The 64,350-nt window shown below is 40.8% G+C and overlaps 2 protein-coding genes across 4 annotated transcripts in view; both read right to left on the bottom strand.

Annotated features, from left to right (window-relative positions):
- Positions 1 to 8,965: 8,965 nt before the first annotated feature.
- POPDC1 (popeye domain cAMP effector 1) lies at positions 8,966 to 37,511 on the bottom strand. Of its 3 annotated transcripts, XM_069851125.1 has the most exons (9): positions 37,489 to 37,511; positions 35,058 to 35,291; positions 32,670 to 32,794; positions 22,410 to 22,597; positions 21,349 to 21,457; positions 19,273 to 19,440; positions 16,276 to 16,417; positions 11,579 to 11,682; positions 9,150 to 9,280 (listed from the first exon to the last, which is right to left on the bottom strand). In XM_069851125.1, the coding sequence occupies exons 1-8, from the start codon at positions 37,490 to 37,492 to the stop codon at positions 11,615 to 11,617; spliced, it is 1,038 nt and encodes a 345-aa protein (XP_069707226.1). In that variant the 5' UTR covers positions 37,493 to 37,511; the 3' UTR covers positions 9,150 to 9,280; positions 11,579 to 11,614. The 3 variants fall into 3 exon arrangements, with proteins under 3 accessions (XP_069707225.1, XP_069707226.1, XP_069707227.1); XM_069851124.1 differs by lacking the exon at positions 11,579 to 11,682 and having other exon boundaries at positions 8,966 to 9,280; positions 37,489 to 37,510; XM_069851126.1 differs by lacking the exons at positions 9,150 to 9,280; positions 11,579 to 11,682 and adding an exon at positions 13,443 to 13,504.
- A 14,645-nt stretch (positions 37,512 to 52,156) lies between these two features.
- POPDC3 (popeye domain cAMP effector 3) overlaps positions 52,157 to 64,350 on the bottom strand; it is a 13,976-nt gene continuing 1,782 nt past the window's right edge. Inside the window, exons 2-4 of the mRNA XM_069851127.1 lie at positions 56,648 to 57,392; positions 54,700 to 54,808; positions 52,157 to 53,802 (exon numbers count right to left, since the gene is read on the bottom strand). Of these exons, the coding sequence (XP_069707228.1) occupies positions 53,482 to 53,802; positions 54,700 to 54,808; positions 56,648 to 57,138 (921 nt within the window). The 5' untranslated portion in view covers positions 57,139 to 57,392 and the 3' untranslated portion in view covers positions 52,157 to 53,481. The remainder of the gene's footprint in view (positions 53,803 to 54,699; positions 54,809 to 56,647; positions 57,393 to 64,350) is intronic.

The following is a 64,350-nucleotide window of genomic DNA, read 5'->3' as shown; positions in this document are numbered from 1 at the left end:
GCATGATGATTTTGAACTAGACATGACTGAAGCACTCAGAAATACCTGGGTGTATTCATGTCCTGGCATTTTTTTTAATTAAAAAAAATTAAATAGGCAAAGTAAGCAGTGACATGATTCTTGCTCAGACAGGAACAAGCTATCGTCCTATGTAGGCCATTTACCTGAGGAAGTCATTTTTCACTCACAGTTTAAGCTCAAAGGAAGAGGAGAATGTCAAACACACTTAGCTCATTCAAGATTCTGAGAGGCTCTGTTTAATTTGTTTACTGCCCTGTGCAAAGATGCTTATTCTGAAATAAGGTCCACCTAGATAAGATACACATCTAGATCCAACTTGCAGGATCCTTTGATTTCAGGATCCCCACATAGTTTATGCAGCCCATTCAAAGGGGGCTTAAACGGGTTAGAAGTAGACAAGCACTGAACACCCAATTATCTGACCTTACAAAGGAGGGATTCCCAAGTCAGGCAGACAAGGCCAGGAGAAGCAGGTTCATTTTCCATTCCCCTTCTCCATTCTGAAGGCGCAGGGACAGAGGAAGAGTTGCTAACTGTGATCTGGAATGCTTTATGACTGCCACAGCATCAGCTGCCAAAATTAGTCTCCTGCTTTACTGCTGTGCTGCACAATGTACTGAAACTGTAACAAGGCAGGCTTTGGCCATGAGAGCAATTTGGTTCTTGCCAAAAACTCCTCCAATAATAGCTCGGTTGATGTTTTCTTTTTCTCTTCATTGTACAAACCAGAGCTGGACGTGGCTATTAATGCATTAAAGTAAGTATACACAGCGTTCAGCCAACAGAGCTGGTAAAGAAAAAAAAAAAGAGCATAAGAAAGCACAAGGGGCTTTGATTTTCCAAACTGAAGTTTAATAATATTTTCCCCAATCCAGAAGCCATTGAAATGCTTCCCGTACTGTTTATATACATAGTCTTCCTTTTTTCAGGTTGACTTTACTGGGGATTTCCATTGCTGTCATCAGTCAGGGCTTTTTGAGTACTTCTAAATGCACTGTATAGGGTGATGAATATCATAGAATCATAGAATCACCAGGTTGGAATAGACCCACCGGATCATTGAGTTCAATCATTCCTATCAAATACTAAACCATTCCTCTCAGCACCTCATCCACCTGTCCCTTAAACACCTCCAGGGAAGGTGACTCAACCACCTCCCTGGGCAGCCTCTGCCAGTGCCCAGTGACATATGATGCTGGACAGGAGCAGAACTCACATCAACTGCTTCAAGACACGAGTAGCTTAGTGATTATTCTTTACACTACTTCCATTACTCAAGGGTATTGATTACTCCCTTGTCTTTTTTCAGTAGGTTCTACTGCATCTTACTTAGAGAGGGGGAGAAAGCATCTCTGAGAGGAAGACAGGAATCAGAAAAAGAGATGGAAGATTAAAATTGTGCCAACACTTGTGGTGCACTGTTAGCTATGTGCTTCTTTAATGGGAATAGCTATCTGGTGAAGTTGTGCAGGGGCAGCTTACAGGCCTATTAGTTAACAAACCAATTCTGTTCATCTTAGTAGTTTTCCCCAAAAGTTTACTATCATAACTATACTTATTCACCCCAGCCCAGAGAAATGTTACCTCCATCACTCACTTCGGGCACCATGAGACGTACTCTAAGCTCATCTGGCTGACCATCAAGCCTGAAGCTTGCATGTGCTTCCACAGTCTTTGCCAAATCAATGTCTCCCAGATTAACAGTTTTTCTTTGGCTTCTCTGCTGATATCAAAAGCATTTGCAAAAAGCATGGGAGGTTTGTCCCCAGTAGAGGCTGCTGTTTGTCTGCATTCTTGTCTTCCAACGTGAATGTTTTTCAGATTTTTCCTCTGCTGAGCAAAACAGCAGAAATTCCAAGGTGCCCTCACATATAACTTGTTTCTGTTGTAGTATCAGACAGTCAGAGTTCAGCTGTGTTCATGTCATCAGGCTGTGCCTGAAGAAACACTTGTGCTGCCTGAGTGCAATCTAAGAAGCAGTTCGGGGACAGGCTCGTCCACATCGCTGCTTACCTTCCCTGACCCCAACAAGGTACTTGCAGCAGAGAAGAGTAACCAACTGAGTTCTGTTTGCTTCTTCCATCTTTAAGATAACATTCAGAAAGCAACTGGTGTTGGGAGATGCTTGTGATGAGTGGAGATAAGATTTAAAATCTAGCAGAGTCCCCATATATTAAGACAGTCAATGTAAAAATAAACTGGCTGGAGCTGAATGTAATGTAAGCAACTTGTAGACAAACTACAATTAGCTCCAACTTACTTATCTAAATGAATGCAACAGAAAAACTCCATGGTGATGTCCCATGGATACTTGTCACCTATGTATTCATGTGCCATTTAGCAAAGAAATTAAATTAATGCTGAACTCAAACTGTTGCCTGCTCTGTGAAGAAGACAGGGTTCTCAGCCCACTAAAATAAAACACCATAAACACCATAAAACACCATAAAAAATACTACTAGCCCACTGCCAGATTTGGTTCAAAAAAGGAAAAAAGGAAGGGAGTAGGAAGAGACAATGAGCCAAACAGCCCCGCAATTCTTGTGTGAACTTCGTTTCTCAATAGGGTTTCCAGAAGAACAGTTCAGATTTCCCATCCTCACCATCAAACGCCTTCTGATTTAAGACAAAACTAAGCCAAAGAGCAACGCCACCTGTCCGCTCCTCTGAGTTAACTGCTGCATGGAAAAGTAGCCTAAGGGACCAAGTTAGGGACTTGACTATTAACAGTAAATCCCTTTTCAAAAGGATTCCCTCCTCCATTATCCCCTCTTCATAGTCCTATGACAGCTTTTGAAAAATCATATGTGGAGGAAATGGTGGAGAGAGAAAGGACAGATCAGTGTTTGGTTTTCTAAGTCAGCTTGCAGTAAGCAGTAGTCCTCAGGGACTGTTCCTTGAAAGTCAAACTAAATATTTGGAGACATGAGTGATCAAACCATGGAAATTTTCAGCTAAGTTTTTATAGAAAAAATTTTCATAAATATTTTTTCTTGAAAATATTTTCATAAACAGCAAGCTGGAAAAGGAGTAGAGAAAAAGATCTGCCTAACTGGTGAGAACAGGTGAAAATGAGGAAAGGAACGAGATTACAGGAAGAGCAATGAAAAATGCACTGAAAAGAGCCTGGCTCCATCTTCTTTATTCCCTCCCGTCAGGTATTTGTATATATTGACAAGATGCCCCAGAGCCTTCTCTTCTTCAGGCTGAACAGTCCCTGCTCTTACAGCCTCTCCTTGCAGGACAAACACCCTTTTGTCATTTACATAAATCTCTCCAGTATATGAAACTGGGGAAGCCCGAGCAACTGCAAGTAGATAAATGTTCAGATGTTTTTTACTTCTGTCTAGACAAACCTATCATCTTAAGTCACCTCCACATGATTGGAATAAGAACAAGAATGTCTTTTCATTCTGCTGGAGCATTTTATACACTAGCAATTTTGCTTTTCCCCTTCATCATAAACAATTTTCCCACTGCTGTGTGTTTTACATCATTTGGGGTGCACCGAACAATTAAAAAAGCACAGTGTAAAACTCTAGATGGTGGTGGGATCAAGGAAATTGTTTTAAAAACTTGAAGGAAGGAGAGCATGCTTTCTTCAGCATTTAAAAGCTTAAAAGATTCATATTTCTTCACAGAATTTTGGTAGACAATGCCAAGCTATTACTAAATTCCTTAGTTTTCTGGAACAGAGTTGAGTGTGGAGTAGTAGTGAACACAACAGTATCAATGCAGTAGCATACAAGTGGATGTATGTCAAGAGGCATTGCTTTTGATCTGTTCTTTGCTACAAAGGATGATGGGGAATTGTTATCCCAAAGCACTTAGCAGAGGAAATCAGGATGTGGCTGTAACAGATATTAATCCCCCAGGAGAAAGTTAAGGAGGTATTCAAGTACTGCAAATTGCTGTGGCTGGACAGTATTCATTTGACGTATCTGATAGCTATGGTAGGTGTCTGGAGATCGTAAGGCAACATCCATCCTTGTGCAAAGTCCTAATTTCTGCTTGAACTCTGACTTATAAGTCTTAAAGTGCTTTCTGGAAAATAAAGCTCTCAGGCTTCTACAGATACTTAGCAAACACAACAGGCATGGTACGACTCTGACTTAGATTTGTAATTAATTTTACGTTCATTAAGTGCTAACTAAATATTCTTGTGAACTAAAATTCAGCAAATATTTAAGCTCACTGAAAAAGCTTTATTCCACCTGTAGTCATAATAATTTTATAAACTGAAAAGCAGATTGTTCTGTTAAATGGCCCAAGAAGAAGCCATCAACTTTTGCCATGTTCTTGAGCCACTCTGCAGTGCTCTCCTTATGGAAAAAAAAAGTAGAGAAACTGTATTGCAATCAATACTGAGCGATCTTGCATCTTTTGCTTTTGTATTGCCTCTCTGCACTCTTTAATGACTCTCATATTATCATCATCATGCTCTCAGGAAGTTTAAATGTCAGAGCTAATTAATTAAGAAGGTTTGTCTTCTCTTATTAATCCCATAAGTACTAAGAACCCCTTCCCTTTTAATCAGAAGCAGCTGTGACCGACATAGCACAGGAGACGGGAAAACATGTTACTCCCAGGCACTTCCTATGACTACATTTCTGAAACAATAATTAAAGTAACTGTTGCTGTAATTCCAGTAAGGAGGTTAAAATGTGTCACTACAATTTCGTGTCGCAAAAGTCCATCCAAATGATTTGTGAATGTATCTCTGCCTAACAAGCACAATGTTGCTCAAGAAATCACTGCCTTCTGCATATGAAGATAATTTCCCAGTCTCTACCTTCGCAATAGGCTCTACCTAGATGCTGAAGGTTTACTGAAGATCCCAGCTTTTAAATATTGTATCAGCATTGCTACTCTTTTATTTTTTTACAGAAGCACCTCTTTCATTAGATCCTTATTTTGCTTTCTAATGCCTGTATCAAATAAAGTAGTCTATTTTCTATAAGGAGATTATAATTCAGTTGTACTTATTTCTTAAAGGGAAATAGTATAGGAAAAAACTAAAGCATTTAGTATTTGCATGCCAGTTCAACACATTAATTTTTTTTAATTTAAATACATTGGGCTTGTTTATATAATGACTATTTTAGCAAACAAGGTTATTTAAACTATATTCATATTATCAAAATACTTTTGATCCTTGAGTTGACGTTAACTAAGATCTAGATGTTCACCAGCTCCACAAGTGGAGCATTTTTTACATACCTGATTTCCTGAGTGATGGGCTACAGCTGAAGTTCTGAATCCTCTAAATGCCCAAACTCATTTTTGCAACGTTTGGACAACTTCTTCAGTGGGGATTTGCCTCCTGGGGCAGGGGCACACAAGCTGCTGTGTGTGTGAGTTACAGCTCAAGAGATGCTGAGTCAGCTCCAGGTGAAGTTCATTCCACACCATTTAAGAAACAAACAGCACTTTGCTAATGAGAGCAGGACACTCTGAAATTACTCTCCAAGACAATTCCTGATACAGCTGATTAACACCTTTTAGTTCAGTCTCCCTAACAAACACAATGCTCAATGTGTTTTACTGTATCTATATAAATCAACAGAAATCACAGAATTCTTGAAAAAAAACCCAAAATATTTTAATGAAGTATCTTCTTTTTTTTCTCTTTTATTTATCTACAGACATTAGGCATTGAGGTTAGTAAAAAGAACTGTTGGCTACTATGAATCACATCTGCGACATAGTAACAGTTGCAATCAACAGGACATGATGTTAATGATGTTATAATTTAAAACTATGTGTGGGTTTATGTATGATTTACTCATCACACCTTGAAATGAGCTAACAATGGCATTACAGCACCTCCTCTATGTCCCCCATGCCCCGTCCCATTCCAAACACTCTTCCTTTAAATCTGAACCAATGCAGGATGCTTATACTTGCCCTCTGCGATGGCTATAGAAAGGAGTTCAATACAAAAAGGCAGGCTGCAGTCTGTTTCAACCTCTGTTGTCTCTGTAACAACTCTACCTGAAACAGCAGCAGCAGAGGTAAACAGAACTAGCAAGCTGTGTTTATCAAGTACATTTATTTGCTATGAATTTTACCAATTCACCAGGAATTTTTAGATTTATAGTTAAATATGTTTAGGTAATAAAATATATTGCTTCTGGTTGACTATCACAGTTCTTTATCATTATTTGCAGTGTTATTGCTATATATCCTTAGCACATGTGATGTTTTGCAGGCATAAAGATGACTTAGTTCTTGTTCGCAGCAGGTGAGAGTTTGTACTCCTGAAGCTGGGATATGCCAACTGGTACGCAGAGCTCTGCTTCTGCAGAGCTTCCCTGAATTTTTTAGGGAAATTCTGTTCAGGAGATGCATTCTCTCCAGGCATTGAATATTGCTTGAATTTATAACAATATATGAGAAATCGGTCTGCTGGAGAGCAGAGAAAGGAAACTGCTATTTTTACTTCAGTCATGCTGGGTTTTCTGGCTATTGCTGAACTGTACGAGCTGCTCTATTCCACCAGCTTGGTTTTCCTTTCAAAAGGAGTCTGAAAACTGGCAGGAATTTGGGAAAACTTCATCAGGACAAGGATGTGGCTTCCTTTATCTCCTCGTAAGTAAAATAATTCCTATTTCCCCTCTTACCCTCCCAGTAGCCAAGATGCAACCTCAGAGATTTGGTCACTGGCCTCAAGACATTGAACCAGTGATGCACTCACTCCCTACGTATAAAATATATTTTGTTTGTAATCAAGGTAGGAGAAGAAGGGGTTTTGCATATTTTCAGCATGGTCAAATGGGTTTGTTCTGTGATGTTTTTCAGTCCTAGCTACCAAAACCCATGCATTGACACCTTTCTTTTGACTGACATGTTTTAGCCACAGGTATAATTTTCTCTGGAACGGGAGTGAAATACATCACTTCCTACCTGGAGCTTGAAACTGCTCCTGGGAGCAAGGAAGCCTTCACCTACCAATCAGTGAATCTCTCACCGTCATGTTACTTACAGGGCTTGATAATCAACTACTTGGAACGGTTTTTGTAAAACCTGCAAAAATATACAGAATTGTTCAATTTACAAAGTCTGGCTGTGTTGTAATCCAAGAGGAAGGTAAGCTCTTTAGGTATATGATCCTCACGTGTTGCCATCTTCCTGTAAAAGTATTTGTTAATATTTTTGTTTCCATCATTAATTACAACATTTCCACTCCTTCGGAAGTTGATTCTGCTTCAGCAGGAAGCCAGATCAGATGATCTGCAGAGGTGTCAAACTAAACTATAGAAATATGGACTTATTTATCCCATGGAAATATTCTGCAAGTTTCCTTTTTTATTAAAAGAAACAGGACATCCAAAACCTCAAACAAATTCACAGCTTTACACCAAGCAGTCACTGGAGTTATAAGGATACATATGTATTTTAGTATGCATTTTATGGCATGGAAAATGTTCCCTGGTTTTCTAAAATATTTAATTTTCCTGTTGTCTACTGTAGTTTTGTTCATGGTGTAATCTGTTCAGTTGCTAATATTTGACAGCTGCTAAAAATAATTTTAAGTATGCATTTATGTTTTATTTGAATCCCAGCAGACTTGCAACTGATTCTACCCCTCATTTTGAGTAATTAAACCAGTGGTTTTGAAAGCTGTTCCAACTAATGCTTGTGCATAAGTTACAACAGCTGCAAGAGGATTTCCTATTTTCTACCTATGAAGACTCTCATAACATTAAGTCAAATTTGGGTGATTAACTACATCAACTCCAACAGAGGCCAATGTGCTGTCTTTTGCATATGTGTGGCCTGAAAATATTTTACACATATTCACACAAATTGGTAAGTATTTCTCACCTCAGTATGGCATTTTTAGTAATACAGAGCTGACCGAACCACAAGATGTAATGATGTAATATTAAACAGTGGATTTAAATTCACAAAAGCAGGAACACTTGACAATACAGGTCCAACTTCCAATCATTTAATTGTGTGTTTTGATATTCCAGGAGCTTTTCAGGAGGGAATAAATGGGTAATGTAATTCAGATGCAGGCTTATTCAAGGACGCTCTTTCAGGATAAATTTTAGAAATAAAATGGAACAATGCAAACCAGCAAAACCCAGACTCTGACACCTCTGACTCCTTAAGAGTTTATGCCAGACTTCTATTATTGTGCGTAGCAGAGTTTTGTGCAGTTCAATAAATGGAATAGTATCTATTTTCTGCTATTTTCAGTTAAAATATACTATTTTGCTGCATAACAAATTTCAAGAATTGTCAAAGCACAGAGGTATAGCTGCCATCTACATGTCTCCACATATCACAGATAGGACTGCTCCAAGTACGTCTTATAAACACTTCCAAATGCTTCCCTGTAGGAGACTGTGTTTTACTGTACTTGCAGCTACCCAGTTTTGAGATCTGAACTGAATTTCCTACATCAAGCGTAATTTGTACCTCATGTATTGCCGTGTGGAAAGGTTAATCCAGAACAGCTCAATCACTCCACGGATAAGACTAAGGAAAAGCATAGACTTCAGTGTAACACCATTACCTAAAGAAGAAAAAGTTAAGGAATAAAGGCAACATTAAATTTAAATATTTTGCCAAGAAAAAGTAAAATTGAAGTTATTATTACACTGTCAAGCAGACAGGTTAAGAAATGCCAGACTTAGATGCAAATACCTACCAAAAGACACAGAAGGGTATGGGTATTATTTCACATGAGACTCTCACAGAAATGAAGGTAGGTAACAGCAACCAGGCTTTGGAAACACAGTTTCAGAATCTCCCATTCATAAGACACAGGCTTCTAAGAAACTTACAGAAATGAAACTGGGGATGATCGCCACTGAAGAAGTGTCTAGAAATTTCAGGCTATTCAGCCACTTAATACTAAATGTATGAAGGCAAAGGTCAAAGTAGAAATAAAGCAACCATCCATGTCCAGGAGACAAAAATAATACCCGTATAAGTTTTTATTCATTTTACTTTATTTAGAACTAAAATAAAGTGTGACATTTCCATCTAGAAGCCACAGACATATGCAGAATTTTGACATGGAAAGGTTGTTATTAGCTTTCAGATTCCTCCCAAATTCAGCTTCTTCCTCTTGCACTGGAACTTTGTGCAAGCTCTGATATGTCCAAGGACACATCTGTTTAAGGCATCTGCTGGAGTTCAAGCTTATCAGAAGATGGTGCTTCAAAGACATCATCTTCAACAGTTTCTTCTATTGGCTTCATTTTTGCCGAAGTTCTCAAGTAGGGAGATGTCCGGCCTGGGCCTGCCACAGTTACAAAGAAATCACCAATTAATTTCACAACACCCATCTGCTACATACATCTATTTGTGACAAAGTGCACACAATCTGATGATCCTGCCTTAACTCCCTTGTGAGAGGATTTAGTAAGTAAAAGTTTCTTTGTTATTTGGCCACAGGCATCGTGAAACTCCAGACACGGGGCAGTCACGCTTCTGTGAATTGGCAATGCCTCTGAGATTCAGACTCTGTGACCAGCCACAGTACTCTCCCCAAATTCACTGCCAGCCCTGACTGTGAGAGATGCCCAACGCTGTGTCCCTAGTGATTGTTTTCTCACCATTACACTCACCTACTGGTTCTTCTCCACAAAGGAAGACACAAATGGTTAAATACAAAAGGTGTGTGCATCTGCACATTTGCTTCGGCTGTGAAAAAATTCTTTAGTGCATTGGGCAAAGCTCAGGTAGGTACCTGATCACAGCTCTAACTGCCTTAAAAGCCCAACAATGTAACACTTATGCAAAATATAATACTCCCATAAACAACCATATAGAAAACAGGATGAACAGGTGAAGGCCACAATACTTTTGGCTGACAGTGATTTCATTGCTTTGACACAATCCTGTAGACTCATAAAGCTTGCTAGAGTGGAACACACACATCAGCCATTGCTAGTAAGACGTTACATGGAGTTTTTGTCCAAGTTATTATTGCAAACTACCTCTATTGTAGTTAAATTTTATGCATGAGGGTTTCACCAGAAAGATCCTCTGACATCAGCCAAAGGGGTTTATTTCCCATCATCCATTCTGAAATTGCATCTGTACTTGGACTTTTTTTTCTCTCAGTGCTCTCTTCTAGAGTTAAACTACCACAATAGCAGTAGGTTGTAAACAGCTACAATATGATGACCAAAAAGAAAAGGGAAAACTTTGAAATACCATTTAAGAAAATAGTAAGAAGTAGTAGTCTGGTCTGATAGGTCACCGTATACTAGCTAAAAGTTCAAATGTTCTTGAAAAAGATACTGATACCTGTAACATAACTGTTATTGCAGGGATATTCTATTAATTTAAAAAAAGTTTATCAGATATACATTCAAGTGCTCTGCTAAGGAAGCCTATTTATGAAGTAGAACTACTTTGTGCTGCATATATTACACACAGAGAACAAAAACTCAGCTACAGGCAAGACCAGCAAATTATAGTACTACCACATTTTTAAGTCAAATTCACACAAGCACTGTCGGGAATTACCTTTTTAGGCCTTTTCATGTTAAAAGTGTATTAATATTTTCTTTACACATTCAAATAAACTACTTTAATCACCGTGATAAAGGGTTACTCAAACACATTTTTAATCACTGGAATTGTTAAGCACTTCTTTTGACACAGATGGGTTTTTATGACCTAAGCAAATGATGCTTTATTTAATGGTCTAAACCCTGGATTTGTGTGTACACTTGGATATAAAATTGGCTTCATTGGGGACACCAAAATATTACACTTAAAGATGAAAGGATGCCTGAAAATGCTGGATTAATTTCAGCTTTCTGGTTTTTTAGATTTTTGTACCAGTGCAGTTTATCGCCATTTTTACCCTCTCTCTTTTGCTTAAGAGCACTTAGTTCTCTCCAGAAATCAGAAAAAGCCGTAAATCTGTTAAATGGGATTCAATATAAGGTCTAACACTATCAAGTTGTTTGGTTCTGAGACATGCTCATTTTCTCTAAATATAAAAGCCGTGTCTGCTGATGCCTCAATCCAGTGTTGGACAGACGTTCGAGAGACTGAGTCAGACCCTGAACCCAGACCTTCCACACTTTACACGGCTGCACTCTCTCGAGGGCCTAAGCCCAAATACCTATTAAACTGGCATTTCCCATGAAACCCAATCCTGCTTTTAAGCACAAGCTGGATATAACACAGGGAGCACATGTGAGATAATACCAATAAAAGCATTACAAAAATGCAACCTCTCTGCGTTCTTGCTTAGCTTAGAATTCTGCAAATACAGGTTCATAGACCAGCAAATCTGAGTGATCTAAACCCAGTAGCACAGAAAAACAGACTGTGTCAATAACAAGTATATGAATGACTATTGAGCAATAGAATTATTGAACAGAAAGTAATACCAAAATGTTATTTAGAGGACTGAAAGTTAGGTGAAGCTACCCTTGCAACCAGGTTGAACCATTACTGCTTAACCCAGATTTTGGAAGAAGAGATGCATCAGTTTCATTTAGTAATAAATTACATTTAGATGGATTGTGGATGTCAAACACAAGTACCACGTGAAAAAGAAATCCCACTTTAATACCTTTTTGGGGATGCTTGCTGAGTTAATGTGATGTTATCAACAGAAAACATCATGCTGCAAACGGCTCACTCCGTAAGCATTATAGAACTCTTGTTGGTTATTTCCTTAATATAAAAGCAAACAGTTAGTTGGGTTTCTTAGTTAAATTAAATGCAAACACAGTTTTGTTAGTAATTGTAGTCTGGGACCCACTAATTAGTATTTTTCACTCTTTCACTACTAAACGCTTTAAAAAAAGCTTTATATCAGTTCCTCGAGAAAATTAGTCAAAGCAGATTGTAGCACAAATGAAAGCATAATTTAAAAAGTTTAGGAGTTATTAGGAGAATAAAACTTATTTGTATTATAGTACCCAATTATCATATTTGTAGTGAGCAGCTTTTGTCTACACAACAATTGATCACCTAGCAATGACAAGACAGTATTCCTGTAGAGCTCCTGTACAGATAAGTGTCTTTTACTAATGTCTTATTCTAATTTAAAAATAATTTTTTTAAAAGTTTGTAATTTCCACATGTTCCTCACTAAATCTTCTGTGTTGGCTTTGGGGGTTTTGTTCTGTTTTAATAAACAAATGTATTTAATGGAGGATCCAGGGGAACAGCAGTGGGGCAGCATGCCTCAGCATGTACCTCAATCTGAATCTTAAAAAAAAAAACGAACAACAAAAAAGACTCACTGCTGCACTGAAAACACCCAGGAGCAGGTTTCTGAAAATACAGCAGTGGGAAGGCAAATGACAGCTTTTTTGTTGTTCCTTCCCCTGTGGTCTGAGAAAAAGTGTGTATGCGGCCACAATCCCCACTGAAACCAAATCTTTAAGCAGAGCTCACCTTGGCAGCAAACCCCTCAGTGGGAATGACAGTACCCAGGGATAACTAACAAGCTATTTTGGCAAAAAAAAAGATTTAAGCATTACAGTTTGGTGAGATAAATAACCTTTCACTAAGAATTTTTATCAACCTTTTATAGACGTCAAACATTTCGTATTCATCAAGACGCAAAGGAGAAATAACGTACAGTACTTCCCAAGGTGTCTGATATGCTGCTGTACAGGTAACCCCCTGCCTCCCCAAAACTAAGGGCATTACTGGAGTTGTGAGGCTGCTGCCCACCTATTGTTGCCACTGGGGTGGTGGCTGTGGCTGTACAAACTACACCAGCCGCTGTCGGACTGAGTAATTTTGGCACATAAAAGACATCTAAACCCCTCTTTTGGGGAAAGCACACAACGTATACCAGAAAATACAGTACACAACCAAAGAAAAGTACAATAGAGGGAAGTGTATTTATCAAGTATGTGCTAAGCATGGATGCATCTTAGCAATTAATGTAATTACAGCTGAATATGTCAAGTGTTTAGATTACTTTCTCCCAAAGCTGAACTACTGGTTTCAGTGTTTTGCTGCAAAGCCTGGAAGAATTTTAATTCTAGCTAACTGCATAAACATTTTCATAATTTCTTTCAGGCTTCTGAGGGTGTAACTTTGTCCAAGGGTGCTTTATGCAGAGGAATGGCCTCCATTTCATGGAGCTTTCCTGTGGAACAGGTGAAAAGTCAGTCGAGAGTTTATGGGTAAGGATCAGAGACCAACATGAGAGACTCTGTGGCAGGTATCTGCTACAGGCTGCCTGATCAAGAAGAGCAAGTAGATGGAAGCCGCCTTTAGACAACCGGAAGAAGTCTCATGATCGCAGGCCTTGGTACTCGTGGGGAACTTTAGCCACCCCAGTATCTTGTCGAAAGTGAACAGGGCTGAGAGCAAGCAGTCCAGGAGGTTTCTGGTGAGTGTAGCCAAGTTCTTCACGCAAGTGATCGTTGAGCCAACTAGGGGAGGTGCTCTGCTGGACCTGTCACTGATGAACAAGGAAGAACTCATCAGGGAGATGAAGGCTGATGGTAACCTCGGCTGCAGTATCCAGGAGCTGGAGGAGTTTAAGATACTGAGAAGTGCGCAAGACAAACAGTAAGAGTTACAATCCTGGAGGTGAGGACAGGGAATTGCTTAGGGAACTACTTGGCAAGAACTCATGGAACACGGTCTGCAAGGGCAAAGGGACAAGAGTACAGATGCTTAATCTTCAAGCACACCTTCCTCAAAATGTAAGGACAGCCCCTTCCAGTGTACAGAAAGTTGAACAAGCGTGGTAGAAGGCTGGCATACGTGAACAGGAAAGTCCTGACAGAGCTCAAACACAAACACACAATGTGGAAACAGAGATGAGCTGCTTGAGGGGAATACAGAAACAGGGCCCAAACATGCAGGGATGGAATTAGGAAAGCCCAAGCTCAACTGGACCTAGATCTAGCGAAGGGCAACAAGAAGGGTTTCTACAAATACAGCAGCAACAGAAGGAAGATCAGGAAAACTGTGCGATCGTGGCTGAGAGGCATGGGACCTAGGGACATGGAAAAGGCAGAGATATTCAACAGCTTTTTTTCTTGCTGCTTTTACTTTACAGGATTGTTTTAAGGTCCCCTAGGTCTCTTAGTCTAGTGGTGGAGAATGGGAGAGTGATACTTACAGGAAAGCCAGATTGAGTTAGGGACCATTTAAGTCAACAGGGTAAACACAAGACTGTGGAATCACACAAGCTATATCCAAGGGTGATGAGGGTTGGCTGATACAATTGCAAGACCCCCTTCTATCATCTTGGGAAGGTCATGGCACTCAGGGGAGACTGAAAAAAGGCCAGTGTCATGGACATTTTCAAGAAGGGCAAGAAGCAGCCAGGGAACTAATGGCCTATCAGTCTAGCTTCAGTCCCCAGGAAGATTACGGAGTCCGTCTTCCTGGAAGCCACATCCAAGCACATGAAGCACAGGAAGGTGACTGAGAACCACCAGCATGGATGTACCATGGGCAACTGGTTGGAAAAGCAGCTTTGCAGAAACGGGCTGGGTGGGATGGGTGGACATAAAATGGAATACAAGTCAGCAGAGTGCCCCTGCAGTGAAGAAGTCCATCCATGTATAGGGCCATATTAGCAAAAGCATAGCCAGCTGGTCAATGAAAGAGATTAATCCCCTCTATGTGGCACTTGTGAGACAGGATCTGGAGTGCCATGCCCAGCTTTGGGCTCCACTGAACAAAAAAGACAAGGACATACTGGAGCAAGGGCAGTGGAGAGCAACCAAGATGGTCAGGGGCTGAGCACATGACACACATGGAGAACTGCAAGAACTTGGTGTGTTCAGGCTTATGAACAAAAGGTTCTCAGGGAATCTTAGTTGTTGATTTCAGATACCTAATGCAAGAGTATAGAGAAGACAGAGCCAGGCTCTTCTCAAAGGCATGCACTAAAGAACAAAGGACAACAGTCATGAGTTAAAATAAAAGAAATGTTTTTCACCGTGAGGGTTGCTCAGAGAGGCTGTGAAATCTTCCACCTTGGAAATATTCAAAGCTTGACTGGACATGACCCTGAGCAACCTGCTCTGGCTGCCCCTGCTTTGAGTATGGGGTTGGACTAGATGATCTCCAGAGGTTCCTTCCAACCTCAGCTGTTCTGTGATTCTAAATGGCCTTTCAGGGAATAGAGGAGGAATAAAGAAAACACTGGAATTTTTACCAGTCTTGTAAAACCTATATCCCAGCTGTCACATCCCTGACTTTCTATTATGGTGAAACACTAACATGGCTTTTGCTTCCATCTATCTGGGCATGCAGACTATACCAATGTTAAGGAGTGAAAACAGATAGGCCCTCCAAGTCTGAAGGAGTTTCTGGAAGAGAACTGTGAGGAACACAACAGAGAATAGATAATTAAATTGAAAAGTGCAGATACTTTAAATCACTTTCTCTCATCAAAGAGTTTAATCATAACAAATAATAAGCAGTGGCTTTTTTCCTTATATATTTGAATTTTAATTTCTAAAGAATAATATTTCCCAAACCAAAATAAATAATTGAATATGATCTTTTAGAATTCCATTAAACTAACAGTTTATGTCAAATGAGAAAATCAAGCACCATTCAAGTTCTTTTATTCAAAAGCTGCTTTCAGGCTACTGTTAAAGTTGAGATTCGGGAAAATTAAAAGTAAAAAATAACAATAGCCTAGAAAGAATAATTCAGAAGGTTTCTATAAAGAAATAAATCCAAAGAGCAGAAGCAAAATGGTTAGTTATGGCTTCTTCCCTCATTTCATTTGTTGCCTCCTACCTCTGCCATATAAAGCACAGGGAAGGAGAGCCTGACAAGATATTTGGAAATTTTCCAGGTGGCATCAAAACATTGGTTGTCCGCCACATCTCTCCAGACCCTGCCAATACAAACTGTCTCAGGAGGAAACACAGAGCACCAAGTGGCTGATGGAAAAACTTTTGTTTGGGTTTTTAATTTCTACAAGCACGTCACAGACCAAAGGAGATACTGTTGTGACAGGCACCGTACATTCACAGTTTTGCCCCATTGCTATAAACATTCCGTATCATGCCTGCACGTTCACATTAAGTCAAAAACTGCAATACATGCTGGGTTGTTTCTGCTGCCTATACGAGGTAGTTTCAGTTAGCATACAAAGCTTTATGCATCTTATGAATTCCCTAGTTGGGTCCTTCCGCTTATGTGATGTATAGGAGCACCCAAAAAGCTACAGTCTGCTCCCACTGGAGACAATAAGAGTTCTACAATTATGTCTCATGATCAACCAAGCTGTATTCAAAACTGGCATGAACTATTTTGAGCACTCACGAAGAGAGGATGCAGAAGAAGTCCCGCGAAGGAACATCTGCAAGCCATCCTCACTGTCGCTGGAACTGGCCATGCTGTTCCTCATCTGCATCACAGAGAGCTGTGAGCAAAGACTAGGCTGTCGATCAATCTTTTTTGAAGCCTAAAATAAAATAAGTTATTATTATTATTTTTAAAAAGATTATCAAGAAAATTAAAATAAAGGTGGAAAACAACAATATCCTCTGTAGCAGATGCTCTGGTCTCAGCTATGACCATTCATGAATCAAGAGACTGGTTAGAGCAGAAGCTTCTATGCAGTATAAATTATTTATATGAAAATAGAAGATTCCAGTAATATATTGGAATTAGAACACTGACAAGCACAAAACCTCAGATTAATTATTCAATTTTAATTCTGTTTTGTACTAGACTTTTCATGTGTTTTCCTACAGAAAGGTTGGTTATTATTATTCAGTAATTCATTACTTCGGTATGATGCTTTCCAGTTAAAAACAGCCTTTATAATGAGACTAGTCCTCCATGCTAAACAAAACAGCATACTACGTATAGTGTTCAGCAATTTATATCTTAACAGAAATTTGTTCACTTTCTTGGCTTTTCATTTCATCATGTTAGAAAATAGTGAATGTCAGTCCTTCCTAGTAAATGATAACTTAGCTCTTGATTTTACTTAAGACAGATTAAATGCATCACATGAGCATTATCCCCTACCCGTCAAGTGGTCTTAGGAGCTTCCATTTACTTTGAGTAGTCTTCCCGACAAGTCTTTGTACTATAACATTTATATGAAACCATATATTGTACGCTGTTAAGTATTACTGCAAGTCAGAATGCTATTTTAAATGTATGTGAAAGGTAATAATCAATGACAAAAGCATAGTGGATGACTCTACTGAATTTTTTAAGTCAGGAATTAGCACCCTATTTCACACGGAGAGGAATGACTATTTTGCCAACAGTGGTGAAAATCTCCTTAGGCAGGAGAAAATCACAACGTTCCTTAGTAATAAATAGATGCTTTTCTGTTTTCCAACATACAACAAATTGATATTCTTATCTTCTTACTACCGGCTTGATTGTGAGTAATCTATACTGAACTTGGTTTTGTTGCTCTCTTTAGTGTCCTCTGTGTACAGAAGTCACCTACAAAATTTTCTGATGAGGTTGTCCCCAGTTAAAAAGCATTAAAGACACCAGTAATAAGTATATTTGACAATGAAGCCTGTGAGAAGTGAGGTGCATAGAGTGCTGGCAATGGGGAAATAAAGGAGAATTTACTTGACAGTTCTTGACCTATGTTATGTAGGAAGGGCTTGTGCAACAGGATTTTCATTTAAGGAAGAATAAAAAGGTACTACAGCATTCCCAAATGCTCACTCTTAATTTTTAGAACACACATTTTCAAAAGCTACTGTGATGAAACAGTTACAATAATGTCAAATTCATGTGACTACTGTTACTAAAAAGAAGGACTGATAAGAACTGAAGTTAAAATGTTCAGATGTTAAGTCAAAGGAGGGCTGAAGTTTTTTTTAATACTTAGAAGCTATGGTAAGGATCTTTCATTTAAAAATAGCAAATACAGCATTACTATGAGTATTTCATTTCAAGAAATATTTATTCTGGTGCTGAAGCTCTACAGTGCCAGAAGTCAGCAGCACAAGCGTGTTGCTGATGACTTTATGTGTTAGGCATGGTATCCTACTTCTGTCATTCACGTGAAAAAAAAGAAAATGAGAGAAGATGAAAGAAAAGAGGAAAAAAAAAAGGAGGAAAGAGATAAAAAGGTAAATAGGGGAAAAAAGAACAAAATGAAAGATGACAAGGTGAGGAGTGTTAACAGCAGTCTTCTAGGAAAGGCAGTCTGAATGCAATCCTCAGTGCACGCACGGGAAGCTGTTGCTACATGTTCCTTTCAGATGCCACACTCCAGGAATGACTTACTGTCTATGTAGATGTCAGTTTTAATTACTGACCATTCCCCTGTAATTATTTTTATTTAAAAAACCAAACAAGCTTTAACCATACACTTTGTTAAGTGTATACTATAGGTGGTACATTCCTGCTATATCATTTTTATCTTACTGCATCAGTAAGATTTAAACAGTAATCTAAAATAGTTTTGATGATCTGATTGCAAGACAGTGTAATCCTCTACTTCATTGACCAGAGGGCAGAATAAACTCTACTTTCTTGCAGTTAAATTGTTTCTCCAGCAATTCTTTGTTTTCTCTTTCTATAGCCAGTACAAAATTGAGAAAACTTAAAATGTCTAATTAGCCATAAAGACATGAGAAGTTAAGCCTCTCAAAGGTCTGTTGTACAGTAGCAGTGGCAGTCATTCCTTTTGGATCATTTTCTAGTAAATTTACAGCTTTGCAGGAGTAACAATTTAACCTATATATGAGATATTTACAGGCAATTTGATGAGAAGGATTTTTGCTCTGAGTTACTGTGAGTTCAATCAATACAGACAGAATACAAAAGTACTGTATTATAAAATTATAAAGCTTTTCATAAATGATGGTGAAAGTTCTTCAAATAAATTATGTATGAGAACCCTACAGCCACTGCATAAATAATTAAAAAAGCCACCACCAGCTAAGTTACCATCCAAATATTTTCTTTCACAAAACAGTGCTGATGCTTGTACAAAGGCTCTAACTTTTTAGTAAGAGAGCACATCCAGGGAGAAGCACCTTTTTAGCTACCAGCCATCATGTCTACTAATTTACTAGAAATATTTGCACTAGCTGATCAGTTCTGAGTCTCAGTTACTCATCTTTCTTGCACATTACTGCACTAACTTCAAACAATATTGCTTTTGACAAAAACATTTCACTGACTCATACTTTGGCAGAAAAGGCAAGAACTGTGAATTCAGCAGCTGACAGCAGCAGGTTAAAAAAAAGTGCTTTAAGAGGATTAAAAACTGGAGTAACAATGCATTTGTGTGGGAGAATAAAATTCCCAAACAAAACTTCAGTTGCTTACCTTGTCATTTAAAGTTGGGTCATTCAGTGAATACAGTTTATTTGTAATATCTTTGCCAATAAGATACTTAAAAATCTCATATAGAAATGGCTCAGATTCCAGAAAATAAGTCAGCCTTTCCCTGGACCAGCACAGGAACTTGCAGTTATCATCTGCGATAATGGTGACCTAAGAAAATACACACTCAGAATTAGCACTTCTCTCTTGCTTTATAATATGTGATACCATTTTATCTGTGTCTCCAGTCAAAATAAGTACATGAAACTTTTCAGTATCCCTTAGAATGTGATATTTACAAACGCAGAACATCTCAGGTATTTATTAGCATCATATTTTTAATTGATAAGGATGACCAGTTTGTTTTTCAGAAAACCTGGGAGAGGTAATAGGGGGAATCTCTCACAACTGTGAAAGCATTTATGTTAAGAGAGTTACGTGTAGAGTTGGCCCTACAGTGCACTACCTGCATCCCAACAGGCTAAATGTTGCTTGGTTTTATTTTATGTTGCTGTCACCAAACAGGAACAAGTGGTATAATCAAAAGGTCTCCATCAAAGAGTTTTTAGTGGGTTTTTTTGTCTCTTTTCACTGTCAGCCCTGCTTATCCCCAAATGCCACCTTCTAGCAGTTGAGCTATGGCTCTCTGTGCTCAGTTTCTGATAATTCAGCTATTGGTAGCTACAGAGGAGCTTGTAGCCTCTCTAGGGAGGCTGGACCTGCCAGGTTCATCCCCCTGTGCCAGCAGAGGGCAATGGCACACCAAAACCTGCCCTGCTCGGTGATACTCCATGGAAAATTAGTCACCTATGAAGAAATAGGGTGCCTCCTGCTATTAGAAGCTAATGTTACTCCCCTGAAAAATTAAATATCTATAAAGCCTAAGAAATAATGTGAAACTATCACATATGCATGGATTCCAGCTTCATGATCTGTAATACAAGCACACAAGCTCAGGAAGAATTTGCCAGCACTGCCAGCAGATGGGGTCCTTAAGATTGAATCCCTGTCCTGTCGCAACATGCTTGTATTGCACTGAGAACGTTTATGTGCAGTAACAAGCAGAACTCACGAGTGAAAGGATGCACACTGCAGTAAATTAGAAATGATTGCAAGGCAGCCAGAAATTGAGGCATGAGGTTTTTCCCTTCAGAGGGACCGATTTGTATCCATTTGCTTACAAATAGGCTGTGCCAAGCGGTGCTGTGGGATCCCTCACTGCTGCAAAATGAACACATCTGGACAACTTTCTCTTTGGCGTTCAGCCTAGTGTCTGACTGGAACATATGACATCAATCATTGGTTTTAGATCCTACATTGCTCCCCTCCTGACAGGGTATCAATGTGGATGCACCTAGTCAGCCACAGTCCAGTCATTACTACAAACATTCAGTGAAAGAACATCAAGTAAGAGGCAGCAAAATACCTGTTTTGGCACTATGTGAAAAAAAAAAAAAAAAAGCTTCCCTAACAGTACTTTTTCCCCACAAGCGACAGTACCAAATATGCTTTAATGTACCAGTATCATTACAGCACTAGTAACATATACCCCTATTACCCTCCATGAGTACTTTCAGTCAAAACAATGTGATCTCTTTCAGTTGTTTTAACAACTTTCAAAATGAGAGAAGCATTAATAAATGCTAGATAAACTAGATAAACACCCATTTCAAATTACTAATGCCTGAACTTTTACTCTTTTATTTTAGTAACATCAAATATTACAGTAACAAATTTTCCTTTTCTGTTTCTGAACCAGTGATAACACTGTTCATATAATTTCTTTTCCAGTAAAGCTCTCTGCCAAATTATCTGTCCTGAATAATCTCTTAACAAAAAACAACTTGCAAATAGTAAAAGAGAACAGAATAGCAAAAGCCAGACTACTCAGCTAACACCGTCATAATACTCTTCTGCTGCATTTCATTTTAAAATTTACTCTTGATATGGTCCATCATGAAATAGTACTAGAAAGCTAACAAAATTATGCAGCCAAATAGTTCACTGTCAATCAAAGTTATACTCTCTTTTTTATGATTTCATTAATTTGTATGCAGTGACATTTAAAGAAAAGTGTACCTGGAATTTCTCACCCCGGTTCATCTGCGTTGATCGAAATTCAGGAGAATCTATAAAGGCACAGGGGTAAATATTATGCAGAAAATGCCCTCGATAAGACACCTTCATTCTGGAAATAAAATATGAAACAACATTTTAAAGTCATGGTGGTTGATTAATTTAATCTAAATTTGGATATGATTATTGACAACAGAAAAGCAGTAGGTAGCAGGCAAAAATATGCCCCTCTTCTGGAATTTCAGCCCCAGAGCTAACCTATCTTCTGCCTAAACTTCCACCGATTCTAAGCAGTTGACAGCCAATTGCAATTACCAGATGTGGTGTGTATCCTTAGAACATTGCTATACAAAATCAAAAAGATCTGAAGGGTTATGCTACACAGCCAGACCAGAATCGGGCTTCCTTTAGATAATTACATTTCCAGTAATGAGCAGCTAATGACTTCAAAGGAAAATGATGAAATCCAACATCACTGTTGCCATCAACAGAAACTGGTTGAAATATTGGCCAGAATTTAGCAAGAACTTCAAGATTACAGTCTGGCCGTGGGCATTTATTTCACTGTTTTTCACCTCGGTCCTGTCAGCCTCTGGGCAGTGTACCTGCTCCTCTCTACTTGCACATATATGTGAAATTATAAATTCCAAGAGATCTGTTCATTTAAAGTCTACGGGAGAAATAGTTTTTCCTTCCCTCATGCACCATACCATTTAACGTTGACAGCTGAGAATGCACTGAGAAGGCAACTCAGATATCTAAGACACAAACAAATCTCCTGCTTGTTCTGGAAAACATTGCCTTTGGTATTATACAAATATAATTCCCCCTAAAATGCATGCAGCTGCACATAGAAGTGAGGACATACTATGGTCCCAGTAAGAGACATCACTGTCATTTGAAAACTGTGTCACAAAATAGTCTACGTCTATAGACTATTTGGCTATAGACAATAACATGCTACAAACAATATAATTAAAAAAGCTGACAAAACCCAAAAACTTCCTTATCTATTCAATCATCACACAAAGCATAAGACTGTCCTCGAGCTTTACGGAACCTACTTCCCCTTCAGCAGGATGCTTAGCCTATCGTCAACTGATGTTTTATCTTCTGCAGCATAGGCTTGACCTGTCTTTAAAGTCTGAATGTTGCAGAATTGTCCAGTTAGTCTTTGGAAGAGCTCTGGAGGGACATGGAGAGGTTCAAACATTCTCTTGTAGAGACTGCTAAGCTCCTTCTCTATCTTGATCTAGAATGCAAAAACAAAAGACATCAAAAAATACAGCAGTGTTAAAATAAGCGTAAGACTATGCACATTTTACTTGCTAGATTTGAGGAACATTTCTGTTATGTTTAGGCAAGGAAAGAACTGGTGACATCTATTTACAAACATTGACTATTATAGACTGACTGAAACCTTATCTAAAATTAGCCAGGTGAGCACACTGTTGCTACAGGAAGCTGTTCTATTCAAGTGGCACATTCAATCATACACAAGGAGTCTTTTGAGATGTCTGTTGATGCAACAGCAAGCAGGATGTGGGCCAGAATTACACAGGAAAATAAATGAGGTTGCCTGCATTTTTCATACCACATGTACACCTCATTCTGGGCATCTCTAAGGTTTCTCCTAAGAGCCCCTTTCATCCATGAGTTTCTTGGCTTTGTTGCAGTGGAAAAGCAATACTATGAATCCTGAAAAGACAAACCCATCATATTGAAACCACATGTGAGAAAGGAAGAAGAGAAAAAGAACACTGCCAGCGGAACATCCTACATCGAGGAGCCCACCCAAACTCAGGCAGCAGCAAAGAGGGAAAGGATGTTGGCTGAATTCCTGGGCCTGGAAGTCTTTCTTGAATGAAGGCAGCAGGGAATGAGACAGTGTCCAAGCCTCCCCAAAAGCAGAGGCAGCCTGAACAAAGCCTGCATATTTGCTGTGAGGAAAACAAATTAGAACAATAAGCATTGGATAATGAAAAGAAAAAGATTACGTTGAGCAGAGATTAAGGAAAAGCAACCAAGAAAAAAAGAAAAAACAGAAAAAGAAGAAAAGGAGTCACTACACAAACAAATGACAATATTCAAATTTCACACAGTTTTCTAGATTTTTTTTGTATTTCAATATTAAAAACAAGGGAGGAGAGAAGGCAGTAGCACAGGAGTTCAGGAGTCACTTTTCAGCTGATGGTGGCTCAACCGTGAGAACAGAGAAACTTCTGGTCATCTTATGGCTGGAGGAGGCGGAGAATCAAGAATGACCACGGGAGGCCCCAGGCTGCCTGAAGTCCCTACAGGCTTCAAACTGTCACAATTCTCTCACCAGGAGAGCATTTTAGGGTGAAAATATTAGTCTTTAGCCCCTAAGAGATGCAAGTTTTCCACATCAACAGTCCTCCCTAAGCTGCTTTTGGTAGAATTACCTCTGCATGTGAAACAGTAAAGCAAGGATAACGAGAATTTTTTTTGAAAACTGAGGTTTCCTTGTTACATTTCAAGTTTATTTGAACATGGAACAAATTGAGATGAAGCAGAAACTTTCCAGATGTGTGGAACCACATTTGGAGTATTTCATACATAGCTTCAGTCACTGATGCAAACCATCCCACATTTGGGTCACCAAACACCATGAGAATCGCTTTGGAAAATCCAGTGGACAGAGATGGTGGGTTAGTCCCACAGAAAGAGTGTACAGTGTGTTATTAAACTGCTAAGTAGGAAGATACAAGGCTGATTATGTGACCTTGCAGTTATCATTTCATGACATCTTAGTCTTTATACTTCCACAGAAGCTCAACAAAAGCTCAACAAAAGGATATCCCAGACCTGCAGACTTCACTTTTTTAACCAGCCTCTAACCATGAAAAGTAAAAGCAAATTTATTAGCCATGAGGACTTCTATGCAGCCTCCATGTGAAACACACACCAACACCTGTTTCCAAGGGTTTAATGTACAAAATTCTCATGAGAGCGCTCCTGAGAACTTGATTTTTCTTACACTTCGCCAAACTCACTTTGTGTAAGATATCTGTGTACATTCACCACTCACAGCTGTATTAAAGCACCATTTGATTTTTCGATCTGTCCATACATAAGCTTCAATTAAACATGAATTACTGCCACCCAAAAACATTTAAATGGATCTTTCCATTTCATTACACTGTGAACATTCTGTTATACATCTCCATCCTTCTATAAATTAATCTCTGTCTAAAAAACTCTATCAGAACAAAAACCAGGAGGGCTAGAATATAAATGTTCAAACAGGATAACAATAAAACCACAGAATGACAGAATGGTGGAAGTTGGAAGGGACCTCTGGAGGTCATCTGGTTCAAGCCCCCTAACAAGCAAGGTGACCTAGAGCAAGGTCACCCAGGACCACACTCAGACAGCTTTTCCATATCCTGAAGGACAGAGATTCCACAACCTCTCTGGGCAACCTCTGCCAGTGCTCCATCCCTTTTAGAGTAAAAAACATTTTTCCTTACATTCAGACAGACCTTCATGTGTTTCAGCTTGTCCCAATTGCCTCTGGCCCTGTCACTGGAATACTATTGTTACTCTTTCCTGCAAGAGCCCATTGCTGGCTCATGTTCAAGCTGGTGTCCACAGGACCTCCAGGTCTCTTTCTGCAAACACGCTTTCCAGCTGGTCAGCCCCCAGCATGTGCTGGTACATGGAGTTGTTTCCTCTGCCAGCATAGGACTTTGCACTTCTTGTTGAACTTCCTGAGATTCCTGTCAACCATTTTCCATCCTGTTGAGGTCCCTCCAGTTGGCTGCCCAACTTTCTGGCCTATCAGCCACTCCTCCACAGTTTTGTGTCATCACCGTATACTCTGCCCCATCATCCATATCATTAACAAAGATATCAAACAGGACTGGGTCCTGCCCTGACCCCTTGGTTACACCCCTAGTATATACACTAGTGTGTATAGTACATACCTCCAACCAGATGTCATACTCCTGATTACCCTCATCCCAGCCATTCAGCCAGTTTTCAATCCAAATCATTGTCTCCTCATCCAGCCCACATGTCAACAGCTTCTCTAAAAGGATTTCATGGGAGACTGTGACAAAAGTCTTACTGATGTTAAGACAGACAATTTCCTCTAATCTTTACTTATCTACTCAGCCATTTATTTCATAGTAGAATGTTATCAGGTTGGTTAAACATGACTTCCCCTTGCTGAATCCATGCTGACTGCTCCCAATCACCTTCTTGTGCTTCACATGCCTGGAAATGGTTTCCAGAATTAGTTGTTCTATCATCTTCTCAGGGACTGAGGTGAGGCTGCAGTACCCTGGATTCTCTTTCTTGGCCTTTTTGAAGAAACCAGTGGCACCTGCTTTCCTCCAGCCCCCAGGCACTTCTCCCAGTTGACATGATTGTTCAAAAATTATCTAGTGGCCTCATAGTGACATCAGCCAGCTGCCTCTGACAGTTGGTTTTGCCCACCGGTTCTCCAGGAACTCCTTCATTTTTAACAGCCATACAAAATTAACGTGCACCTCTTTCTATACATGCAACTTGAAGATAAGTCACTTTCTTAGATGAACATACAGGTAGCTCCCAAGACTCATGAGTTCAGAACAATGCACACAGACCTGAGGACAGGATTTGGCCCTGGAATGCTAATGTAATCCCTTAACTAGCACATAATTCCAGCTTCGTGATCTTCCTTTCATGTTCAATACTTAAAAGAGTCTGTTAAAAGGGAGACCATGTGAACTATCCCTATAGTGTCCAATCTGATCGGTCAGATCATAACCACTTCCTTAAAGACTGATCAGATTGGACACTATAGAGATAGTTCACATGGTCTCCCTTGTAACAGACTATTCACCCTTCACAAGTGCAGCTGACTGCTCCTCCAGTCATGCTCGTGGGTCATATTCCAAATGAGTCATATGGGTAGGTGTAATGTTTTGTTCGGCAGTGGCTGAAATACTCTGGGATGCTGCCAGAGCTCCGAGTCAGAGCTCTATAGGGACACCAATTAGATTCTTTCAGCTTCCACTCAGACTAGAAAAGCCAAATCTGAAAGCTCTAAGGAGTCAAAACCAGAGAAATAATTTTCTGGTCAGAAGAGAAATTCGCTGCTATTTTGCATGCTCCATTTAATAAAATAAATATTTAACAACTGAACATATCAATTATTCATTTTGTAATACGACTAACTTGAAACTATTCTTCAATTCCTTCCTTTCCTTAAAAACATCATTTGTGAGGACAACTAAATAAAATTGATTTTGAGATGGGCAATACAATAGTTGCACAATACAATAGTTGCACACAGAAAATCTTATTCAAAATTAGTTCCTATTTCTTTTTTATTCCTCCATTCTCTACATTTCTATAAGAAAAGCACTTAAAATCAGCCTTCAAAACAGAATGTATAAGACAGCTAAAAGATATTTGTTGACTACCACGCATCACTTCAAGTAAGCCTGCTTATCGTCTGTAACAAAGAGATTCATATATTGTCTGGGATATTAGAATCATAGAATAGTTTGTGTTGGAAAGGACCTTAAAGATCATCAAGTTCCAAGCCCCCTGCCATGGGCAGGGACACCTCCCACTAGATCAGGTTATCCAAGACCCCATCCAATCTGGCCCTGAACACCTCCAGGGAGGGAGCATCCACAACTTCCCTGGGCAACCTGTTCCAGTGTCTCACCACTCTCGTGGTGAAGAAATTCTTCCTAATGTCTAGTCTAAATCTGCCCCTCTCAAGTTTATACCTGTTCCCTCTTGTCCTATCACCATAAGCCTTTATGAATAGTCCATCTCCAAATTACCCTGATTCCATACAATTTCAACTATTGCTTAAATGCATGTAATTTATTGGGTATTTAGAGTCCAGTTTTCAAAGAAGCTGAGTACCCACAGTTCCAAGACCAAAGCTGCAGTGGCAGAAATACAAATCTGAAAGTCAGACACCAGTTCTCCACTGTGTTACAGTTTAGATTAATATGAAGCAATTCGGTTTTCTTTTCTCCTCATACTGCTAGAGAACAGCAGTGAAGTGCTTCTCACCTATGACTATATAAAGCTAGGTTAGTATTTTACAATGATTATGTAGGCTTGTTCTCTATCCAGTGGAGAGATGTCACTATCGTGTCTTAAACAGATATTGGGCAAGTGAGTTGAATTACACTTGACAACCAGCTTAAATTACACGATTAACTTGCATACGGATGAGGTCAGACAAGATGATTTCGATTCCTATTTCATAAGGTAAATCTAGTTGCAGAAGTAGAGATCACAAATAATAATTTGTTCTCTTTGAAAATGTTCTTCATTGTTACACTCAAGTATTACATGCTTTCTCTCAGAGGCCCTTCATTTCTGGGAGCAGCTACGTTCTGAAGGATGTAATATTTCAGTACAAGTGTCAGAATGTGACTGAAAATGCCTAAGAAAATAGTCAATGCCTACGTGGACTCACTAATTAAAAGTATTAGATATTCCTCCTACATTTCACTGTTTCTATTTACTGCATGTTTCTGTCTTTAGAAAGCAGTTAAATATAGCAGAAGATGAAGGAAAAAGTGATTCAATAAAGGCATCTATGGTGGTACTTTCATGATTTTGCTTTGTTCTCTATGCAAAATTATGGAGAATGTCAAGAAGTTGTCATTCATTTCTAAAGTCAACAGAACTGATATTTGTTCTAGGTCAGCTCTTATAGTAACAACTCCAGTCTTACCAGAAGGAGCATCTAGGAAGTTTTCACGTGGAAGATTGTTCCTGCAAGTTTCCTTGTTCCATTCAAGATCTGGAGATGGAGCTAGGGGCGTTGTTCTGAACTAAATGCTGTAAGCCTTACTGCCACATGACGTGGTAACCAAGTTATGACACAGTCAAGTTTGAGCACCTAGTGTGGCAGGCACAGTACTCAGGTAAATGCCCAGACCTATTAGCTTGCCTCCCAGTAGGTATCTAGCTGTGCAAGCACTCCTTCAGTGTTCTAGCGTGAAGTCAAAGAGCAGAGTCTATCACTGAACCACATCTCAGGTTCCAGTGGCCGGAGAACAAACTTGCTGTCTACATCTGCAGCCCCCTCAAAGGTCCTGCTGTCTTCTGGTTTCACTCATGAGCCAGAGAAGTAGGAGTATGGCTGCCTGAACAGTTTCCACACCATGGATTGAGTTGAGTGCAAAGAACAGTTTGATGCTCTTGCGAGGACATGGGAAACATTTAGCTAGGCTCTAACAAGAGCCAGATAACTAAACTTCTTTACGCAGGACTCACCTAAACCTAGAAGGTCTGTTCTACACTGTTTCTCATCCTGTTCCACCTAAAGCTGTTAGGCAACTCAACTATTACTCACTCTTAGATGTTGTGCCCAAATGATGTGCCTTGAATAAACGTTTAAAAGGAAAAAAATTAGAGTTATTTTACACTAAGTTTCCCTACAGGTCTTTCTGAAAAGAAAGATCTTTCAGTATCACCTCATTGTTGGACAGTAAGCTGAGAAGTAAACCTGAAAAGAAACTCGTGTTAAGGTCTGTAGGACAGTGTTTTAGAAAACAAAACAACCAACCAACCTGATTAAAAAGTAATTACTGAAAATATTATACAGTAAACCAATTAAAATAGCATAATATTTTCACGTAATGTTCATAAATATTGTAATTTCCTAAACTTAACAGAAAGAAAAATACTGAATTTTTTTTAAGTTCTAATAGACTAGCCATGTAGTGCTGTTTCTTTGCATATCAGCAAGGCCATGGCTGACTAGCAGAAATATGGTGGAGTTTCACCATGCTGCTCTATCTTGACGATGGCGCATAAATGGATTCAATGGCACTAGCAGTACGAACCAAAGAGGAACTTACTCTTTTAACTGGGAGGATTACTCTCAGAGAATGTAATTTAAATGACTAGAAATATTTACTACACAGCTATAAACATCTAGTATTAGATCAGTCTAGCTAGTTTTAAGCAATCCTTGAGGAAAGACAGATGTGAAGCATATGCTTCCTTGCCAATAGAGGAAGAGGATGCCTATTTCCTGGCTGTGTTCTTGCACAGGCCTCATTGACCTGGTGAAGAGCTTATTTCATAGAATCATAGAATAACCAGGTTGGAAGAAACCCACCGGATCATCGAGTCCAACCATTCCCACCAATCTCTAAACCATGCCCCTCAGTACCTCATCCATCTGCACCTTAAACACCTCCAGGGAAGGCAAGTCAACCACCTCCCTGGGCAGACCGTTCCATTGCCTAATGACCCTTTCAGTGAAGAATTTTTTCCTTATGTCGAGCCTGAACCTCCCCTGGTGGAGCTTGAGGCCATTCTCTCTTGTCCTGTCCCCTGTCACTTGGGAGAAGAGGCCAGCTCCCTCCTCTCCACAACCTCCTTTCAGGTAGTTGTAGAGAGCAATGAGGTCTCCCCTCAGCCTCTTCTTCTCCAGGCTAAACAACCCCAGCTCTCTCAGCCGCTCCTCATAAGGCCTGTTCTCCAGCCCCCTCACCAGCTTTGTTGCTCTTCTCTGGACTCACTCCAGAGCCTCAACATCCTTCTTGTGGTGAGGGGCCCAGAACCGAACACAGGATTCGAGGAGCGGTCTCACCAGTGCCGAGTACAGAGGGAGGATAACCTCCCTGGACCTGCTGGTCACGCCGTTTCTGATCCAGGCCAAGATGCCATTGGCCTTCTTGGCCACCTGGGCACACTGCTGGCTCATGTTCAGTCAGCTGTCAACCAACACCCCCAGGTCCCTCTCCTCCAGGCAGCTTTCTAGACAGACTTCTCCTAGTCTGTAGCACTGCACAGGGTTGTTGTGCCCCAAGCGCATGACCCGGCATTTGGCCTTGTTAAACCTCATGCCATTGGACTCAGCCCAGTGGTCCAGCCTGTTCAGATCCCTTTGCAGAGCCTCCCTACCCTCCAGCAGATCAACACTTCCACCCAGCTTAGTGTCGTCTGCAAACTTGCTAAGGGTGCACTCAATGCCTTCATCCAGGTCATTGATAAAGACATTGAACAGGGCTGGACCCAGCACTGAGCCCTGGGGAACCCCACTTGTCACTGGCCTCCAGCTGGATTTCACACCATTTCCCACCACTCTCTGGGCCCGGCCAGCCAACCAGTTTTCCACCCAGGAGAGTGTGCGCCTGTCCAGGCCAGAGGCTGACAGTTTCCGAAGCAGAATGCTGTGAGAAACTGTGTCAAAGGCTTTACTGAAGTCCAAGAAGACCACATCCACAGCCTTTCCCTCATCCAAGAGTCTAGTCACTTGGTCATAGAAGGAGATAGGGTTAGTTTGGCAAGACCTGCCTTTTGTGAACCCGTGTTGACTGGGCTGATCACCTGGTTCTCTTGCAAGTGCTTCGTGATAGCACTCAAGATCACCTGCTCCATGACTTTCCCTGGTACTGAGGTCAGACTGACAGGCCTGTAGTGCTCCCGATCCACCTTGTGCCCCTTCTTATAGATGGGCACGACATCAGCCAGCCTCCAGTCCAGTGGTACCTCCCCAGTAATCCAGAACTGCTGGAAGATGATGGAAAGGGGTTTGGCAAGCACATCCGCCAGTTCCCTCAAAACTCTTGGGTGAACTCCATCTGGCCCCATAGACTTGTAGACGTCTAGCCGGGCAAGCAAGTCTCTAACCACCTCCTCTTGGATCGTGGGAACCTCGTTCTGCTCCTCCAACCCCTGGGGTTGTGCACAGAGGGAACAACTTTCCTTACTATTAAAGACTGAAGCAAAGTAGGCATTGAGTACTTCAGCCTTGTCTTCATCCTCTGTTACTGTTGTTCCCTCTGCATCTAGTAGGGACTGGAGATTCTCCCTAGTCCTCATTTTACTGTTGATATATTTGTAGAAAGATTTTTTATTGTCTTTCACAGACTTGGCCAATCTGATTTCTAATTGGGCCTTAGCCCTCCTGACTTTTTCCCTGCATGTTCTCGCTTCCTCCCTATAGTCCACCCAGGATGCCTGCCCCTTCCACCAAAGCTCATAGACCTCATTTCCAGCTGGTTTTATTTTTTTGGTACTAGCTGTTACACAATTCCACAATATGTCTGCTTCTGGGGAATGGCAGAGTTATTCTGCTAATGATATAGCGACATACATATTCCTGTGTTCTTCACATTATAATTCTATCTGCCTTAGATTTTGGAGACTACTGAACACAACAGTAACATTTAGAACACTTAGCACTTCATTAATATTTGATTGGCACATAATAGCAACTAATACTAAAGAGTATCTAGTTTTGATGTGCATATACCACTAGAAGGCTGGGGTGCTAATCAACTTGTAGAAAGGGAATGTATTTCTGGATGAATAATACTAACAAAATAAATTTATTTTCTATTGGATATACATTTGGCTGAAGACAAGGCAAACAATCCTGTATTTTTGGTATAAATTTCAAATACATTCTTAGTGTGCATTTGAAGAAAGCTATCCTAATGCATCCTTCTGAAGGCTACAAAAGGAGTTGCAAAACTCCCAGACATAGCCCTCAAAACTCAATGAATGCACTAAATGGGTTAAAAGGATGGATCGTCTCACTTACTAGTGCTCTTTCCACACCTTATTCAATTTTGCTGCTTGTGCCCAAGTCCAATAGATGTTCAAAAAGGGTATTAGCATCTCACTTATCTTTCATTTACATGTAAAATAAATGTGGTAGTACAAAACATATGGGCCAAAGCACCTGCCAGCAAAGCAAAGAGTGTGAAGGTCATTTATAAATGGACCTCAGCATTTGTTTCTATGTTGAAATAACAGTCTGTCAGCCTGGCACTTTTAATTTATCAGTTTCCCTTCCCACCACAGAAGACGTTCAAGATTTAAAAGTGAGGTAGGAAAGTTTGATCCCTCAGAGACTCCTAATTAAGAAAAAATACTGTCCTGGAACACTCAGTTTTAAGTATGTTAGTAGGATTTTATTTCAGGAGGCCTGTATGTGTGTACTCATGTAGGTGGGAGGGTGGTGGAAAAAAAATATACACACAAACCCCGAACTACCATTTCTGGTCTCTCTGAAAAGAAACTATGTAAACTGTTCCTTATCAACAAAACCAAACAAAACAGTCAAAACCAACCAATAGTAACTTCAAAAGTCAAATTGTTGTTCAAGGATATGGATATCAGAGAAACAATTATGTGCTGCATCAGATCATACTTATGTTCCAGATCCTTCCTGAAGTAGCTAACTGACTTCAGCCAGAAGTACTCCTGTCTAATTCAAGGACTGCTGTGTAATTCATTGGTTTGCTCAGCAAAAGCTAAACTTCCTTTTTCTTGTGTCTTACTGACTGCTCATGCAAGTTAGCTGTTATACATACCGGTCTTCTCTTATACACCAGGTATATGAAATGTAAAAGGTTGACAACCAAAAACACAGAATTCCAGATCATTATGTCCAAGGCACAACGGTAGAGTGTAGCCCAAATGATGAACAAAGCACATCCTGTAAAAATTAAAAAAAAAAAAAAAAAGTTAAATTTCCCTGGAAAATAAACAGATGCATACAAAGCCATCAAGAATGTGTCCACTGGATGTAATTACACGCCAAAGCAAAATGTTCTACAAGCTTTACTATAGTTAGGATCCACAGATCAATGCACGCACTGCTAGTATCAGCTAAATCACTACAATGCTACAAACAGCACTAAGAGCAGGTTGGCAGCAGACTGCAGTCCTATTGCATGGGACTGCAATACCGGAGCAACAATAATTCAGATCAGGACTGGGGAAAGCAGAAAGGTGCAGCTCATGATGGCCTGTTACTAAAATGTAGAAATGGAATAGGGGGAAACTGTATCTTAAATACAAAAAACCAAAAACAGCTCAAAACCCCTTTATTACTGGTACTGCATTAGTTAGACAAATAAGAGCCTAGAAATGAATGCTTATTGTTCATATCACTAGCATCCATATCTAACTAGCAAGTAGCAGTTGCACAAAAACCTCGTTAAGTCATACACAGATATTTTTGAAAATTTAAAGGAAGTATCATTGTTTCGTTTTGACAAGGTCACAGCAGAGATCTGTATTGTCTTGTACAGCATCACAGAGAAAATTTAAAATGCTTGCCCTTATTTTTAGTTGCTTTGCTTTGAATAATGACAATTGCTTTAAAAGATAAGGCATGCTACATGATTAAGGATTCCATTTTAGCCTACAAAGACAATACTTATCAAATGATAGATTATGCACCAGTGAGTCTCTCCCAGGTAACTATGCGCCTACCATAGAATAGAGATGGCTGTGGAGATACATTTTGCCTTAAGTTTCATGTAAAGACAACAAGGAGAAGGTGCCAAATTAGCATCCCATCCATCTCTTTCTCCATGAAGACAATGCTGAATTCATTAACTCTGTATTATCTATTCTGTCTGGGTTGATGACTGGCCAGGCAGCATTTATATGCGGATCAGAAAAATCTAAATATGGTGGCTCTTGACCAGCTGGTTAATTGGACTACAAGGGACAGGAGGATATGAGGTCTGGATATGAGCTCTGAAAAGGAGCAATATTGTGGAGCAATACAGAGGTGGGGCAGGGTCAAAGCAAAGGGGACAGACCCCTAGGAACCAGGCTTCATTACTTATGCTGCCTATAGAGTAAATGTGCTTCCAGCTGCCACCTCAGCTTTCAAAACTCTGATTCCATATCTGCTCAAAGTGCAACAAGACCTACTGACCAAAGAGGCAAGCTCAGCAAATGCAGAGCTACCATTGCTTTTGAAACAAGAACTACAGAGACAAAAGGTCTGGCAATGCTCAGACCCTTGGTTGTCGGTACAGTGTGTTTTAATAAGTTATCCTACAATAGCTATAAAAAACAAAAGGCAGGATCAGTGCAAATTCAACCACAGAAGCTCTATCACACAACTGACCTGCTCTGTTATATGAATAAGCATTGTCACTTAAAAATACTTAAGCATGCTCTATGTTGTTATACACCAGGCTTATCTTTCTAACACTGCAATAACTCGCTACTCCTTCTCCTTTGATCACAAAGACCTTGTCCAACAGAAAGCACAGGGGCTTAGAAATAGCTGTGGGACTGCAGGAGTGTTAAAAGTGGAACTACATTTGCTCAGTCTTGAGTATGCCCAATTTAGTTTTTCCTCTGAAGTCAATTTTTCATGTTTTCATGATTTTTTTCATTCATTTTTCATGAATTCAGGAGAATACAGACTGCACTCCGTATGAAAAGCTCGCACTTCTAAATTGGCGATGAAAATAACAGTAAAGAATGCGCTGGCCAACATCAAGCTTCTCAAGGAAAACTTCACCTAATGCAGACATGCTGAGCTAGCACACCAGCCAATACGCAGGCTCAGTACTTACTTGACGCCTAAAATTAAGGTCTTATGGATCCATACACTTAACTATAATTTCAAATTTAAGGGATTTTAAGCATCCAGGCAACATCTGAAGTAAGTAGGGTCTACTTGTTTCAAGTTGACATCCTCAGAGGTTTGAAATTGGAAGTCACAAATCTGGTAAATTTTAAGAGCCTAGGCACATACAAACTTTCTAGAAAAGGTAGGTCAGGGCCAGAACAGACCTCCACTTACACCAAAACCACTTTCAACACAGTACAACAACCATGAATATGGGCTGTAATTTCACCACAAGCTGAAGAGACCAGCTTCGTAATGGTCACAAACTGCTACTTCTGCCACCGGAGGGTCGCAAATCTCTGCATAATAATTTTCCTACCTATGGTGAGCAGGCCTCGCAGAAAAATCATATGAAGGTTCAGAGTAGTTGGAATAACCAGTCCAACTGCAAAGCATATATTTGCCATGTGAAAAACAAGATGATGAATTTCTTTCCAGTTTTCACATGCAGTCTCATTGAAAGGCACGAGGGTGGCATTTTTTAATTCTGGAATAAAACCTAGTGGAGTAACACTGAGTGGGGTCATTGATGTAGCATTCATCTTGGAGACTCCTGCAATTAGAGAGAAGAAAAAAAATCACCATGTATTAAACCAAAATATATTAGACATACACATAGATTTTAGGGTTATTTTATCTCTTCCCAAGATATAGTCTCCTATATCATTCAAGGAAAAAAAAATCTACAGATGCTTTGAGAAGATGAGCTCAATCTATAGTTTGGTCATGCTTTACTATCTCCCAATTACTAGGCTTGATGAATGGTATATTTCAAAATTTGGACCATAAGCACATAAACAACACTAGCTACTATGACTGTCATCACTCAGTACAACATCCTACACATTCTTCCGAGTCTTACACAAGTAAACACAGTTCAGTCTACCATTTACTGAATGGGTCTACAATCATAGGCGAAGTAAATATTTAAGAGAACTTAAAAACCAAGATGAGACCTGAAAGATAAAATAAAAAAATAATTTTATGTAGTGTAAGTCTCCGCTACGGCACACAAAGTCATTCTTCTAAATGAGGAATGAAAGGTCTTAAATGAGAAAGGCGTGCTGCTTGGTTGATTTAAAAAACAAAAGCTGACAAAGTATACAAAAATCAAAATGAATGACAATCTCAACTTCTGGCTTTCTTGCATTATTTGCAGGATCATTTAGAGGTCTCCCAAGCCACATATTATATTGCACACATTATCCAAAGTAGACAAAATCAACTCAAACCACTTTAGAGACAGTAAATAAAAACTACTGGCTTTCCTCCCAGTTGATGAGACGCTACCAAATCAGAAAAAGAGTTATGACAAGGTTGCCAGTCTTTCATGGAATTCACTTGGTCTACCTAGTGTGAGCAAACTTGCAAGACCTTTCTTTGTCTGTGGAACTCCTGGAGAAAATGAGACAGATGAAAAAGCTAATAAAAAAAAATACACAGGTTTTCTTGATTGTTGTTGTAATGCTAAATCTAGCATATTTTCCTTTCACGCCAATTAAATAGAAAAAAAAGAAAAAAATACCTGTGGGCAAATACGTTTCCAATACAAAGTAAAAAAGTCCTACAAAAAAACAAACTACAAAGAGAAACTAGAAGATTTCTAGACACTACCTTTAAAATCTTAAAAGGTGATCTCTCTAGGGAACTGCGGGCAGTGTTGCAAGCACTCCAGAAGGTCTTCTTAACCCTCCAGTTCCCAGCTGGAGGAACACAACTGTTCCTAGGCAGGCTTTCAGAAACATGGGAGAAGCCTGCTTCCAGTGGGGCACATATAGTTGCTGCTGCTAAAGCAGGGGGGGAACCATATGGAGCTCTGCTTGAGTCTTGTTAAGGAAATACATACATGTATCATCAAGCAAACAGGCTCCGTAACATACAGTACGGTAGGATTTGCATTCAAATAAATTCTGTAGAGACAGTGCAGGTTCCTGCTGTCTGTGCTTACTAACTGTCATGTAATTCATCTGCTCAGCAGACTTTTGAGTCACAGTTAATACACTCAATATTTCCTGCAGACTGGAATATGCTCAGCATTTCTCTATTATTTGAAAGTTCTTCTTGGGCTGTGAAGTAACCTTGAGTTGCCTCACCCATTCTTTTTATTACTTTCCCCTCTAATCAACTTATGTATAAGGCAAAGCAAGCTGGATGATTTCTGAAATTAATCAGTCTTTTAAACCCCTTTTAAAAGCAGTGAGAAGAAAGAAATCAGAGAGAAAACCTCAATCCTCCGATAGTTCCTAGAGCTTGTCACAGCTAAGGCAACCTACAGAACATGCAGAGGCATCCTGCAGGATCAAACACTAGCAAGGACATAGTGTACAGAGTCCCCGGACAGAAATTATTTAAAAAACTATACATATCTAAATTTCACCAAAACAAATAGTTCACATTCCTTAAGAGCTCACTTTCCTCTTTTCATCCCTACGTCAGTTATTCACAAAGATTGTGGGTTTTAGCATAAACATATTCTACATTAAATTGTTACCAAAAATCACAGTGCCCAAACAAATACACAATCCAGGTATACATACGGGCACCACCCAAACGTGCTCCTATTTTTCTTCAGTTCTTTCAAGTAAACTTAGCAACAAGAGCCACAAGAGCAGTTCCATTGTCCTGACAAAGCTGCTCACACACAGAGCCGAAGTGTGAGTCTGTACAAGACTGCAGGACTGGCATTTTAATGTGGTTATAAACAGACGGTAAACACTAACTCCGGGTAACTGTGGTTGTGCTCATCTTACCCATATCTCATCACTGTGCTCCTGCTGTTTTCAAACAATATAAACTCCTAACACTGAACAGCAGGATCTCTAGATCTCTTGCAAAAAGTTATCTGAGTTTCTGTTGACATTCACTCTTTCACTGCCTAGTCATCTGCAAAGAAAAGGACTGCTTAACATGTCTTCATTAGGTAAAAGAACAAGTAAAGACAATCAAACTATCACACAGAATCATAACCACGCATAAGTCCATCAACTCATCTCAAGATCAAAATGGGCTACAAGAGGTATCTTCAGCTGCATTTGATTACAAATCCAAAAAGTCTTCCAGAAGCTTGATTTTTTTCAGAGCAAAATTTTGCACTGTATTCCTGGGAGAACGGAGGCTACTTCACTCTTTTAGACTTGGCTGTGAAGCACCACATAGTTGAAGAGTGGAAACCCAAGGAACCAAATCAAGTGCACAGCACGTGACAATATCATTCTCCTCACAACTCAGCCAAAACACCGCTCTCTTCCTCAGCCACAGATACTGATGCCACAACCTGCCAGACGTAAACTGGCATAATGGGAAACTGTTTCTCTAGCAAGTGCTGATAAAGTCATTTAAAGACTCTGACAATAAAGTGTCCAGAGTTGTAACAACAGGATGTTTAATGCTTTTAAAGTCTGTGTCACCTACTTAGTTACCTAAATTACAGAATCACAGAATCACTAGGTTGGAAAAGACCCCCAGGATCATCGAGTCCAACCATTGCTATCAATCACTAAGCCATGCCTCTCAACACCCCATCCACCCGTCTTTTAAGCACCTCTAGGGAAGGTGACTCAACCACCTACCTGGGCAGCCTCTGCCAGTGCCTGATGACCCTTTCCATGAAAATTTTTTTTCTGATGTCAAGCCTGAACCTCCCCTGGTGCAGCTTGAGGCCATTCCCCCTTGTCCTGGCCCCTGTCACTTGGGAGAAGAGGCCAGCACCCTCCTCTCTACAACCTCCTTTCAGGTCTCCCCTCAGCCTCCTCTTCTCCAGGCTAAACAACCCCAGCTCTCTCAGCTGTTCCTCATAAGGCCTGTTCTCCACCCTCCTTACCAGCTTCATTGCTCTTCTCTGGACTCACTCCAGAGCCTCAACATCCTTCTTGTGGTGAGGGGCCCAGAAATGAACACAGGATTCGAGGAGCGGTCTCACCAGTGCCGAGTACAGAGGAGAATAACCTCCCTGGCCCTGCTGGTCACGCCATTTCTGATCCAAGCCAAGATGCCATTGGCCTTCTTGGCCACCTGGGCACACTGCTGGCAAATTAGAACGTAGGAACCTATGTCCAGCCACTTCTGTTTTTATAGGCTTTGTCTTTAATATCTCAAAGTTCTTATTCATATAAAAGCTTATACATTTTAGCTGAACTTAATACCCACAAAGAAACATTGCAGCATAGCTAACACACCAGGGAACAGCAGAAAGCTGCACAACTTCTCTGTCATGATGGCATTTTAAAGTTGGCAGAAATAGATTGATGTTATCTGCACAATGACACAAGGACAGATTGTGACAGCGGCTCTGAAGGGGAATGAATTTCAGCTACGAAGACTCCTGGAGAACAAAACAGGCAGGCAGGCAGCGTTACGAGCTCTAACCTAAAATGTTTGTCCATAGATACAACCAGAAAGACAAATATTCAAAATAATAACTGTAATTTTTAAATCCAATTCTTTAGTCCTAATGTTGACTGCTGTCAAATAATACTGAAGAATTAGCAAAATATCTTACATTCAACAGACAAACAGGCAATTGTCATTCCCTACCTTCTGCTATCTCAGAAAGCCAACAATTAATCTTGGAAGTACAGACTCAGGCCTTTAAAACTTTAATTTAGGGTTATATGTGCTAGGGACTAACACCAAGGCTTCAATGTATGAAGACACGTATTAATATCAGAAATTAAAAATGCCACAAACATGGCCAAGTAATTTTGGAAAAATTGGAGAAACAGTGTCAAATGAAATTAAAGCTTTATGGAGCATAAGACAATTAATTAAAATAACATTTTTAATATTCAGTATAGTAATTTTAACTTCACATGAATTTAGATGTACCAAACTAAGAGCTTGAAAACAGCTAATTGAAAACTCAAGCCAATTTGTTGTCCAAACAGGAAAAAAAAGAACAAATATTGAAAAAAACACCACTCAGTGATACTTTATCAGTAAATCTTATAAGTATAGGAAAGCACAAAACCTATTGAGCGTTTTGTGAATAAATTTGAGGGAGAGTTAAGATCACGGTTTTAGGTCTGAAAACACAAATTCACAGAATGTAAGTGAGGTGAGCTTACTCCAGGATCATTCTATGCTCAGGAGATCTTCATGCAACAGGTCAAAGCTCTGAAAGCTGTTCCCAAAAATACTTACTTCCAAAATCTTTAGACACCAACATGCCTTTTAAAGAAATAGGGGTTTATGGGTACCTACTCAACATTCACGTAAGACAGATCATAGAATCATAGAACAACCAGGTTGGAAGAGACCCACCTGATCATCGAGTCCAACCATTCCTATCAAACACTAAACCATGCCCCTTAGCACCTCATCCACCCGTGTCTTAAACACCTCCAGGGAAGGTGAATCAACCACCTCCCTGGGCAGCCTCTGCCAGTGCCCAATGACCCTTTCTGTGAAAAATTTTTTCCTAATGTCCAGCCTAAACCTCCCCTGGCGGAGCTTGAGGCCATTCCCTCTTGTCCTGTCCCCCGTCGCAGATGTAGCAGACAAGAGTTTAAAGCAGTTGGTCGTAGTAGAACAGGCCAGTCAAGCTGATACGGGACAGTGCAGTGTCCCACACATGTCTTCATCCACTTTACTGAGATTATTTGTATCCCACAGCTTTACTGTTCAACATCACTCAAGTGAACTTCTTAAAGCTTCGCTTGAGCGTGCTCATATAACTTTAATGTCATGGCAGCTTTATAGTGTGTCATTTATGTAGAGGGATTTTGTGAGGAAAAAAAAAATGGGAAAGAAAGTCCCTGAAGCTCAACAACTTTTTTTTTCTAAATCATACCTGCAGAACCTTAACTACTTTTCTAAGGTCTTGTAGCACAAAAGCTGCATACGGAATTTAGACTATCAATAACTTCTTTGCTTTTGTGAGCTGAAGATAAACTATTAGCGCTAGCATAATTAAGTTAATTACAGTTTAAGTTACCAATTTCCCTTTTTATAATGAAGTAGGAGTGAATGGCAGAGAGGTGTAAGAAGAGATGCATTTCAATATGCTCTTTGGGGTAAATTAATTTCCATTAAATGCATCATTTAACTGCAGAAATGTCTTAGTCTCATTGTATCATTTGTTCTAGACAAAACCGAACATTTCATTCTGCACCGTCAACCAAAATATCCCTAACTTGGAGAAACACTCTTACACGGGCTTTACATACCAGCAGCACGGCTGTGCTGCCCGTGGAAGTTTGTCGCCTCTGAGCTGGCTCTCCCTGCACATCGCACCGCCCTCGATGCTCAGCGACACCGAGCCGAGGGACGCGGCCACAGCTGTCACCCCGCGGCCCCGCTCGTCACCCCCGGGGCTTCCCTGCAGCCCACAACGCGCAAACACCAACGTTTGGTCAGAAAAAATACAATTAAAAAAAACCCCAAGGAAACAAACCAACAAAGCCCGGGAGGCTATCGGTCCCTGGCCCCGCCGCCCCCGCTCCCCCGGGCCGGGAGCCGCACACACACCGCGCCCGGAGCCACGGGGACCGCGGGACCCGCCGCCCGCGCCCGGGGGAGCCGGACCGGCTCCGTGTGTCTGCCCGTCCGCCTGTCTGCCCGTCCGCCTGTCTTGTCTGTCCGCCTGTCCGTGTGTCTGTCCGTCCGTCCGTCTGTCCGCCTGTCTGTCCGTGTGTCTGTCCGTGTGTCTGCCCGTCCACCTGTCTGTCCGTTTGCCCATCCGTGTGTCTGCCTGTCCGTCTGTCCGTCCGTGTGTCTGCCTGTCCGTCTGTCCGTCCCTCTGTGTGTCTGCCCGTCCGTCTGTCCGTCCCTCTGTGTGTCTGCCCGTCCGTCTGTGTGTCTGCCCGTCCGTCTGTGTGTCTGCCCGTCCGTCTGTCCGCCTGTCCGTCTGTCTGTCCGTCCGTGTGTCTGCCCGTCCGTCTGTCCGTCTGTCTGCCCGTCTGTCCGTGTGTCCACCCGTCCGTGTGTCCGTGTGTCTGCCCGTCCACCTGTCTGTCCATCTGTCTGTCTGTCCGTTTGCCCAACCGTGTGTCTGCCTGTCAGTGTGTCTGCCCGTCCGCCTGTCTGTGTATCTGCCCGTCCGCCTGCCTGTCCGTCTGTCCGTGTGTCTGCCCGTCCGCCTGCCTGTCCGTCTGTCCGTGTGTCTGCCCGTCCGCCTGCCTGTCCGTCTGTCCGTGTGTCTGCCCGTCCGCCTGCCTGTGTGTCCATCCGTGCATGTGCCTGCCCGTCCGTCTGTCCGTTTGTCTGTGTGCCTGCCCATCCGTGCGTCCCTCTCTCCCTGCCCGCGGGTCTCTCTCTTGCTCGGTGTGTCTCTCCGTCCGTGTGTCCCTCTCTCTCTCTCTCTCCCGTGTGTCCATCCGTCCGGCGGCAGGCGCCCGTCCCCCCTCCCGGCTCTCCCCCTTTACCTGCCCCGCGCTCCCGGACGAAGTTCCCGGCTCGTACCCGCGTCCCGCCGCGCGGCCGCCGTGACTAAAATAGGCATCGTGCCGGGAGCCCCGCAGCGCGCAGGCGCGGCCGCCAGGGGGCGGCGGGTCGGGCCCGCCCGGGTGTCTCCCGGCGCCCCCTCGGGTCCCGCCGCGGGTGCGGGGCGGCGCTCGGCCTCGGCCCCGGGGCGCTCGGAGCCTCCGCTCGCCGTGGGGGGAGCGCGGAGCTGCGCTTCGCGGGGGTTAAACCGGGAAGAGCCGAGTTCTCCCCTGAGGGAGCGGCGAGCGGCGTTTCCCCTACATGGTGAGCCGAGGAGCCACAACAGCCTTTGCGAAACCTGCTCTTCTCGGCTTGGCACCTGCTGCGGTTGCTTTGTCGCCAGTGTCACGTTCAAGAAATGTCACCGAGTTTGCTCCTGTGGCTGCGTGACAGCTCCCAGAAGCGGTGCTGCAGGTGGCACTGCCTCTGTGTCCCCCCCCCAGCCCCCGTGAGCAGCCACCGAGCCGGGATGGCGACATGTGGCATCCAGGCCTGAAAGGCACTGAGGGTACAGCCTGTGGGAGACCCAGCCCATCCTAAAACCTGACTGTCGGTGATAGAGGAGGACAGCAAAAGAAAAAAATCTCTTTCTGTATATCATAGAACCACCAGGTTGGAAAGGACCCACTGGATCATTGACTCCAACCATTCCCATCAAACACTAAACCATGTCCCTCAGCACCTCATCCACCCGTCCCTTAAACACCTCCAGGGAAGGGGACTCAACCAGCTCCCCAGACATCCCGTTCCAGTGTCCCATGACCCTTTCTGTGAGAAATATTTTCCTAACATCCAGCCTGAACCTCCCCTGGCAGAGCTTGAGGCCATTCCCTCTTGTCCTGTCAATACATATATTCTGATGAGTTACCTACAAAGTGGTTAGGTTGCTTTTTTTTTTTTCAATGGCCAAGAGCATATGGTCACCATTATACTTAAATATTTTCTGAAAGAATACAGGATCCTGAATAATTTTTTAACTAAATGCTTATACGTGTGTTATGTACATAACATCATGTGAAACCTGGATCATTCCAGTGATGTGTGCCATGTGAGTAGGGTATTTATGAATCCTGCTGCCTCTTTTTTCAGAATATATCATGAATTTATGAGGAAGGACTTAGTTTGGGACTGTTTCTTCTGGCCAGTCATTCTTACAGATGTACTCACTCTTTCCTGAGGTAGGCAGGGTAAGTGAAGTGGGAAAGGGCAGGAAGGGCAATTCAGGATAGCGTGGCCACAGAAACAGCCACAAGAGGTAGCATCTAAGCCTCTGTTTGAGATTGATAGTACTAAGTCATGGTTGCTGGAGCAAAAGCCAAGTACCTTCCAAAAGCAGCACATAACAGCCTGTCAGTGAGCTCCTATCCAAATCTAGACCAACACGTAAGCATTTCCCAGCACATTACTGAATACTATGCATTGGAGAAAACTGTTTTTCTGTACTAGTTGTCCCTTTATGGAGTCTTTGTACTTCTCTCATTACCCACCAGTCTTCTCTTTTTTTGTGGAGAGCCTTGGTGGTAAACACTATCCATTTAGCCCAACAGTGAAAATCCTACTTAGGAAAGCTCAGTAATGAACTAATTATATTTGTAGCCATGTGAAGGTGTAGAACTTCACGTAGATTGCAGCTAGTCTCTTGGGATCTTTATATTTCAGTATATTCATGATTAAATGTAATTTCTTGTGTGCAGTGGAGTGGCAAGAACCAAGGCTGCATGGGCAACATAGATGGTGGTAGCTAGTACAGCTGCCAGCAGAAAGAGAGAAACGAGGGAGGAGCTGAGAGCTACCTGTGTGTCTTGGCCCTTCAGGAGGACCATAAGCAGATGAAGGGTGTAGGCATGATTCTGATGGGCTCAGCCTTGCACTGTGGGGTGCATCCACACGTAGAAGAAAAACCTTACTTTCTCTAATAGAATGACTAGCATCAATTTTATATAAGCAATGGCACATAGTCCTATGCAGCTATTAATGGCCGTTAATTTTAGCAACCTCCCAGTACCTGAAAGGGGGCCTACAAGAAAGCTGGGAGGGACTATTCACAAAGGCTTGTAGTGATAGGATGAGGGGGAATGGGTATAAACTGGAGAGGGGCAGATTTAGACTAGGCATAAGGAGGAATCTCTTCACCATGAGAGCGGTGAGGCGCTGGAATGGGTTGCCCAGGGAAGTTGTGGCTGCCCCATCCCTGGAGCTGTTGAAGGCCAGGTTGGATGGGGCCTTGGGCAGCCTGATCTAATGGGATGTCCCTAATCTGACAGAAGCAAGAGATAAAAACTGTTCACATCTACACTGATGAGAAGTTGGCTTCAAACAGCCAGATTAGTTTTTAGAGATTTGTGTTGAATTGATACAGTTTGTTAGCAAACTATTACAGCTTTTCATTGATGCAGACTTTCTCTCTGCCGTGTTTCTCCCTCTTGCTATTGAAGTCTTGATAGCTTAAGTGCTTTTTCCCATTATTTACTATTTTCCAAAATAATGGTCCACAGTAGAAAATGACACATGGATGTTGCAAATTGCTCGGTCTTGTTCCTTATCTCCATTGACTTGCTTTGTGATCTCTTGAGAGTATACCCTAGCCTCTTGATGCCTGGCTGTTCTCCTGTATTGCAGGGAAAACAAGGCACACTGATGATGCAGGCAGATGTTGCTCGGTGGAGGTCAGGCAGGAGTTCAGAAGCAGAGCTGAGACCAGAGCCTCCCTCTCTTGCTTCTCAGTTCAGCTGAGACGGGCACTGAAAGACTTAATTAAGTAGACAATAAAGTAACTTTTTGTAAAATTGCAAGCACTCTGCCTCTTCCAAGAGAGAGCCCGATTCTGCAGCCTTTTTTAGGCAAAGTTTTCGCTAAAGAGAACAAATGCTTTGTATTCGGAATCCCAGATGTGCCAGGCTGACAGGGCTATTTTCGGACAATGGCAAGATCTATGAAATGTTTCCATTTATAGTTTTAGGAAGTGTACTCGGCATCTACAGGCTAAAAGATGCCTGCTCTAAACTAATCTTTTAAACTCCCTCTTTAGACAATGCGAGGGGGCTCTTTTAGAAAGTAATTAATCCTCTGTGTGTTTGACAACTGTCTGGAGTGGAACGAAATATGCTGGCATAGTTCAGAAGTGCCCCATATCAGTGAGACAGATCCCATCCTACATGCTGACATTATGTGCTGTAAAACTGAAAAATTACACATATTTTCCATTGAAAAAAATTATTTATTCGGGGTTTGCCTGAAAGCATCCTTGAGAATTATGTTTTATTAGAAGGAATTTGTATTGAAGAGGTTGTGAACGATAAATACTCTCTCAGCTCTTTCATATTCTGGTGGACTTTTACCTCCAGACCCTCCAACAGCTACTTTCTGATGTATCGCAATATAATCTGGCAATTTGTGTCATGCTGCAGCTGCAGCAATGGCTTCTTCTGTTTATACAAGAAGGGCTGTCTGTTTGTGAACTCCATTGAACCAGAGATATAAAACATATACCGGAGCTTCCAAGTATCTGACTGATAATGGAGTAATTGTTTATTGAGAACGTAGAGCCAGGATTCTTCTAAATTGATCTGTCAGAGCATCCAATTTCTAACAGATGTACTGGTAGATAGCTGTAGATGTTTATGCAAAGGGTACCTGATCCTGAGGTGTAAAATTGTTTGCTATTAAAGTTATAAAAGCTGTGCACAGTAAACAATTTAGTCATTCCAACTTAGCAATTATCCCTGTTCCTAAATTATACATGAGCAGTCTCCTGCTGACAATTTAATTTGTATGTTTATTATTTGAAATTGCTCAGTGAGCGACTATTTTGAATATATGTGAGCCTATGATCTGCTTGCAAGTGCATTTCCTGAGACTGCTGCTGGAAGGGTCTGTTCCACTTGCTCTTGCTCTACCTAAATCATATGGTTCTCCCCCCAAAAGGAGAGCTGCTATGAACTAGATTGGATTTTCTAAGGCTGGAGTCATGGTGTACCTGTCACAGCCCTACCGGAGCAGCTTGCTAACAGTGGTGGGGAAGAATGAGGAGCCTGCTCAAGTATGTGGAAACAGAGGGGTACCAGGGACAGGTACCAGGACTCAAGTTGCTATCAACATGTTGGTTTTAGTTAATGTGAAGCAGCTCTTGCTTCCCACATCACTGGAAGACAATTAAATGCATCACATCTGCCCCCTCACTTGGTGACAGCCCATTTCTTAGGGGTCCCCACAACAGCAGATTTGGCAGCGTTGTTTGAACTGGCTGTGATTTTATTGTTCCCTTTTTGGACAACTTCCATGCACAAAGAAATTTCAAAATGATCATGCAAAGACATCGGTGCTAATCTTGAAGTAAATTCATCTCAGTCGCAGCTCACAATGTTCTCTCTGCAGACACCTTTGTGAATTTATATGAGCCTATGTGAGCATACATATAAAACAAAAGAACTGCAAATACTGTCAGGGTAGTGTTATTTTGAGATAAAACGAGAACTAAATAACAAGAGTTTAACATATCCAGAAGAACAGAGAGAACTTTAAAACTTGAGGAAGGAGGACAAAGAGAAATTGAAGGGAAGGCATGAGATGAGTCTACAGGACTATTTAAACTAGCGTCAGGGAAATCATGTAGGCTACGAGAATGAAAATGCTCTGTACACTGAGGGGGGAAGAAAAGATAAATAGATTAGCTCAGAGGAACTGTGAATCTGTATGAGGTAGCTTTTTTAAAAACATTATTTTTATTTTTTTTGGTAAAAAGACAGAAGACGGCAAGAGTATTTGGAGGGAGAAAATGGATAATCCCATAAAAAAGCATAGCGGGGAAGTACATAAGCTAAAATAAAGGCTAGGAACAGAAGTTCAGGAGCAAAAATCAAACCAGGAATGCACATTTGGTCCAAATGCATAGAAAGAGGTTGATGTAGCCCAAGTATTGAGAAGGAACATTTTATGCACTTGATGGGATTAGCAGTCCTAAACAATTTGTGTTTGAAATACTCCTTGTTTTGAGCATAAACCTCAAGGAGATAATAGGCACCCAATTTCTGGATTAGCTGCTTTCTCTACAATTTCAGAAGGGTCAGCATCAAACAGTCACTAAGAAGCATCTGGTCCATCCCAAGTGTGCTGCTTTGTATATCCAGATGTTGGACTTCAGCTGTGCATATTGTAAATGACTATCAAAATGTGTGCAGAGTTATAACATACCTCAACTGCTTCTTACCACTGTTTGAGTAATCCATGAGACTAAAGACAAATACAGAATTAAAAAAAAATAGTTTTCCTCTAATCTCAATGAATAAATAAGACCAGTCTTCTGAGGAATATTTATTATACTACTTTGTTTGGTAAAGAAAAAAATCAACGAAGAAAATCCTATTATATAAGGTTAAAAACAGGGATACAGACTGCAAAAAACATACAGATATTAGATATATAGGATTATTGCTTCTGCATGTAGTATTATCTTAAGTACATATACCACTGTATAAAGCAGTTTAAGAACTAAACCGACAAAGGCTACGGTAGAGAGAAAAGCAAAAATAATTTGTAAACTCAAGAAGAGTATAAAGAAAGGTTTATGCTCCATATCTGATTTCAGAATACCAGTATTTATTGTATTTTTTCCTTACTAGTAATTAGTCCTTAGTTCTTTAAAATACGAACATATATACTGGAAGAGACACTATGATTTTTTGAAAAGCCATAACCAAACAAGAAAATGGAGACCCAGTAAAAAAAATCAGAGTGAGGTGCTGTATGACTGGTTTTTACGAAGTACTCCCATTCACCTCAGCAGGGATATCTGCTTAAAAATATCATCTGAGAGGTCCCAACCTTTCTATAAATGAAAACACTACTGTTTTGCTTTATATTCGTAATAAGTATTCAAAAAAAATTATCTAAGCTAAATGTCTTTGTAAAATAGAATACCTGCTACAACTGGATTCAGTAAAATGTTTAAGGCAAGCAAGTTAAATGAACAAAGAGCGGTAAGGATATCCAGCAATTTTATGGTAACTGCTGATACTCATCCTTGTGTGTCCTAGCAGATGTGAACTGGCTTGCCTCAGTTTTGTTACAGGATAAGTTATGTTGTATTTACCTCAGTGTAAGGCTATGGGAAGACACAGGATCATACCTAATGTGTTTTAAATCCATCCCATAGCTTTCCTGCCTGTATCCCAGCCTTGTAGCCATGTCCTACAGTTGGCCCCTGGAAGTCCAAACCCAACACTGGCTATTTAGATTGTCCTATACCCTTCTTAGAAGTCCCTAAAACACACACCTGAGAAACACTAAGCAGAGATGTGTGCCTCACTTCCATTGACCCCACACTCCAGCAGGCTACTGGATGCTCAAGATCATCCAGTCAGAGTCCCTAAATGGGAACATGGTGCCACTCACCTCCTTTCACAGAACTGAGATGCTCTCCTATGATGTACAGTTGTTATGGAAGGTGATGATGCGCCCCATTTCTGTACAGTGACATAGTTAGAACATTTATACATGAAATAGGATTTTTGGCTTCGGTATCTTTCTCAGCACAAGGTACCTTATCTCTAGAAAATTATTATACCCCCCAGACTTTAGACAACTTTGGGTGGAGAGTTACTAGTGCATAACAAAACTACGAGATTCGTGGCTAAAATAGTTATTTACCACTGTTATTTTAGTGCAGCTGCTTGTTTATATGGCTTTAGTGTAAAAGTTCTTAATCATTTGTCTTTTATCACTGTTTACCTTCAAAATCCCAATGAGGAAGGGAAATAATGCTGTCCCCCCAATACACTAGATCCCTTAAATTAGGAACTGTGGTGGAACTGGTGACTGAATAAAATTGCCTGTGAATTCAGGCAGAAGAATAACTGCTATAAAATTCTTCTGCTCCCACAAGCTCTTGGGAATATCCCATTTTTTTTCCAGTCAGTGACAACGTTTAACAACATTTGCTGCGTGCAGAGTGATGATTTCAGTCTAAACCCTCTGCTGGCAGAACCACCTGCAAAGCTACCCTCTAAAAGGGCTTTGTGTGCCATGATTCGGGACGTGACCTCAAATCTTAGGGCTTGCACACAATGTCCTTGTGCTGCCTTTCTCCTACGCCCTCCCAAATTAACTCTTGATTCACATGGTAGAATTAGAGTAAGCAGAAACTGCAGAGAAAAGTCTACGAAAAATGAAAGTTAATATGAAATAGACACAAAAAAAAGGTGCTTTCCCTTGGGAACCCTGAACTTAATTATATTTTTATGCATATTAATGTAATCAGAGTAAGCATTTTCAAGAGGGATTAACAAATCAGCTTAATGAAGGTATTTATTTTGTTGTGCTGTAAAAAAAAGATATGTTATACAGTAATACTTTCGGGCAAGAAAATGCATTCAGTTATTACAGGCATAGAAAGAAAAATACTTAATCCATTAGTCTCTAAATTCAGCAGATAAATATTAATCTTTTTCCTTTCTGTTTAAATGGTTTTCTTCTATCTAAATACCTATGGATCAGTTTCACTTTTAATACTTGGTTTGAAAGACCTGTTTATATGAGCAGCACAACAATGAATTTTAATTTTTCATGTATTTTGAGCCCAAATACGTCATATTTATTATTCAAAATAATCGAAAAATGTAGAGCACTTTTTTTTCTGGAAATGTAGCATCAACATATTATTTAATTACTGCAAGCATATGCCTTTTTTGTGGTGTGGCAAAACTATACAATTTCATCCAAGAATATATTCAGCTTTGCCAGCTTTATCCTAGCAGAGGTCAGATATCTGTATATATAGTTTGCCATCATTCTTTCCATTACTGAGGTTCTTTTGATCACTGTCACATTTACTGGTTTGTTGCACGGTAATTAACTCCTGAAAATCGAGGACTGGCATGGACCACGTCATCACGCCCAGCCTCTATTATTATAGAATAATCTTCGACTAAGCACTCACAAGTAGCCTCATGTAGCATTAGTAGTTACTGTAGTACACTGGGGTGCCTTCTCTCTGGTAATTCTGTAGCTTTGAGTAAAGTTGCATAATGGAGTTATAAGATTGGTTAGAATCTGTTACTTACTCATACCACTAGTAGTTAATCAAGTACTACCTAATGAAAGAATTGCAGGGCCAGTCCCATGCTTAGTTAAGGACTGTTTTTTGATCTGCTAAAGAAGCACAGCCAGCCTGCCACTGGCCCCTTTAAGTACTAGAAGGCCACAACAAGGTCTCCCCAGAACTTTCTTTTCTCCAGGTGGAACGACCCCAACTCTGTATATGGGTGTGTATGATAGCACTAAAGATTGTATTATTTCACTGACATCAGTCTGAAGGCTTCTTTACTTAGGTACATTATAGTGCTTTCCCAAACTGTGGCTTGAGTCACATACCAGGACATGCTTTATAGTACATTTTAAAGGCGCTGTCAAAATTAAAAGAAATGAGGGGAAAAGGGGGTTGAGAGGACTTGCTATCTCACCTCCAGCCCTTGTGTATGTACTTATATTACTGCAGATACACATGCCCCGAATTCTACAGCTGAACTGTTCTGCTAGTCATGACTCAACCAGATGCTGGAAAACCAGAAACAATTTTTTAAAAGTGACTCAAAGCTCAAAAAAGCATAGTAACAAAAGCTAAACAAGATTATCTAAAAGTATCATAGAATTACCAGGTTGGAAGAGACCCACCGGATCATTGAGTCCAACCATTCCTATCAATCACTAAACCATGTCCCTCAGCGCCTCGTCCACCCATCCCTTAAACACCTCCAGGGTTCAGATATTGACTCAGTCATGTCCTAGTAGAGATTTCTGATAGTAAGAAAAGCACCACTGAGGACTGTGTCTGGAAACCAGACTGAAACCAAGGCATGCACCTGTTTACAAAGAAGAAAAAAATCCCAAATCATGTAATGAAGTACCCATCACACCAGAGCAGTTACCTTTCTAAGCAGCATGCTATAGTCTAAATGACATATGTATACTTGATACAGAAGGCAGGCAAGACTTCTTAGTCTTATTTTGAAGGTCAAGATGATCATACTACTTTATTAAATGCTGACTCTATTTAGGTTAAGGCAAGTTGCCTTGAATATCTGGGGCAAGCTTATATAATCAAGAAAACTTGAGGAGAACATTAATCTATGAGTTATGATCCATTTAATTCTAGAAGAATATATCTTTTATATCTCTAGACTATAATCTTTTTGTTTGTAGACAACACAAAACATTAAGCATAAACTTCATATTGGTCCAACACATTATAGCACAAGAGATTTATAAATTCATGTTATTTTATCAGAATGAGAGACAGGAAGCTATTTTTAACTCACCTGTTAAAAAACAGCGTAAGATTCTCAGCACATGGCATGTTCACCAGGAGCAGCTCATCCAGGTGAAGCGTAGCAGGGATCACAAAGCAAAACCTAAGTGATAACATGATACCCTTCCTACTTACCTTTGGCACTGGGCGCCACCAACAAGTAAGACATGATAATAATCACAGTGCTGAAGTTATGTGAAAATATCCATGCCGAGTCATGCCAAGGGGTCAGGTAGCCTGCTGTCCTGTCCCCTAACTGTGAAAAGTACAGGAAGGGAGCATACACTGCTCTATGACCTTCGTACACACTGCCAGCCTCTGGCACCTTGTGCCTTGTTTTCCGTGCCAGTCTTTAATAGCTATCAATGAACCCTCTGTTTGCATTTCTTCGATTCTCTTTTGACCACAACAGAGTAGCTTTGTGACTCAGGGACTTCACACATTAAGTAGTACATACAGAATACATCATGTGGAAGGGTCATTAGAAGGATGTGGGGATTATCACGTTGCATGCTATGGTACTTATGTTTGGCAGATTTTCTTCTTTGAGAGAGGAACATAAAGCTAAAAGCAAAACTCATACATTATTTGCTCTACGGTGAAGGTCCTTCAAACATGTAGCATCTCATATCACTTCTAACAGCTTTCTGCATCATCATCTTTCAAACACGACATTGTATCGTTATTTTAAGTCCTCCAGCAACAACTCCTAAGGTCTAAACTGGTATGTATACCTGCACATACAAACACAATGGTTGTCCTACCAAACAGTCCAGCAACTTTAAAATATTAAAAATGTTATCTACCTCCAGATCTATCAAGCAGCAGTACAGTCTCATAAAATAATAATGTTTCTCATTTTTTGATTACTGGCAGGCATCAGGCATAGCAGCAGGAAGGTGAGCTAGCAAAGACAGTCAGACACTTCTCCCCAAAGCCAGTGTCCTCAAGGGCTGAAACCAACTTTCTCCTACTGAAGTGTGACCTGGTACTCCCTTATGTTATTAAAATACCACAGAATTAGAGCGAGAATACTTCTTAAATTAAGAATTATATAGGCACAGAGAAGCAACTCTAGAAGCTAAACAAGAATATTTTGCTTAGAAATTGTATTTATTGCTGCAGCTGTTTCTTAGTTAGTTTCTTCCTGACAAACCTGGCCAAAAAGGATATTGTAAAACAAACTCCAATAGTTTGGCAGTTGATTGAATAACAGTATTTATTGTACATGGCCCAGGTCCTATAGCATCACGCTACCAGAAACACTACATGGTCATTTCCCTAAGCTATATTTGCAGCAGTTAAAACTAGTCCACTTCTTTAATGCCAGCAATTACATTCATGTTTGTTTTCACAGACCACCTCTTTAGGGCAGCCAGAGAGAAACCCACTGCTCATGGGACAGAATTTGTTGTTTTCTTTTGTTTGTGTTTTTAAGAAGCCTGCTGTGTATTTCAAAATCTTTCATTTCTTTAAAAAATAAAACCAATACAACCACTCTCAGTCTTCTTTTCTGCATTATTCTTCATGTTAATTGAGGCAATGTTCACATGGCATTAATATGAATATTACAAGCAAGATGCTATATTTTGAAGTCAACTTACTTGTTTTTATTGACTATACTGAATATACATTATAGCAAATAATTTTGAGAAAATATAATTACAAATACTGTGGGTTTGGTTTGTTTGGTTTTTTTTTTTAAAACACAACACAGACCACCACAATTACAATAAAACTTCAGCCTGTTATGACTTGTTTTCCTCAAAAAGTAATGAGATGAAGTTCAACAAAAGAATCAACAGAAACTAAACATATTGCATAAAGAGTCAAAATGCAGAAGCCAACCTGCTGGATCTAGAGGGAGGAAGAATTCAGGCTACTCCAATGAAAGTAAACGGCACTTATCAGTCAAATTTGGCTAGACTGGGTCTCATTCTACTTAATTTTTCTGCTCTTCCACTTCACCGCTTCACGTTTCCCTTCCTTGCTTTTGGGAATGGCTGCAGCGCAGTTTTCCTTCCTAGGGCTGTGGGCCGAAGGAACTGCAGTTTGTAACACCCGCAGGCTTGCGCCGGGGGGACCCTCTCTGTAGGCGGTAGGAGGGCTGCACCGAAGGGGTTTCTGGCAGCGAGACGTGATAAAAGTTTGGTAACCGAATGTCGTACCTAAAACCTTTCCCCATGTGCACTCTGTCGTTCAAGGCATACAGTTTTTCAGCAATGTCACTCCCAATTAAAATTGAGAAGAGGCGGGAGATGAAGCGGTGCTTAGCAAACAGCAGATAGAGTTTCTTTCTCCTCCAGGCTACATACCGACAATCTGTCTCTGCTGTAAGGGTTACCTATAGAAAAGAAAAATAAAATTAGCTAGGTGATAGGGCAGTGATATTCCCACTGCTTCCCTTGCTCAGAAAGCACACCATGCCCCCACAGCCTCTCACAGGCACGCAGGCTATGCGTATAACATACATTTTGCATCTTTGCACCTACTGCAATTAAAGCCAGAGAGCTCTGTGAGGTCTACTGTACGCAAAAGACCAGCGAAAAGGGTGACTGGGAACAGACTGAAAGGTTGTACCTTGCTGGCCACAGTGCCTTTGCCTGCACTGAACAGTGCAGTGTGCCTCTGCCTGCCCCAGCCTTGGCTCTGCACACCCTGTGTCGCTGTCAGCAGCCCCAGCCTGAAAGGCAGGTCTAAAGAAAGATCTCAACAAATGCCATTTGCCCTCATGACACAAGACATTAGATCTCCCCCCAACAGGAGCTTGGCATGTCAGTCAAATGGCAGCAGTGGGAGGGCTCATGGACCACAACAGGCAGCCCTGATGGACACCGTGTCCCCTGCTGTCCCCCCCAGGCCAAGCTGTACCACAGGCACAACTCTCCCCAGCTCATGCTCTTTAGTTCACCCTCCCTAGGGAAAACTCTTCAGCACCGATTTCTACCCACCTCTCGCAAATCTGTTTTTTCACGGCTGGATTTGAGCACAGCCAAAGAATGCAAACAGAGTCTACCTCCCAGATTAGCTTTAAGGAAAAAGCAGTTTGTTGTAACAACAAGATGCAAAAGAAGAAACAAATGGCATAATCAGTCCAGCAGGTGAGGAGGACTTCCCTCCTCAATACAGTGGAATGCCACCTGTTTGTGTAATTTCACAAACAAAACCCACAACTAAATGAAATTTGCCAATTAATACATTAACAGTTTTATGTAGCATTTAAAACCTCCTCTGCTTTTACCTGGAAAATCCCCTCTTCTGTGGGCCTCAGTGAATCCCATTCAGGAGAATCCAGAAATTGAAGAGGAAAAATGTAATGCAGAAACTCCCCATCAACTGTCACTCTGATCCTACCAAGATAAGATGTGTTAATTTGTTAGTACTACCTGTACAGCAGCAATGACTACAACTAGAATGTGTTATATTTCTACTATGTAAAGAGTTTAAATATAGCTTTGAGAGCATGAAAAAACAATTACTGGCCAGCAGTATTCTAATCATATTTTTGAACACAACTTGATCGGGCTGGTTGAAAGAGAATACAAGACAATCATGCAACTGAAATGGAAATCTTTCCAGACCCACTTCAAGTTCTGTTATTTTATTTGGGACAGGTCTGTGCAGTGACATGCAAGCTTTGTCATGAAAAGGCCAATGTTCACTGGAGAGATGAAAGACCAATGCACACTACACTATTTGCCTCTTTCTCTTCAAAGCCATGGGATATATTTCCAGGTCTGGCAAATAAGCATTTTAGAGAGAACAAAGTGGCAAAAAAGCAGGGAATGGGAAGCAGAAGTTCCCCACAGCATGCATTAAGTAATGTTCACTTAATGTTTAACAGGAATTATATGGCCACAGGACTGCCTCTGGAGCCAGGAGAACAGCATGGAGGTATGGGATCTCTGCATGAATGCTATGGCTTTCTGCAAATGCCAAAGAAAAACGTTCTTCCTACTTTTTAAATCCTATTTAAGTTTGAAGGCACACAGCAGCAAACATGCATAAACCTCATGAGCTAAAAGAAGAAAAGCAAGCTGTAGGACTCCCCTTTTTACATCTGCTCTGCCCTGAGATTAATGCTTCTTACAAAAATCAAAAGACAGCTTTACACTGCACAAAGGAGGGTAGCACGAACTCCCTGCACAATTACTAACTTGCTGGGCACGTAGAAGGACTGACGCCTCTCTTTCAGTATGACTATGACCAAAAGCAACCTCCACATAGTACTTCCTAGACAGTTTCCAAGAATGCTCTAAATCAAAGTGTTACTAAGGACAACTACCCAAAATCCACATTGTTCATTGCAAGTAGTCCTAAACCAGCTGAGTTTCAAGCTGCCCATAAACTCCATCTATCCCCACAGCAGACTGTCAAAATGAACATATAAAATGTCCCATCAAAGGCAGACCTTGGACATCATCTCTATGTATCCCATCTACTCTTGTGGTGGTCCAGTACTGTATACCACTTTATATGCAGTACTAAAGCTAGCATTTTCCTTCAGGAAAGCATTCACAAGGTTGGCAGAAGGGTCTCCAGTAAGCAGGGAGTACAAGCAGGTGAATATATTTCCTCAGGGTCTAAGGGCCACAGTATACAGTGACTGTGGACTCTGTGCAAATCTTGGTAGGGCTCAACCATGTCCCCTTGTGACAGAAGGGCACTTCTAGGCCTTCTGCTCTCTCTTCTTCTCCCAACCCCTCCCAGAGAGCAATCAAATACAATCTGTATAAAACTCAACATCTCTATTACACAGTTTATCTAAGTATATTCAGTTTCATAACTACCTTTTAGTCCTGTTTCAGATGATACTAGCAAAGAAAAAATAAGATGCTGTGTTCATCCGCTAGGCAGTAGACAGCAAGCCACAGGCTGAAGACTGAAGCACACATTTGTTCCCTTTATCCACCTATCCTGTTAAGTGCTGTGATACAGTGGTCTGGAAAGAATGACTTAAAATCCTTTTCTTTAAGCTATTACAGGTTTTGTGCTTAGTGTTTTTATGCTAGTGCTGTCCTAGACAAGTGTATTTTGCCTATTAATATTTATATTACTTGCATTAATATTTAATCTATTGTACTGCAAAATGAGCAAACAATACACAAATAAGGCATTTTTTCCTTTCATTTTCAAGAAGGAGGAAAAAAAAAATATTTGCAGTCAAGTCTGAACAAACTGATACAAACCTGCCTGATACAAGCAAGGACAGTTTATCAATAGGTGTTTTGCCCTGCATGGCATAGCAGTGTTCCTTCTCCAGGGTAACCACTTCTGCATCACAGCACAAGACAATCTTCCTGTAGACAGTCAAGGAAATTCCCAGAGGCTGGAAGAGAGCGCTGTAGAGTTCCTGGAATTCTCTGTCAAAGGAAACGCTCCGAACTTGGTAGGTAACGTAAATGAACTGGACGAAGCATATAGCAAACAGTATAAAATTCCAGGAGAATATATCAGCAGCACAAACATCCAGCCAAGCCCAAACAGAAGAGCAGAGAAAGCCCAATCCAAGCAAGCTGAAGACATAGAGAAGCCCAAAGAATCCACTTCCACCCATGAAGCCCACAACAAAGAGAATACTGGCTAGATGGTAGATAGATCCCTCTGCCTCTTGCTTCCAGGAAGTACATGTAGGATGTGCATATATCAAGCTTTCCCAAAAGCTTGCATTTTCTCCCATGGCTGGAGTAATTTTTCAATTCAGCTGAATCTTGGAAATCTTTAGTTATGAGATGCAGCTAGTGGAGTCCTTTGCTCTTCCATTCTTGCAAACTCTGCTCAGTGATCACATAACCTCAAGGTCTCTTTTGGTAGTAATGTTGCATTTAGGGTTTCCAGCAATTAGGAAGCTGATATTCTCGGAAGGTAATGCTGTTTTGCATCAGTTCATGCATTGTTTCGACTTTGGCCGTGTTGTCTGTAGCTTCATCTGATCTGGACAAGTGAAGAAAAGAAATTATAAAATTTTTTCAGCAATTAAACTCTACCAAAGCTTTTATTGTCAAAAACCACAGACTGCATCACAATTGTCCAATTTCCCTTGTAGCCCTGCAATTCCAGGATTAAGCCTTAATATTCATTCAATTGAAGATCATGTTTCTGTATCTACAAATCCTGTAGCAACTGTCAAATCACCACTGAATCCATGTAAACCTGTACATCGCACCCACAGCACCCTGTGACAAGCCCTTCCACAGCTTAACTGCCAAGAAGGCAGTTGCATCTGTTGGTCCCGAACCTGCCACCTGCAAGTCTTATTTAATGCCCTACCTAGCTTTTGGACAAGAAGTAATAGTGAACTCTTGTTTCTTGTTCACCTCCTCCACTTCATTCTGGATTTCAGTCAAACCACTTTCATTAATGAGTTGAGAAAGGCTGTTTTCTGTCCCCAGAGACAACAAACTATGTCCTGAAACATCACAATAAGGGAAACCTGAGCATTATGAGGGATGGTCTTTTCTACTCCAAGAATGACAAGCAAAAAGCTGTCATGTATAAGGAAGACTACAAATCTTAAAGGCAGATTACATTATTAGAATACAAAATAAGCAGTCCAGCAACATAATTCTCAAATGACATTTACAAAGCAATTTTATAACATTTCAAGTTCTAGCTTGTATAATTTCATGCCACGGACCACATAATTTTATTGTAAAATTTTACTGTTAAGTGTTAAATACGCTATTTGTTTCCATATGACAATGTATTCCTAAGAGTTAAATAAAAAGTAAAATACACAACCAAAAAGCATAAAACCCCAATATAAATTAAAAACAAACAAACAAAAATATCAAAACCAGCTTTCTATGTCTGTCTTTTAAATAAAAAAAACATGCTTCAGTGTGAGATTAGACACAGCAGAAATTGCAAAGCCAATCAGTAGTGTACCCAGGATTGAAACCCACTAAAGTATTTAACCGTCTGGTTCTTTTCCTGGTAAAACAGCAGGGAAGCTAAGAAGTATCTTGATATCTAAATTATTTGATTCTCTACGATATCAAAGGCAGCTCCCACCCCCCACCCTGCCAAGAGCCACAGGAGTCAATAGTTATAAAGTACTGCTGGTGCAGTGAAGCATCCAACATAATTCAGCAAGGATTTCAGTGGGGTTTTGTGGTGTGGTTTTTTTTTTTTTTTTTAAGTGACACATCTAAGAAATTAATAAAGCATCACATTTCCTGGCTGCCATAGCTTTACTTCAAGCCCCAACATTAATTCCATGATTCAAAACCACCAATGCTAAATGAAGACACAAAATCCTAACCAACCAGGTGGCAAACTTCAGAAGAAAAGGTTAGGAGGAGAGCTAGTAGGTAGTTTCTAACTATGAGCTTTTTTTGTCTCTTTACCCAAATATAGGATTCCCCTCAGATGCAGGATTTCACCCTTGGAGAATGGGAGATGAGAACTGCATCAGCTATGAAGAAGTTACCTGACTGTGGTAAAAGCATGAGGAATTTTAAGGAATACTTCTGTGATCAAGGGGAAAGATTTCAGAACCAAAAGAAATAAAACTGGAACATAAGGTTCCCAGACCCTGTGTTCTGAATCCAGTCAGTATTTGCATTGTACAGTAAAAAATCACCAGCAGAACTTTTTGTTTGATTATTTTGTTTTTAGAATAGAAACACTGCTATCAGCAACTCTGTATTATTGTTAAGACTTCTAGTCTACTGCCGATGTTTTGCTCTGAGCAGTTCTCATAAGGACTCTAATTTCTACAAAAAAAAAAAAAAAAATCAGTGTTCAGAATGGAACCACAACTAAGAAGTTACATGGGAAGCTGTATGCTGCCACAAACCACTGCGGATCCATACTGTGATCTACTTCCCATTACCTGTGCTATCTTGTCCTGTGAAGTCACACATTGCAAAAATTTGACATGACGTTGCAATAATTTCACAAAATTTGTGTTCACCTTCCAATTCACATTCACAGCCTGCCCACACTACATCTCATCGTGTTGCTGCAAAACACCTACTCATAACAAGACAGGTCATAAAAATTTGTAAAGAACAGCACACTACTAGGACATAGATAAAGTCTCATCATACACAGAACCAAAGCCCTGGATAAACTGTTCTGTGTTTGTAATTATATTTTTGGAATGGGACCTGTCTTCTAAAACCACTGTACACAAAATTCTGAGTTATTTCAACAGTGCTGCACAATGAGAACGCTTACTGTGCCACAGCTTACCCCAGGCTGGAAAGGGCCTCCTCCCATCTGGGCAAGAGGAAGGGCAAAACAGTGATGCCGGTGCTAGCACACAATACAGCCTCACCAACATGACCCTCTCTCAAGCAACATAAGGTATGCAGGCAAAACCAAACCCTCTGGAAAAACTGACAAAACCTACTGCTAAACAGAGCTGGTTTCTCAGGGCTATGATGAAGAACAGGCACGCTTGCTGCCAGGGAACTGCAGGGAGAGGGCGAAGAGTCACCTCTTCTTACATTCTAAGATTTGAGAGCAAAATATTATTCATAGGGTTTTTTTTTAATGAAGCATTAAATAGAGTACAGACGATTGTATGTATAGGCCTACATATAGTAAAATTTCTAATTCTGCTTGGTGATAGATGAGTTCTTTCACATTTTTCTTTATATTTCCTACAAGTCCAAAATTTAAACTCTTGAGGGCTTCAAAACATTCATTCTAATTAATCTACTGCAAGTGAGGATGTCGGGAGAAGAATCCCCCAAATAAAAAAACCCAAACAGCTGTGGCACCAACGGTGAGTAGTAGATGGACACTAAGCAAGTTTGTAAGCACCTGAAGGGGACACCATCCTTTCACCGAGATGTTCAGGCGTTCTGAGCTGCCAGGACAGGGAAAGTGCCAACTGATGTAGCCTTGTTTGATATCCTGCTTCGTCAGTCTTTAGCTGTGGTGAACAGTTATTGTTAAAGGTTCCTTTGATGGTGGTGACCAGGCAAGCTGCAGCAGGAAACTGCACTTAAAGCAAGTATCTTGGATTGTAAGCCTGAAGAACTGTATCTTCCCCAAGTAAATGTTTAATACTTGCTGCTCTGCCTCTCGCCTATGGAGAAGGAGCACCATGCACAGTCTCTGCTATGTGACTACCATATTCAGAATAACACAACATTGACATCTGTAGGCTGCCAGAACCAGAGGTGCACGGAAAAGGTCTCCCCTCAGCTCAGGAAGGAGATATACCCTGCCAACACAGGCTGAATTTCTGAGATGCTTCTGAGCATTTTGCTCCATCACATGTCCCACCCTCTCCAGCAGGAGCAGATCAAGTGCTCGGAAAAATCAGCCCAGAATAAAAGATATGAGCAATATACAGCAGCATGGATTTCTTTAAAACAAACAACAGCGTTGCTGAAGGGACTAAGCTGTTATCAGAAAGTGTTAAAATAAATTAGTTTGCTGGAGCTTCAAAGCAGTAGATGGAGTATTTCACTTATACTCTCCAAAATAAACACCAGCCATCAGTATACAACAACAGTCAGACCAGAATGAATCTTGTAATTTAAATGCACATAGTACAACCTCCACCCTCCCAAATGGGGACCTTCCCCATGCATGATAGTATACCTATAAAGAATTACCACTTATATACATTGTTAATTTGCTTGAGAACTGGGTATTACATGCCATTTTTATTACTGATGACTCAAATTCAACTCTGAGAAACTGTGAATGTTAAATTACTGAGTCTAGATCACAATAATTTCTGCAAGAAAGAAACCCCTAAAAGCCTTCAGGCCACCAGCAGTTGTCTCTTTGTTCTTTTTAATTAAGTGAAAAGTAAAGCAGAGTTCAGCTATTCTTTTCTTTAGTTGTCTTATCCCAAATACTCAGCTAGAAAGCACTCGGCACTTTCACAACGTACGCATGGACAGGCCATAGAGCTGTACATGCTGATCGTGTAACCAGCCCGGACTAATTGTTTGATACACGTTTGAAAAAAAAGCGAAGATTCTTTTACAGCAGACGCGCTTTCACGTACAAAATGAGATTATTCTGGATTTAGCAGGATTTGTCTCACTGGTTTTAGGCATCTACATTGTAGATGTTTATACATGAACTAGTGGCCACAGCCTGGCTTGGCAGCCAGCAACTCTGTCAGGAACCAAGCAGAGAGTCCTTCCAGCCAATGGGGACCCTCCCAGGCTCAATGCTCCCCTGATTCCAGAAGGACAAGCTGCGAGCACCTCATGTAGCCTGGCAAGTTACATCTAGTCTGCATAAAAAGAAGCTGCTCCTTAATTTTAGCAACTATTTCCTCTAACATGCAATGCAATTGCATACCTCAATTAATGTACCCCTTTCTTCTATTGCCCCTATGTCTCTGAAATCCTCTCTCTGCCCCGCTACTGGCACCCCTTGCTCTTAATGGTTAGTTGTGTGCTTTACCCCAGCTACTTTCCTTCTGCAGTTGTTTACTTGGGATTAGATACCCAAAGGGACAAAGACAATCCAACTCTTAATTGCAATACAGTGTCTAACTCAAGCAGTGCACAGAGGAGCTATGTGGCTACACACAGGTAGGGCTATGCACCTATAGGCAATAATGGGCAGATAAAAAAAGCCATTTTCACTAGTAAACTGTCCTCGAACCCACTCCAGGCTCTAAGTATGGATGCAGCAATTAAGACAGTAACTAACAATACAAGCCCATATTCTAGCTTGCCTTAAACTTTGTATGACTATATCACAGAGAAAGCAGTAATTACAATACTCAGTAACATAGCTTTCCTGAGAAAATGCAGCTTGTATAAGACAGAGAAGTCTACCGTAGCTTCATCACAGTCCACAACATCAGGAAGATGGAAGGAGGATGAGGAAGAAAAGGATTAACTAATCCAGAAAACAAAAGTATCAAGATAATCAGTCACTATAAAACTAGATATATTTGCATTACAAAGACGCACAAGCATCCATAACAAAGGGAATTAATGGGATGCATTTAAAGATTTCCTTTCCTGGGAATTAAGGAAGTCAGGAAGGATGCTGTCTGGTACCTAAAATAAATTTGGATGTGCTATTATTAAAAAATTAACTGATTTACTACAATTGGGGGTTTTGTTCCATAGGCAGTCAGATTAGATGACCACAATTTTGTCTTCTGGACTTTTGTCTAAAGTTACTTAATATAAAAAAGTTGTACATACCTAGAAAGCTATGCAGCTGGTCTTCTCAATGAAATCTAGGAATCTATCTCAGATGCCAACTAAGCAGATACTTTACACAACAGAAAGCACTGAAGACAGGTAGATCTCTGAAATTTTTCCTCATATAGGCCTTCCAGAAGAAGCCTTTATCCTTTCTTGGCAATGTTTTTTCAAATAAAGGGATGTTGATCAATGAATGCTTTAATGTGAAGCATGTATGCAACCCCAGCAGCTGAGCCTCGGGATCCCACTCCCTGGGCAAGTGGGTCCATTGCAGAACAAAGAGTGACTGAAGCTAGGTCCTCTCTCCTTCAGCCTCCTTTCTGCAAAACATCACAGCTTCAGAAACAAGGGCAGCAACTGACCTGCCCATGAGTCAAAATGGGGCACCCTCATGGGAGCAGGAAACATGGATTTGCACTCCTTTGGGGCTGAGGAAGGCATCCCATGTCTCACTGATGTCTCATCACTATGTGTCACCCTCTGGATCAGTGCTCTAAGTGCTGGCTGTCACCTGGAAGCTAAAGTATCTTGGGCTGTAGGGAAAGCCATCAAACCACACCCTTCCCAATCCTTCTGGTACCTCTTGGACTGTGCGGGCTGCAGCTGCTGTATTGGAACCCCATCCCAAAGCATCTGTGTGAAGCAGTAAATTCTCAGAGAGCGATGCTTCTGGGAATGCTCAGAGACACAACACAAGCAGCTGAAGCACATCCAACAATCAGTGGTGCTTCACTCCCTGCACAGAAGCTCTGTGACATAACGACCAGCCAAGCAGGACTTCTGGGGGCCAAAACCCCTGCTCTGGTCAGGCAGAATTTAGGTTTCAAAGTTCAAGGCTGTTCAACCAAAAGCCCCTTCAGTCAGCTGCTGCCTAACTCTGGAGACACCCCAATACCATCTCTACACATCAACAGTCCATGTGAATCACCCACCAATAGCACAAGGCGGGTGACTGACTGTCCACCCTGCCACTCCCGTTTCCCATCTGCACCAGATGCAGAACTGCTTTATCCAAAGCAGAGCACTTTAATGGGAGCCTTTTCATGGGACTTCCAATTCATTCAGCTTGTTTGGCTGCAGCTGGGAAGGCCTGATTCCATTTACAATTTGCTCGAATTCCTCCCAGTCTTTTTAAGAAGTGGAAAAAAGCTGCGTGGGAGGCATCAAGAGAGAAAGAAAACCTGCAGCAATACAGAATAGTTTAAAGTTCATTAGAAGCACTGCATACAGTGAAGCTGCTATTATTTAGTCTTTAAATATTTAAAGACCAGCTTCCTATACACTGCTTATAGTACCTGAACAATTCCTCATTTATCACTGTAAAATATACAATGCAATCTTCTGTGGTTGCAAAGCCAATACTGAAGATGCTACCTACTTTATCCTCTAGGCAGTATCTGATATTGATACAAGAAGTAGTTACTATAAGAATAATTACAGATTTTCTTCCAGCTTGAATCAGAACTGATGAACTCTAAGTACATGTGGCATTCCTGCCAAACTAACGAGGATAATCCCCCCCACCAACTTTTTTAAGGCCTAGAAAACATGAACACTGAATGACAGTCAGACATTTCTTAAAACTAACTGGATTTCTAGCATTTGGGTAAATTTGAGCAAGATTGTTGTATACTGAACAGTACTGGCCAAAAAATAATTCAGAGGGTCTGCTTTATAATAAGAACTCAAAGTGAAGCACAAGTTCAAGTTTTTCTACAGTTCACTTTTTAAATTAATAACACAGA

Source organism: Phaenicophaeus curvirostris, chromosome 2, assembly GCF_032191515.1.
Source record: "Phaenicophaeus curvirostris isolate KB17595 chromosome 2, BPBGC_Pcur_1.0, whole genome shotgun sequence".
NCBI classification, from domain to species: Eukaryota; Metazoa; Chordata; class Aves; order Cuculiformes; family Cuculidae; genus Phaenicophaeus; species Phaenicophaeus curvirostris.
The sequence above is the reverse complement of the archived record's forward strand: the minus strand, read 5'-3'. Positions and strand labels throughout refer to the sequence as shown.

Coding starts and splice junctions, on each gene's coding strand:
- POPDC1 (XM_069851124.1), bottom strand. Junction 21,458..22,409: donor AGCATCCTGCTGAAGGGGAA/GTAGGTTCCGTA, acceptor TTTTATTTCCAG/AATGAAGGTGTCTTATCGAG. Junction 19,441..21,348: donor ACCGGGGTGAGAAATTCCAG/GTACACTTTTCT, acceptor GTATTTTCTTAG/GTCACCATTATCGCAGATGA.